This window comes from Rissa tridactyla, chromosome 1 (assembly GCF_028500815.1).
Source record: "Rissa tridactyla isolate bRisTri1 chromosome 1, bRisTri1.patW.cur.20221130, whole genome shotgun sequence".
Lineage (NCBI taxonomy): Eukaryota > Metazoa > Chordata > Aves > Charadriiformes > Laridae > Rissa > Rissa tridactyla.
Window position 1 is genome coordinate 37,978,333 of NC_071466.1, and position 72,089 is coordinate 38,050,421.

Below are 72,089 nucleotides of genomic sequence, written 5' to 3' on the forward strand. Positions count from 1 at the left end.
TTCATGAAATTAAAGATCAAAATCATAGTAAAAAAAATTCACTACAACTGAAGTAAATAATTCTCAGTGTTGACAATTTATTTTTTATTGTACTTTAACAAAAAGTAGTCTAACTGAAAAGCTCAAGATATATTCAGCTCAAGATACATTGAAAAACATCACATTCAGTCAGTGATGAAGGTTTCCACCTTCCTTGACTTGTGTGGTTTTTTTTCTGAAAGGAAAACACAATCAACAGCATTTTACAAAGCATTTCTGTTCTGATGTCTGAGTCCATTGAGGCTTGCTGATCAGTTCTATTTGCTATACTTTGTAGAGCCTTGCCTTCTTTTTAGTTCCCGCCCCCCCTCCCCCCCCCCCCCCCCCCGCCTCTTTTCTTCCCCCTCAGTTGCATAGAAAGGAGATGAGGTCTAATCTCAGTTCAGATTGTGCAGATAGGCTCTGCTATTGGTTAATAAAAATTTGTGGAAGATCCTTTTGTTGGACAATCAACCCCAACAAAGACTCATCTGTTTGGTAGTCCAGAAAGGTTTCTTATCTAGCTGCCTCTTACTCTTATCACTATAATAATTTTTAGGTCACTTTTAATATGCATTATGTTGTCTTATTTTTCAAGTGTGACAAAGTGATGTTTTGAAGTTAAATCATAACTAAACCCCACATCATTAGCGTTAACTGAGACATTGCATTTAAATTTCTTTAGTAGGAATTGGTGAACTGTACATTAAAAGTAAGTTTGTTACTACACAAGATATCATCTATTTTTGTTTGTAAAATACTTATCAGGTAAATTATACTTCATTGTATAAAGCCTTATGACCTACAGCCATCAAGCAATTCCGAGGGCAAAAATGGATGTTCTCTGAAGGTTAAATGCTCTATGAGAACGTGTAGACAGTGAGCTACTCATTTGGGTTGAGTGGAACTTGCAGTTATCTGTTTCAGTTCTCTAGCAAAATCCAGCATCATTCCAACATTATTAAGCAATGAGAAAACTGTTGTTACATGCACTGAAACAGCAGACATAATATTTTAGCCCCTTAATATTATTACCTCATGTATTTTTCAATGGTTTGGTTTTTTAAAAAAAAATTAAATTGCAAATAGGATAGAGTGGGTGCAGTTTAATTCACTGTATAAAATGCACGTACTCTGTGCACTTTTAAGTGCACCAATTAATCCTTTTTGGCCTCCATCTGTTCATCCAGAGGACATGGTGTCACATCCACCATCCCTATGCAGGTGCATCAGACACCCTAAAAGTGTTAAAGACACAAGGTCCTTCACTTGCTCTTGTTTAGGCAAGTAATTCAAGCCCTCGGTTTCTGAATCTGAAACTGAACCCATTTTATTGGAGATATACATGTACCTAGTTTTCAGATTCCTAACCCTGAAGACATGGTCCTGAAATAAACACTTAAATTCCTTATCAAGACATCCTAAAATTTCCTTGAAACATTAAGCTCCCTAAAAATTCCTTTGACTTAAGCACTTCTCTTCATCAAATGTCCAAGGAGCCAATGCCTTTTAGGGACCTACTGACCTGGGATACAACCAATCTTAGTCCTTTTTTGAGGCAAGGTATTTAAAAATGCAGGACTGCTGCTGTTCCAGCCCCTTAATTGTTGCAACTGCCCTTTTCTGTGCCCTTTCTAACTCCACTCTGTCTTTCTTGAAAAATGGAGAAAACACAAGTGCACAGTATTCAGGATGTGTACACTCCAAGGTTTTCTACAGGAGCAAGATAACAACCTCTGTATTGTTTTTAATCCCTTTGTGATGGTGCCCAACATTTTATTGGCTTTTCTTAATTGCATACTGAGCTAACATTTCCAGAAAACTGTCGATGTTGACCCTAAGGTTTCTTCTCTAGGTCGTGACTTACAATTCAGAGTTCAGCAGATGTGATTTAGAATTCTTTTCCCTAGACACACCATCTTACATTTATTTACATAGAAACTCAAGAATTTTGTATCACCTGAAAACTTGGAGATTTCACTGCAGACTTCTACTCCAAGTCATTGATGAAAATTTTGAATAAAACCAGTCCTCACATTGATTTATGGGGAACCTACTGGTGATTCTTTTCCACCCAGAAAAGTGAACTTGCTTTCCCTCCTTCAACCTCATTTACAACCAGAAAAAGGAGCCTTTCTTGTTACAACCTACTTTCTTTACTGAATTTGATACAGAGGCTTGCCAAGGACTCTTTCAAACTCCAAATATATTATGTCTATCCTATCTCACTTATCCACTTGCTCTTCAAAACCTCCTCAAGTACCAGCAGGTTTTTGGGGGTGATTTCCTTTTACAGAAGCCATTCTGATTCTTTCCTAACATATTATGTTTATCCAAATTTTCATTATTTCAGTGATTTTATCTTTATTACTGACCGCCAGATGGATACTCGTGACAGAAGCCAGGCTCACTCGTCTGCAGTTCTTAGGATTCCCTCCAGAGCCCTTCCTGTACCTGTGAGTTACGTCAGTGACCTGCCAGTCCTCTGGCACAGCTGCAGTCTGTGATGACAAGTTACACACTTTGGCCTCTGCTTCTACAACTTCACATTTGGGTTCCTTCAGAACTCTGGTGAATGTCAGGCGGTCCTAGTGACACATTAACATTGAACTTACTTGATCTAACACTTCCTTAAAATGTATTTAGTGCTTCTGACTTACTTCTTACAAAGAAAGTATCAGGTGTGGGAATCACCCAACACCTAGCTGTCTGCCTGGTTTTTATTTTTAATACTCCTCTATTACCTTTTAATTTTCAGTCCCAGCAGCCTTGTTTCTTTTTGATTAAGGTGCAACTTGTTCTTCCTGTGCAGATTCTTTTGTTCCCCTTTAACATCCTAAATGGCTCATCTCTCCAGCATAATCTCATTCATACATTGAGACCCTTGATTCCTGGCTGTGTCCCAGGTCTCACATGTAAGACTAGAAATACTTCACAGAACCCTATGGTGGAGCTCTAGGATGTTAATCTCCTGGATTGCAGCCTGAATTTAGCCTCTAGAATGTTTTTACTACACTCCTTTATGTCATTCATGGTATGGACTGTAGATGATGACCACCGGCTGCTTTTCTGAACATATTGTGGAGTTCACTGTGTTTGCACTCAGCAGGCAAATTACCATCCGGTTTTCTCAGATATTACAAACCCATCTGGCTATATCTAATAGTAAAATCTCCCACTACCATCACCCAGTTGAAGTACTCTTCTGATGTGAGAGCACCCCCTGTGTGAAAAAAAAAACCAAACAAACTAGTCCTAAGAGCAGAGACTGGAATATTTATGCTGTAATCAATTAGAATAAACTTAGGGAATTTCTCACCATTAGTTTTCTGATCAGTGACATTTTCATGCCAAATGGCATGGCATTTAGAATGTACACATAAGGGTGGGTAGTGTAGTAAGCCAGCACATTCTGAACACATACATTTATTAGGAAGAAACAATAGGTCAAATACCCTAAGTCTTAAAGATATCTAAACCCCAGGCCTCTTCCTTGGTTTAAACCACAACTACTAAGAATTTATGCAAAAGGTGATCTCCATTTTGGAGTTTCGGTGGAGGTTTTTTTTGTGGTTTTCTTAGGTAGCCGTCCACATAATGTGGAACAGAAAAAGGGTCTAGGTGCATAAAATACATATATCCCCATGAGTTACGTACTCCTTTTGAGGCTGAGGTTAAGGGTGCTAAAGCACCTTTGGGGGATTTTAGAATCCTAAAACCAAGATTTTGACAATTACTGCTATGATTTATTATTTGTTTACAGAGATTAAAAAAAATAAAAATAAAATATCTGCCTAGCATTTCTTTGGTCTAAAGTCTTCTTATTAGTCACATAGCTGAATATAAATATTGAAAAATTGATAATTGCAGTCAAGAAATAAGTACAAATTATTTATTCAGAAAAATATTTCTTAAAAAAAAAAAAAAATCCATGCTAGTTACTGCATTTTCCCCATTGTAAAATACTGGCGCTCTTGTAGAGTTATCTCATCTATAGATGGCCATACTGGTACAAGTCAGGTATGTAGCAGAACTTTTGGAACCCATAGGGCTATAGGAAGTCTGTGGAAGATAACACTAGATGATTGCAAGATTCAGATACAAGATTCTTTTAGTGTTCAAGCACAGTAAATCATTTGCTCTCCCTCTACAAAAGTCACAGACTTTTGCAAATATTAGTTAAAAAGCAACTTTTAAGGCATTATTTGAAAATGTTGAATAGTCAGGTATGGCAAAAATTGCAGAAGAATCTGTACCAAAAATAAGTAACTCATGTTAATCATATGGATTTGGGGCTAATGTATTGTTGTGGGTTAACTCCAGTAGGCAGCTAAAACAGTAGCGTGTTATCAGCATTGTTTTGCTCACAAATCTAATATGCAGCACCATATGAGCTGCTATGAAGAAAATTAACTCCATCCCAGCTAAACCCAGTACAGATACATACAGATGTACATATGTATATCCAGAACCATATACATTAAAAATTGATCAAATTCAGAGAAGTGAACAAATATTGTGATAAATGTGGGAACCCACAGAGGTTTGTTTGGACTGGAATTAGGAATTGTTATGAACATTATATAAAAAATATCTTATGCTTATAAGAATGTTTATTAGAAGTGAAATTTTCAGAATAATGCATCTGTGCAAGGGTAAGAACTTGCCTCAATGAATTAAATTTCTTTTCCTTCTTCTATCCCAATGGACATGAAAGTTGTATTCATCAAGTCTAGAGTATATACTACATTGTCATGGATGTAGCTGAATTGAATTGTTCGAGATTACTCTCACACTAAAATATATGCACATTATATTTTTATAACAGTATAAATTGTTCATATATTTTAAAATGAGAGCTATACGCAGGTAATTCTTTAGTAAAATGAAAGCTAAATTCATCAAATATGTTCCTGTCTCTGTGAACAATCCCCTGAGTTTTACAAAGATACAGCCACCGTTTCTTTGTACCAGATTTCTCTCTTGTTGTACCTAACTCTAAAAGGAAAGTTACAACAATGCTTATGACCTGCTTTTTAAGTCTCTTAATATAAAAGTACAGTGGCTAAGTCTCATTGCTTTGTCTGGGCCATTTACAGATGCTAATGAATTTTCATCTAGCGCAAATGTGATTAGAAATGCACTAGGTAAAGGAGATTGATCTCTGCAATAGTTAATGAAACTGAGCCGAACAATACAAAAAAACCTGCTGCAGATCCAGTTTTTGCTGCCCAGAGTGTTGTTCACCCTTGGCCAGACCACTTCATTTACCACATGTATGACTGATGTAGTATCATGAACCACCTTTATCTGGGAATAAAGGTTATGAAGATCAGGATGCAATGAGACTTTGGGACGTTTTCACAACTCTTCAACATGTTTTTGTTACTAACTGTAATGCAGCAATCTACCTTTTATGAATATTAACACAAGAATTATATTTCCAGAATTTACCTGTAGTTTTCCTGTCAAAGCAAATTATATTCCGTCGAGCTTGGCTAATAACACAACTAAAAGCAGTATTAAAAATCAAATTGCAATACATGGAAAAACCAACAGAAAAAAAAAAAAACCCACTCCAAAAAAAGCAAAATCGTATGTAGCAATAATATTAATCATCTCTAATAGTGAAAACCTCTTGTACATATTCCAGAGGCAGAGGCAGAAAACAAGCAAACAAGAAAAAGTGATGTACTAGAGGGGAAAAATAATGTCTCACAAGAGTTTATTTGGCAATCAATAGAGATCATAGACCTTACCCTGTTTTAACAACTAATGAAACATTAAAGTGCCCAGAGACACAGAAATTTCAAATGCCACCACAGGTTGCCAAGAAGTAAAGGTTTCTGCATTTGTAAGGTTGTTCCTTCAAACAGAGAAGTGGTTTTAAGGCAGTAATTCATTCAAGAGGTTCAGTGGACACCATAACTCATGAAAATTTAGAAATGTCAGGTGTTTGTGAGATGAATTGCTGCCTTACAGCAATCTCTAATTATATGTTATAGATAACCTAAATGACAGAAAACCACAATTAAGAGTAAAAAAAAAGTGATTAGTGTGGATCCTGTTCTATTTATAATCCTGAATACCGTACCAATTTCATATGCACACATATCAAACAGTACAGGGAAAAGTATTTCTTTTAAACGGTCTAAAACCACTCGCTCAGAAACGTCTTTTTTAAGACTGGATTTCATTATACTTCCTCTGTGTACAGATTTGATGAAATATTTCAGTTATGGATTTAATTTTCATGTATATTTTGCAACTCCTTGGCAGCATAGAAGGCCACCCAGGTGGGGGTTAAATATATTAATTTCCCTTAAAGATTTTTTAAACTAGCAAGGCTGCTGTAGAGCAGCCTCTATGTTAATGTGAATCTGACCTAATGCACTGACCTTTGTAACTATAAGGGACCACTCGTAATTTCTCCTAAACAAAGCAGCATGAAGAGATTTTTAGTCTCGAACACTCACACTACCAGGCCCTCTGCTCAAGGAACTGATAAGGCTAACACCTGTTTATCTCCTGTGAGAAAGAAAAGTGGCACCTGGACCACGAGTTTTAAAGAAACAGAACACCCCTTTTTTTAATCCTGTGAAGGATGAGCTGTTTCTCCAAAAAAGATGCTATGCCCAGTGTTGACCCTTGCTTCGTTATCCCTGAAATGCATATTAAGTTCACACCCCTGCACATGGTAATTAAGATTATTGAGATCATGATAAACATATATGACTACAGCTCTTGTCTCCCCACCCAAATCATGCTGCATGTCACCTAGGAGGGGGGGAAAAACTTGAGATGAAACTACCCCTAGGAGTGGGTGAACATAAAAGGGGGAAGACTTTCCCTGAAGAAAAGAAGAAGAGGAATTATGACCTGGGAAGATTTTTCCCTGAAGAGACCCTGAAGAACACTTCTACAACCCATGCTGACCGGAGTAATGCTGGAATCAGGAACGGTGATCTCTCTTTCTCTCTCTCTTTCTGCTTCTCCCTCTCGATTTCTCTTTTGATCTCTCCTTCTCTGTCCTTTTGCTTCTTTCCTTTCTTTTCTTCTTTCTTTTTTCTTTCCTTTTAAAGCAGTAACGCAAGGCATACCATACTGCTTGCTGTAATTCATTGTATATCTCTTATTAGAGTAATTAAGTACTGCTTGCCATAGTTCGCAGTATACTGTTGCTAATTGATGCAGTGCATATCTTACCACTTGCCATAATTTGTTATATACCTAACTAATTATCATGGACCTAATTGAGACCTGGTTACTAACCTAATAAATGTTTGTATACGGACCTTGAGATTTGTCTTACCTTAGTCCGCGCTGCTGGGGATTTATGAATCTGAATCACTTAACCCCCACTCCTTTCTGAGTGGGAGGTGACAGTAACTTACTGAAAGCTTTCCACACTGAGACCAACAGATCCTTCTGGGACTCCATAACACTAAGAACATAAGGGACACAAACAATAACATGCAGAAAGAGTTTGGTTTTCAGAAGAGGGTATGAAATTAGGTGAAAAAAAAATCACAGATTTTGAAATAACTAATTTGTCTATTTGCTTTTAGCTGTTCATCACCAGAGTTTAGGGGTATAAAACTGATGTTACGTGCTTACATACCTCTGATGCACTCTGTGGGGTTGTTTCTGACTGTACCATATAAATTTCTCACTGAGTATTTATTAGGTTTTTGACTGAAAGACTTTTCAAGGAGCCTACGCATCCCCTGACACCCAAGAGGATATCTGGGAATCAGATGAAAGCCTGGCCTATCCATCTGGAGGTGTTGTTTCTCTCTGCTGGCCCTCATCCAGCAACACTGTCTTTCCTGGCAATTTAGCTCCCAAAACTACGCTACCATAACAAGTGATTATGTTTATATTGTGTAGAACAGGGGCTGCTGACAGAGTAATACAGTTTGAATCTTTTCTTTTTTATTACTTTAAAATTTGGGCACAAGGTGGATTGTGAACAATGTATGTTCTCTATTAAAAATATCACATTGCCTCTTTCAACATTAGCTATGCAGCGCCAAGAAACAAAGGAAATAATGTTAGAGGTCAGCATATATCCCTCACTCTTAAAAGGTTATCCCCTCCTCTATTATCTATTCATGTGGATGAAATTATATTTTCCTAAATCAGGAGGATTATTTCATGTCATTTATAGAACACAATAGGCGAGGAATTCCATATGTGGTCTGAAAACTATATAAAATCTTTCTTATATATATTTTTTTTTATGACTGAAGCGTACTCTTAAATGCTTCTTGGTTAGTTATTTAGTCTCATTAGTTTGATAGAATCATAGAATCATAGAATCTCTGAGGTTTCGCTTTAAGATCGCTTTCACGATGATCGCTTTAAGACCATCAAGTCCAACCATTAACCTACCCTGACAAAAAACACTTCTAAACCATGTCCCTAAGTACCACATCTACTCTTTTTTTAAACACCTCCAGGGATGGTGAATCCACCACCTCCCTGGGCAGCCTATTCCAATGTTTAATAACCCTTTCAGTGAAAAAATGTTTCCTAATATCCAGTCTAAACCTCCCCTGACATAACTTGAACCCGTTTCCTCTTGTCCTATCATTTGTCATCAGGGAGAAGAGGTCAGCCCCCATCTCTCTCCAACCTCCTTTCAGGTAGTTGTAGAGGGTGATAAGGTCTCCCCTCAGCCTCCTCTTCTCCAGGCTAAACAACCCCAGCTCCCTCAGTTGTTCTTCATAAGGTTTGTCCTCCAGACCCCTCACCAGCTTTGTAGCCCTTCTCTGGACACGCTCCAGCACCTCAATGTCCCTTTTGTAGCGAGGGGCCCAAAACTGAACGCAGTACTCGAGGTGGGGCCTCACCAGTGCCGAGTGCAGGGGGATGATCACTTCCCTAGTCCGGCTCACCACACTATTCCTGATACAGGCTAGGATGCTGTTGGTCTTCTTGGCCACCTGGGCACACTGCTGGCTCATATTCAGCTGGCTGTCAACCAACACCCCCAGGTCCTTTTCTGCTGGGCTGCTTTCGAGCCACTCTGCCCCAAGCCTGTAGCGCTGCATGGGGTTGTTGTGACCCAAGTGCAGGACCCGGCACTTGGCCTTGTTGAACCTCATACCATTGGTCTCAGCCCATCGGTCCAGCCTGTCCAGATCCCTCTGCAGAGCCAACCTACCCTCAAGCAGATCAACACACCCGCCCAGTTTAGCGTCATCTGTGAACTTACTGAGGGTGCATTCGATCCCCTCATCCAGATCATTGATAAAGATATTAAAGAGAACGGGCCCCAGCACCGAGCCCTGGGGGACACCACTTGTGACCGGACACCAACTGGATTTAACTCCATTTACCACCACTCTCTGGGCACGGCCATCCAGCCAGTTTTTTACCCAGCGAAGAGTACACCTGTCCAGGCCATGAGCAGCCAGTTTCTCCAGGAGAATGCTGTGGGAAATGGTGTCAAAAGCTTTGCAAAAATCCAAGTAGATAACATCCACAGCTTTTCCTTCATCCACTAAGTGGGTCACCTTATCATAGAAGGATATTAGGTTTGATAGGCATGACCTGCCCTTCACGAACCCATGCTGACTGGGCCTGATCACCCTGTTCTCCTGCATGTGCTGTGTAATGGCACTGAGGAGGATCTGTTCCATGACCTTCCCAGGTACCGAGGTCAGACTGACTGGCTTGTAGTTCCCCGGATCCTCCTTCCGGCCCTTCTTGTGGATGGGTGTCACATTTGCTAACCTCCAGTCAGCTGGGACCTCCCCGGTTGTCCAGGACTGCTCATAAATGATACCAAGTGGCCTGGCGAGCACTTCCGCCAGCTCTTTCAATACCCTTGGGTGGATCCCATCCAGCCCCATAGATTTGTGCACCTCCAGGTGCTGAAGCAGGTCCCTCACCGTTTCCCTTTGGATTACAGGGGCTTCATTCTGCTCCCCATCCCTGTCTTCTAGCTCAGGGGTCTGGGTACTCAGGGAACAGCTGGTCCTACTGCTGAAGACTGAGGCAAAGACGGCATTAAGTACCTCAGCCTTTTTCTCATCCTTGGTCACTATGTTACCGGCCCCATCTACCAGAGGACAGAGATTATCCTTAGTCCTCTTTTTATTGCTAATATATTTGTAGAAACTTTTTTTGTTGTCCTTGACAACAGAAGCCAGGTTTAGTTCTAGCTGGGCTTTGGCATTCCTGATTTTTTCCCTACATAGCTTCACTACCTCTTTGTAGTCCTCTTGAGTGGCCTGCCCTTCCTTCCAGAGGCCATAAATCCTCTTTTTTTCCCTAAGTGATCCACGCTATCTTTTCATTATAGGCATATTAATTAAATGTTGTTTATCCATCTCCTTTTTAAACAAACAAACAAAAAACTCTCTTGAAAATTAGTTCTGTTGGCATGGTTTGGGCTAAACAAGAAAGATACTTTCTAATCAGGAAATTCTGCGTTTTCCTGTGAAAATCCTTAGTCCTCTTTTTATTGCTAATATATTTATAGGCATATTAATTAAATGATGTTTATCCATCTCGTTTTCAAACAAACAAACAAAAAATTCTCTTGAAAATTAGTTCTGTCGGCATAGCTTGGGGTAAACAAGAAAGATCCTTTCTAATCAGGAAATTCTGCATTTTCCTGTGAAAATCTGGTCATCACAGCAGATTTTTTTGTAATGTCAAAAAGAGGAAAGGAGTTAGGGATGCTTTACAGTTTGCTCATGTTACAAGTGATTGAATGAAACATACAGGCCATTTCAATCAAAATAAATTTTGATTTCTGCGTGTGTTTTACAATGACGTCAGAAATCGCCATAGTAACTTGCATAAATAATTTAAATTTCAGTGTGATGAGGTACTTTCTCTATTTATAAAAAATAATTATTATAATGAACTGAACAGTATCAATGAACTGTTTATATCCATGCCCACAGAAATAAGATGTAGAGAAAATTTTGTAGTAACAGGTAATAACATTAGTCGGAGTGGTTACCCTAAGTGTTCTAGAAAGCCAATCAGTTGTATCCATATGCATTTATTCGATTCAAAAGTTCATCAAACACATCACAGAAACAAATAAAATTACAGTGCTCCCCTTTGGAAAGAAGTTTACAAAGCAAAGCCTGAATTTATTTCATTTAAGTGTATGCTTTTGATTTAGGATCTGTGAGGCTGTTGTCTCTCCCCATCATAAGTGGGGACCTCAGGTCTCAGTTCTTCTCTGGAGGGTCATTGTAGCCTAAAGGCACTTTACTCCAAAATTTAATGCCTCGGATCTCTAAAATTTGGCGGGAGGAATCAGGACCTTGGATTTTGCAGTTGGGATTGTCAGCACCGTGACAGCACTGCACAGGATCGGGCTCTCAGCTTTACCCTGTGTGAAGTCAATGGAGCTCCATATGGTTATAACAGTTTGCCCACAGGCTGCCTATTTAAAACTGGGGCCTGAATGTTATCCTATCTCAAATCAGTGGGGCTCTGCGTTGGTTCATTAGCTCACAACGTGCTGCCAATTTGAGGATTGGGGTTTTAATTGGAACTTATTTACAAGCTAAATTGCTGCTGGAACTATATTATTATTGTTATTTTTTATACTGGTCGGGGGACTTTAGGGAGAATTATGAGAAAGACCATAGGAGATCTGAAGAGAAGGCTGTGATGAAAAAGGGCGACTGGAGAGAAGTCAATCTTTTCTTCTCTTGTAACAGTCCTTCCCATATATCCACCTTGTCTTCTTTATCTACCTCCTTATTTGTGTTATGGAAGAAGGTGAGGCTAAAAAATTACCAGAAGAGCTACAGACAATAAAAGCAGATGTTGCAATTCAAGCTATAGCAGCTGTTTTTCCTTATACTACCTCAGCCACTAACTCAGTTTAATTTTTCTTGATTCAAGAGTTTCAGTATCCCACATCTAAGTAGTCTACTAGCATCAGGCATATTCAGATCACTCATTAAAGTAATTTCCGTCAAGGAGCTTCTGTGTACTTAGCCTTGTATCATCAATCAAATGCTGTCAGTCTGAGTCAGCCTCAGCTCCTGTGCTGACTCACGCTACCGATACTAGATGGAGTGAAGATGCCACAAGCACGCATTGGTCACGTCAAGGAAGAGAGTTGGAGAATGAAAATATTTCCACCTTGACATTGAAAATAAAGGTAGTTGAGTGGATTTGATAATATGGTAACAACCCTTTGCGTGAAGAAGACGACTGTTCAGGATTATGATTTAAGCAGAAACTGTGGGAACTGTAATGAAATAAAAAGCAACTGGGAATGCAATAGTTATGGAGATGAAAGGGATATGAATAGAGGAACATGTTTCTGGCATACCTAGAAGAAAAACTAAACTGAAACTTGTTGTTTTCCCCCTTTTTCATTTTATGTATAATTTAAATGTAATTGAAAAAAAATTAAAAAAAAAAAAAGTAAAAATGAAATAATATTCTCACCAGATTGCTACAGAGCTCGGGCGTGAATGAGAAAAACACGGTAACTACAGAGTTAGTGTGTTATATGTCCAAATGCTTATTTGGCTTCTCATTACATGACTCACATTTTTTAACTTTAGTGGTACAGCGGGGAGAAAGATGAAGAGCTTTTTTCTCCCTTCCTCCCCAGGCCATGGATAACCTAATGGACAAAGATCTTACTAGAAAGAAAAGAGAAAGGCAATTTGGGATTGGATGTCCTTGGGATGAGAAGACAACTGAAGTTTGGCATTTATATTGTTTACAAGAGCTTCATACCCTGTCTGGTTATAAATGAGACAAGTTTCACGAAAAGATTGTATGGTTCAGATTTCTTGTGTTCCAGAGAAGGACTGGGTATAATTTATCCAGGAGGAGACACATTCTAACTGGCTCCTGGTTATAAATGTAACAACAATATTATTTTAACGTTCAAAATATTTTATTTTATAGTTAATATTTATAATAAACTAATTTGAAAATAAATTTGTTCAATATAATAACGCTGGTTAATTATTTCAACAACAACAAACAATAAGAACCAAAAAACATAAGAGCATTGGCATGAGGAATTTGTAGACGTGCACCAAAAGACATTCAAAAGTCATGTTCTGTTCATTCCTTCATCTCTGTCGCTTTTAGTTGCACACACTTTTTTTAGTTAGGCCTGGATTGCCTCTTGTGCTCAGGTTCTGTTCTGGCTTTGTGATTTTCTAACCAGATTAGTTTAGCCTACGATGCGCTCTAATCAATACCAAATAACTGCACCCCCCAAAGAATTGTTTATTAAGTAGGAATAAGAGGATTGAAAAAAAATAATAATTGGGAAAATCAATTGTTGTGCTTCCTATTATGATATCTTTCTGGATAAATCATCATAAAAGAGGAAAGGGCCTTTTTTCATCTCTTTTACATTGTCACAATAGTGCCTGGGAGAAAATTCAAGAATCTGTCCCCATATTTAGGTACTGTATTTATGATTTTGTAGAGCTAGTTAATAAGCTAGGCATCTTTCCCTTGAAAATCATAAATAGGGGCCAAGTTAATTAAGTGTTATGAGGCAACAAGCCAAGGGTGGCAAGTTCTGCTGAACTTAATAAGATGAATTGGATTAGGAATGCTGGCAAATCTGCTAACATGATTCTCTCATATCTACCTACTCAAATATAGAACATTTGAGGACCCATTTCCAAACAATTCCAGTGACTGAAGTTGGGCACACAAGTGTATTTTTAGGAACTTCATTCAATATGTGTATGCTTCTATATGGATCTCTGGATGTTCATGTTAGGTTCCTCTGTTTTGAAATTGAGCTGTATGTGGTGTTTGGCAGTGTTTGACAGATGTATCACATTCTGTTAACTTAGTTGATTACTTTGATTATTTTATTGGACCCAATATATAGCTGTTATTTTACAACTGTCACAATTCTTTCCAAGATTGTTGCTTACAAACTTTCCTTTTGAAGTATGAAGCTGAAATTCTAATTATTATTTAGAGTTTTTTTCTTAAGGCTTTTTTTTTATTTGAATTATTTATAATTTACATGTTGAATGTTTTTCCAATTAAGAACAAAGCAGCAATTATTAGTTTCCATAGTTAACCACTTTGCAGTTATTTCTGACAGCATGGATACTGTATACACGCAGCAGCCAATTAAGACGACACTTAAAATACTTGCCAAGTGAAGATATTTTGCAGCAGATATTGCAGGTTAACATACTTACATGAAATATGTCTTCTGATTATGTAGCAGCTGAGAAATAAACAAGCCCATGGAACTAATCAAGAGTGGGAGATCCTGCTGGAATTTGGAAACTGAAGCTGTGCTACACCACTGCCCCTTTCTATCAAGTGACACACACCTTTGTCTAGGCTACGTGGTGACAAAAATTTACAGTTTGATATACAACAGAGGTATAAAAACTTAATTACTAAAAGTAGGTTAATTTGAATCCTATGTATTTGCTGAAGGCTGGTCACTGCAACTCCCCTTTCAGTGAGTGAAAATTAGACTCCTTCCTCCCCCTGACTAATCCATTTATGTTATGAAATTCCACGTGAAAAGTATGTCAATGAGGTAATGAGGTTTGAGGCTTTTTTTTTTTTTTTTTAATTTCTAATACAAACTTAGAGCTTCCATTTTAGGGTTGCATTGCTGCAGACCAAGAGCAGCTTCACTGAACTGAGTGGTCCCGATTCCCCTTTCACTGATTGAAATGAGTGTCACAGTCAGATCGTAATCATAGTCTTAGTCTGAGAGACTGTAAATTTAACTAAAATGTGCCCCTGTGACTGCCTAATCTGTCTCATCTGTCTCTTTGCTTCTAATGTGACATCCTGACATCCATCTCTCTTCCAGTAATGTGCTGTCTCTTGTCTAGCTTTTGCATTCCTCTCCAGAAAGCTGTTAGTGGAATAAAACTATTAAAAGCTGTGGGAAAACAACAAAGATGTCTCAGAACACTATTCTATCCTTCCCACCTAACTAACAGCACTTCTTCCATTACTAGTGCGTGGATTTATGTCAAAAAAAGAATTTGGTTAGCCAAAGCTAAAAATGGTTCCTCTGCTCCTTCATTTGGACAGCGAGCATGCAATTTATGTATGCCATTACTTACACAGCATCACAATACATGCAAAGCATTTGGTGTTGCAGAGGTAAGTGTCCAACCTGAGATAGTCAAGAGAATAAACTGAAGGGGCAATTGACAAAATATGACAGTACATCTAGGCAGGAGCAGATATCAGCTGGCTAGTGTATGATGAAAGCTTTGTATGTCTACTTATACATGATCAAAAGGTTTTTATGTAAAATAAATGTATATATAATGTAAAGCATTCATCAAACCATAAAAACTTGTTCCTACACAGTAATAGTCACCAGTAATGCTACCATTAAAGTTCTGTCTGTTCTGCTTTTAAAACTTAGGGGTAACAAAAGCAAGTAATGATCTGTTTTTTAATGTTTTTCCCTTTTCTCAATCTCTAAAGTTAATCAGAAGTATATAAACCCCAAGAACTTAATTTTAAAGATTGTTTTTGTGATTTTTTCTAGTAAGCCTTAAGTATCCTGGATACATGCGCATGTCTTGTTTTATGTACCTGACTGAATAAGTAAAAACATAACATTTGCAGAATGATTCAGCACACAAGATGATAACCAGAAGCTTCTTAAATGTTACATATTGTGAAATACACACAGTATACTAGTAACAATACATGCACCGTGACCCTTAACACATCTTAACTGAATTAAAACATTATGTATAGTATAAATTACCCAATATATTGTAAAAAATCATAAAATCATAGAATTATGGATATTGAGGACGTATGTTGGTCATTAGTCAGGTATCAATATTTCTCTAGTCAATATTTGCCTTACTTATGTGTATTTTAGTCCATGGGATAGGAAGTACGGGAGAGGAGAGGAACTTAAAGTTTCCAATAATTTACCATAGAATCAGAGAATGGTTTGGTTTGGAAGGGATCTTTAAAGATTATCTAGTCCAAATTCCATGCCACGGGCAGAGACGTCTTCAACTAGATCAGGTTGCTCCAAGTGCCATACAACCCGACTTTGACCCCTACCAGGGATGGGGTATCTACAACTTCTCCAGGCAACCTGTTCCAATGTCTTATCACCTGTATCGTAAAGCATTTATTACTTATATCCCATCTAAATCTACCCTTTTTCAGTTTAAAGTCATTGCCTTTTGTCCTGCCCTGGTAAAAAATTTCTCCATCTTTCTTATAAGCCCCCTTTATATACTGAAAAGACACAATAACGTCTCCCTGAGCCTTCTCTTCTCCAGGCTGAACAACCCCAACTCTATCAGCCTGTCGTCATAGGGGAGGTGCTCCAGCCCTTTGATAATTTTCGTGACTCCTCTCGACGTGCTTGAGCAGGTCCTGCCTTTCTTGTGCTGAGGGCTCCAGAGCTGGACGGAGTACTCCAGGTGAGCTCTCATGAGAATCACCTCCCTCAACCTGCTGGCCACACTTCTTTTGATGCAGCCCAGGATGTGGTTGGCTTTCTGGGCTGCAAGTGTACATGGCCAGCTCCTATCCATTTTTTCATCCACCAGTACTCCCAAGTCCTTCTCTGCAGGGCTGCTCTCAATCCATTCATCTCACAGTCTGTATTGAAACTGATGATTTCCCTGAGCCAAGTACAGGACTTTGCACTTGGCCTTGTGCATTGGCCTTGTGCATGAATTGCAATTAATGAGATTTGCATGGGCCCACTCCTCAAGCCTTTTCAAGGTCTGGTCTGGATGGCATCCCTTCCCTCCAGCATATCTACTGCACCGCTCAGCTTGGTGTCATCTGCAAGCTTGCTGAGGGTGCACTCAATCACACCTATGTCATTAATGAACATATTAAACAGTATTGGTCCAAGTATGGAGCCCTGAGGGACACCACTCATTACTGGTTTCCACTTGGATATTGAGCCGTTGACTGATACATCCTGGTTAAATTGAAACTTAAGTGCAACATCCATTTCTTTAAGTCATTTTCAGTTGCTGTTAATTTTCACTTTCTTCTGGCATTGTCAGTTAAACAATTCTCTTTATTTCACTTAAGGAAGGACTGAATTAACTTGCAAATGTCTCAAAGGTACAGAAAAGAGTCATTACTACTTCAAGGGTTTTTAAAGATACAGAGAAAATGTCACAGAAATGTAAAGTATGACTGTTATTTGTGCAGTCATCCAGCCCAGTGTTTAGAAACACCTGGGAACATTTGAATATAGTTAATGCTTTCCAATGAAATCCATGGATGAGTGAGTTTACTTTGGCAGAATAACTAATCATTTCAGCATATTTTTTTTTAGTGTTAGGCTGAAATGCATTATTGTCGTATCATCATTCTGACATTCTGTTGCAAAAATCTAGATGAAACAATTTTTGACCTAACCTTGGGAACTAATACTAAATTATATTCAGGCAAATGCTTTTACGTTTCTTTTTTGTGTGCTTCAATAAAGGTGTCAAAGAGTCTATTAGAAAATATTTCTTTGAGGAGTACTGTGCACTATCTCTCTACTCACAGCAAGACCTTAAGAGAATGACATCTAATTTTGTAGTGGTGTTTCTAGACTTAAAGATGTAAGTTATGTATAAAATAAGGTCAGTAACCACCCCTCCCTGCCAAACCACAAACTAAGCAACCAACCAAAACAAATTACATAGTGTGCCAGTATGCTTAAAAACAATGGTCTTCACAAGGATAATGATATCTTGTGGCCAAAAAGCTGAAAGTAAGTTTAAGCTTCTCTCCAATCAATTCGAGTGTAAGTTTCTCTGCCTATGAATATAGAGCATAAAACTGTTTTGTGTATTCCACCATACAATACAATTAGATTTGTTATCACTGTTAATGAACCTAAAGCAACTTTTATAGCTCATAAAGTCTCTGGACATTCTCATGGATGTGAAATACCTCATCCCATTTGTTTGGAAGCATTCAGATATTTCTGAAACAGTCACAGCAGTTGATTACACAACCCAAAGAAATGGCCCTGTTTCAGTACCAGGTTAGAACATCCCCAGTACAGTCAATTTTAAAGAACCAGTCAATGGAAGTTAAGATTCAAATTAACCACATCTCTTACCATTAAAATGAGTGGAATTCATTTGACTTGACTTTCTTCATCTAAAGTCTAGATGTTTACTTTGAAGTCACCTATTAAGAATACTCCTCTTTTACTGTGTCACTTTTTTTTCCCCTGTGACTGAGTAGAAGTCTAAATGGTTTAAATAAGTACATAGATTTAATATGGATAAATTTGGGGAAAATTAATCTGCCTTTTTTTTTTTTTTTATGAGTATGTAGGTTTACTTTCCAGTTTGAGAGACAACTCCAGTCTGAAAAGGAGAGAAAATTAGTGACCTAGTTAAGAGTTGTTCATATCAGGTACTTAAATGTGCTCTGAAACTTAATATATTGGATTTATGAAAGGAAAATACAATCAATACTTCTGGTTGGCTCAGGAGTCAGTCACACGACCTTAGTCAGCTTTTCAGCTTTACTGACATTTCAATGTGTCTCTCACTTTGATACAGAGAACACTGCACACTACCCAATAGACAAAAGTAGGTGAAAACTACAAATCTATAGAAACTACAAAATCTACTATATTATAAATCTTAAAGATTTTTTTTTTTTACAAAGGTGAATGTTTTCTTATATTTACATCAAAAAGCAAAACTTACACAGTAAAACAACAAGGGGAAGGGGAAGGGAAAGGGGAAGGGGGGAAGGGGAAGGGGAAGGAGGGAAGGGATAAAGACGAAAAGGGAGTGGGAAGGGAAGGGAAGGGAAGGGAAGGGAAGGGAAGGGAAGGGAAGGGAAGGGAAGGGAAGGGAAGGGAAGGGAAGGGCAAAAATGGACGAACTGAAAAACTTAAAGCAGACTGCTTCTTCTCTGTCTTGGAATCCTGTGAAATACCTGTGAAATACCTAAACTGATATATTAATAACAATAGTAGTGGAGTTTTAGAACATGATTTTCCAGGCCATTCGGGTAAAGTTTATCAAAATATATGAGCGTAGTACTTAGCAGGATCCAAGAGTAGCAGCAATATCTGACAAGTGGCTTTGAGTATGACTGTGCAAAGAAGTGACTGTTTGGTTTCTTGATATAAGAGACAAACAAATAAAAATTATGTTTAAACTAAATAAAAGCCACTTTCATGATTTCTTACCAAATTGGAGAATAAGCAGTGGTAGCAATAGGGAAATAATTTTATTATTTTCATCTCATCTTATCTCATCTCATTTCCATGTATGCCGTTTAGACAGAAATTGCAAAGTCTGATTTTAACTAACATTCACAAAACAAATAACTGGGGAAAGGAGACATTTTCATCTTCTGTTTTTCCAGCTAGGACTAGTGATTAGGGCACCTCTCTAGGACATAGGAGACCCAAATTCAAGTTGTTCCTTATTTCAAATCTTAAAAGATTATAGAAATTTAAACAAACAAGCCAACAATAACAAAAAAAGAAGTCTTCTGTTTCAAATGTGAGAGAAAATGCTTTTCTTTCTCCTTTGTTTATGTCTGTAATTATATAACAATTACTATTACAGTTGGATTTTTTTGTTCTATTGTTATGACTAGGATGTTGATTTGGAATCTGGTTCTTTAAGGTTTATTTATACTATAAAAATCTGATCAGGAATTCCTTGGACACCAGTAACTAATTCTTAAAGATTATGCTGTACTAACAGATATATGTAAGATAAGTTTTCCTCAGATAGTCAAGGGAATGCAGTTTAGTCTTGAATTCTTATAAGCTTGTGCAAATAGGAGAATAGCATTGGAAAAGCTAGTCTGTCATTGCTAGTTTTACGTATCAATACTGTGAAACATTTCCAACAAAATTTGTTTAGTGATTTGAACTTCAATTTGAAAGTGTTTTCTGGTAGAAGACTGACATATTTTTTTTCTACTGGAAAATAACCACAACCCTAATTAAAGGGGAAAAAAAAAAAGGGTTGTAGAAGATTAAGAAACAAAATACAGCTGTCTGAGACACAGAGGAATTTCTACCAAATGTGTACAGGAGTAACCCACCCAAGGGGCCAAAGAGAGAATTAACTGCACATCCTAAATCCTAGTCACATTTCTTAAAGCACTTCTGAAAGGTATTCAAAAACTATGCAGTTGAAGCTGGTTTGAGAAAATATGTAGAACTGCTTACATTAGATCATTAAAACTGGGCAATTAGAGAGGAGTAGCTACTTCCATCACTTTAAGGGGTACAAAGAAACCCTTTCACAGGGTTTGTCATTTAAATTGATTCTTATTTAGCAAAGTTTACTAATTTTAATTTGATTATTTTAACTATTTAAAAAGGATTAGAGTCTACTCCAAGACGACAAATTAAAAAAAAAAAAAAAAAAAAAGGAGAACTAGAGAGGAAGAAATAAGAAAGAAGAGTAAAGAGACGAGCACTCAGGGAACCTGAAACCTGAGAGGAAAATGGAAAGCTAATGAGAAATATTGAATGTTTTTTCTCTTTTGTCTAATACAAGGGATATTTTCTCCTACTACCACACCTTGTAATGATCCTAGTAGTGACCTCCAGCTTCATGTCACATTTTTTGGTGTCTGGTAATATTATAAGGACAAAACCAATGTTCTCTCTCTTTAAAATTAAAGTTTACCCACTCTTGACTTGTGTCAAGACTTGACATAAGTTGCATCTTTAGTTGATGGTGATCAATATGAAGAATAAAAAATAATCATGTAATTATCAAAATAGATTTGACAGAAATTCATTTTTCCAAACTTTTCTACAGGTCAGAAAATTTGTAAAAAAGCTGATAGTGGTAGTTATTAATTTAGCAGTCCACAAAGAGTCTCTTGATAATCCTACATTAATACAAGGCTTGAAGCTTGAAGTTGTTGTATCTTCCAGAATCTTAGAAAACTTTACTGTGCGAAAACTTACATAAACTGCTCATACCTACAGATATATATAAAACCTAACAACTAACTTGGACACAACAACATAATTGTTAAAAAAAACCAAACAAACAACACCCAACCAAACAAGAAAACCCCTCAGAATGCACATTTTTGTCTGCAGCACTCAGCACTTTCCAAAGACTTTCTGTCAAACAAAATTACTTTCCTATATATGATTGGAAATATACAGAGATACACTCAGAATGTGTCCTGAAGTAACCTGCAATTTTATTCTCCTTTTGAAAACTTTTGAAATCCCTCCTATTTCACACCAAAAATGTCATAGAGATCCAAAAACCCCCTACGTTAACTACAAACAAACATCTCTCAAACAGTTCATCATGCAAAAACAACACTGAGATTTTCATCAAACATAGCAGGCTTCTTGATTTTACAGTCTCAGGAAGAAAACAGTTGTCTGATTAATGTCTAGAACGGAACTTAAGTCATTGCATCTGTGACCTGGGTCAGGATTATTCTTAATAATCACAATTAATTTCTACAGAGCAGCTTGTCTACAGCAGCAACAACTGTTCCTTTAACTATCTACATTTTGGCAAGCAAGTGCAAACAGAACAGATTAATATTTGCATTACATTACATTTGAGTTACAGCACGAAAACTAGGAGCAAAGTCAGTCCTAATGAGCAGCTTTTGTGTTATTTTCCTCTATAGATGGATCTTTGCTTGAATGTATGGCTTTCTCTTTTCTCATTGAAGACCTTTCAATCTGTCAATAATAACCTCGGCCAAATAATCCTCCCAAAGGCATGAGAGTTTTCTCCTCATCTTCAAAGGGGAAACACTTTCAAACTATTTAAAGTAAGTGGAGATTATGTGGCAGGTGTTTTGTTTATTTTTTTTAAATAACAGTAGTTGCTTCATGTTTGGCCAAATCTTGCAAAATGGGTTCAATAATTAATTAGTAAATAAAATCCCATTGGAGCCAAGGTTGGAGTTCTTAAATTTAGATGCCTGCAGATTACACATCTCTATCTGAGCCGATCACTCTGAGCCCTCTTCATAGCCCATAGAGAGTAATAGGAATTTTCAGGTATAATTCACATCATCAGCAGTGAATATATGTGAATATATGTGTATGAACTGCGCCATACTGTTTCTGTCCACTGACTACAGTGGATACTGTACAGGGGCCAAGCATGACTAGCTCAGATATAATTAGTAAGTTAGGCAAGATGAATCCCATTCTGAATATTAAGAACCCTCTTCATTAGAAAATTATGTCAAATTGAATGTCATTGAATATGAAATGAACAATGAAATGGGCTGATTTCCATTCTACCTTCTGTCTAATTCTGTATAAAGCTACCACTATTGTATTTTATTGACTTATATCAGATTCACGAAATGCAGCTGTGTCATATACTTCCAGTATGTGGATTGAGTGAACTATAGACTGTAGGCAGCTAAAAATCTGATGTCTAATTCTCATCTAATAATCCTAGGCTTTGTTTATAGTTAACAAACACAAATAGCTTCCTTCAAAGAACGATTCATCAGAACTATTTCAAGGACTACAAAGGAAATGCAGAGTGACTGTCTTTTAGAAACCCAATTAAGGAAAAATAAATCCCAAGTCAGTCATATTAATGGGATAAGAAATGCATTATCAGATATTATTGAGATTCAATATAATTCTCTTTACTGAAGAATGGAGCTTTTTCCAGCTTGCATATGCATTTTCTGGCTATTTCTGAAAATGAGCATTCCCCCCTCCATTATCCAGTCTCACCAACGCTGGATCCCCCTTCGATATAGACTCTAATTGCAGCAGCAGTGTAATCACTGCTCTTCAATACAGGCAGTTCAAAGAGTCAAAGCACTTTCTTGGGCTTTTTCCTTCTGCGTGTGGTGTGACTATATACATAATAGGGTGACAAAATAATGCCTACTAAAATAGAGACATAGATAGGTAAGTAGATAGATCAATTGATTGACAGATTGACCTAAAAGGGGCTTAATTCAGTCAGATCATAGTTTAAATATCTTACATTAGAATAAAAAAGTACAAGTTGGCAAGATAAGCTGTATCTCTAGATCTTCTTTTCCCATCCTTTCACTCAACAGTTTACCTCTGATTCCTTTGTCCAAATATCTCAGATCTTTATTCAGCATAGTTTCTCTCTGTTTTTCCTTTCATTACTTTCTTTAATACCTGTAGATTATTACAGTTGGATTACTAATCTTCCAATGTATGTTTTATGATGCAACTGTGAATTGTTACATGAGCAGTCAACAACCAAGACAAAAATGATGTTCTAACAAATAAGCTTTACTAGACATATTTACAATTTATGGAAGACTAAGCCAGGACAGTTGATCAGACATCCTGGGGCTGTTGAGAGTTTGGAGACAGTATAATGCAGGACTCCGTGTATTTTCAGCATCTTCAAGTAAAAAATACACATTGTTCACATATCCAAAGGTTTTGTCCATTCTTTGTTCTTGTCAGAGTTTTTTCAGTTTTCCAGTTCATTCTTTGAGTTTTTAATGTCTCTACCTGTTGCTTTTTAGCTGCTGTCCGTAGGTAAGATTTCAGTTTTACATCTAAGAACCCTTAGGTTTTCTCACTTCCCCTCATTATATATAAGGTGTTTCAAATAAAGGAGTGGATGACTTCATTTTGTCAGCAAGGTTCAATCATGGATTATCTATGTTAATGTTGTTCATAGCAGCTATGAGCTAACTGGCCTATAGTATCCCCGAGACATTTCCTCATGTTTATAATTAATTCATGAAGCAAACAAAACTCTCTTTTTTTCCGTCTTGTCATACCAGTACATTTTATATCCTAAAAGCATTGCTTCATTTTTGCTTTTTACTCAGTAAGTTTAACAGTTAGGAATCTGTTATGAAGTTATCAATACCAACTTTTCTTCCTGAAAATAAATACATCTTGTTGGTCTCTGTAGGCTACAGTTCAAAATAATAAAAAAAAAAAAAAGTGATTTGAGATTTACATACATTCCATTAAAAAATACTACACAATTCTTCTCTTCATAATCACTTGCTAACATTTCTCACTGTGAAAAATATGCTTGTCTTTTGCTTCTTAAAATCTTATTAAAGTTCTCACACGCATATGTTGTTGGCATTGATCACACTAACACAGTGTCTAGTACTGGCAGATCAGATGATATTTTTGCAGCAATCATAGAAGCATGTGTATGATTGCTAGCTATCTTTGTCCTTAGTTTATTTACCAGGAACGTGCACAATTTCCAATGCTGAAGTCATCAAGAATCATGTCCTACTCTTAGGCTTTTGATGTGTAAATATTTTTTTCTTCTTACTGAAATAATTTCCATACTTTTATATTCCCATTTCTACAAAGAACTATGAGTTCATCTCCCTTTAGAGACAAAAAACCTGGTCTGGTTTATTTTACTTCTATGAGTATTAATGTGATGCACAATTTAAATCTCTTGAATGTATCTCTGTTGCTCAATAAATACAGGATTAGCATTGCTGGTAATGGGCCACAGATTTTTGTTTTACTAAGCCACAACACAGTGGTGCCTCCCAGTGAAGACATTGACATGCTGATAACTTTCATGTTTCTCACCCTCATCTGAAATCATCAACCTTAGGACCAGAGGACCCTGAAAACAATAGATGCTAGAAAGTTTTTCTTGTATAATCGCTTTTACCTGTTGCATTGTCAGAGATTTGTTTTGCATTTAGACTAAGAGAGATAGTATCATTGCAACTAATAATAAAATCTCTACTGTATTTTTGTTACAGTATAAATACTCTTAATTAGACTAACAATAAAGTCTTGGTTTCCCATGTACTGTGGGTTCTCCTCTTTGCCCATAAGAAGATTTTGAGAGTAACGTAAAAAACTACAAATATGTGGTTGACTTTCCACTGAAAAGTTAACTACTAGAAGTTTTAGGGAGATTTGTGTAATATGTTCAAATCCTTGCCAGAACTGAGAGTGGAAGTATCAGACTGAATGTCAGTTTTTTAGATACTGACTTTACACGAGCTTACACTCACCACTATTGGAAGGTTGGCATCCTGTCCACTTGTCAATGCCATCTGAGAAAAGGAAAGGGGAGGGAAGACCACAGGAAGAAGAGGGAACGCTAGTACTAGGGTCTGAACCTTATTTTCCCAACTTGCATGAAGCTAGCAATTTTAACACTGACATATTATTTGTGAGGTCTCCCATATATGAAAATAAAGAATACAATACATACAAGCTGGCAGATGTTATTGCTAGACCACTCTCCATCATCTTTGAAAGGTCATGGGGAACAGGAGAGGTGCCTGAGGACTGGAGGAAGGCTGACATCACTCCAATCTTCAAAAAAGGCAAGAAGGAGGACCCAGGGAACTACAGGCCGGTTAGTCTCACCTCTGTCCCTGGGAAGGTAATGGAGCGACTCATTCTGGATGTTGTCTCCAAACACATAGAGGAACAGGAAGTTATTGGAAGTGGTCAACATGGATTTACCAACGGTAAATCATGCTTGACCAATCTGATAGCTTTCTATGATGTTATAACTTGTTGGCTGGATGAGGGGAGAGCCGTAGATGTCATCTACCTTGACCTTAGCAAGGCTTTTGACACTGTCTCCCATAACATCCTCATTAGGAAGCTGAGGAAGTATGGGCTAGTTGAGGTGACAGTGAGGTGGATCGAGAGCTGGCTGAGTGACAGAACTCAGAGGGTTGTGATCAGCGGCATAGAGTCTAGTTGGAGGCCTGTAACCAGTGGTGTGCCCCAGGGGTCAATACTCGGTCCAGTTTTGTTCAGTATATTCATTAATGACTTGGATGATGGGACAGAGTGTATCCCCAGCAAGTTCGCTGATGACACCAAACTGGGAGGGGTGGCTGACACTCCGGAGGGCCATGCTGCCATCCAGCGCGACCTGGACAGGCTGGAGAGCTGGGCAGAGAAGAACCTAATGAGGTTCAACAAAAGCAAGTGCAAGGTCCTCCACCTGGGGAGGAAGAATGCTAAGCACCAGTATAGGTTAGGGATGGACCTGCTGGGAAGTAGCTCTGAGGAGAAGGACCTGGGGGTCCTGGTAGACAGTAAATTATCCATGAGCCAACAATGTGCCCTTGTTGCCAAAAAGGCCAATGGAATCCTGGGCTGCATAGGGAAGACTGTGGCCAGTAGGTCGAGGGAGGTCATTCTCCCCCTCTACTCTGCACTGGTGAGGCCACAACTGGAATACTGTGTCCAGTTTTGGGCTCCCCAGTTCAAGAGGGACAGGGAACTACTGGAGAGAGTCCAGCGAAGGGCATCTAAGATGATTGAGGGACTGGAGCATCTCCCTTATGAGGAAAGGCTGAGAGAGCTGGGACTCTTTAGCCTGGAGAAGAGAAGGCTGAGGGGAGACCTTATTATGGCATACAAGTATCTAAAGGGTGGGTTGAGGGAGGATGGTGCCAGACTTTTTTCAATGGTTCCCAGTGACAGGACGAGGGGCAACGGGTACAAGCTGGAACATAGGAAGTTCCGATCAAATATCAGAAAAAACTTCTTTACGGTGAGGGTGGCAGAGCACTGGAACAGGCTGCCCAGGGAGGTTGTGGAGTCCCCTTCTCTGGAGATTTTCAAGACTCACCTAGATGCAGTCCTGAGTGATGTGCTCTAGGCAATCCTGCTTTAGCAGGGGAGTTGGACTAGATGATCTCAAGAGTTCCCTTCCAACTCTGAAGATTCTGTGATTCTGTGATTCTGTGAAAATACAGTATTAACAAAAAATGAATGTAGAACTTGAGGTCTACTGCATATCACGTTTAAACCACTATAATAGGCTGCTGTCCAGAAGTCTCCCATAAAACAAAGTAAATCTGATAGATTGATTCCTTCGCCAAGCTCCTGACTTTCACAGATGGAAGGACTAAGTTACTTCACCTGTTTCTGGTGATCATAATTTCACTTTCTCCCTGTGTATCAGGTGCAAGTGCCCAGATGTTGGCAGCAGGGGCTGCCTCTGTGAGACACAGCCAGTTCCTGCCAGTTCCTGCCAGCTCAAACCAACCCACTGCTGGACACAGCTGAGCCCCGCAGCCGGGACAGTGGCACCTTGGGGAAAATGTATTTAGTAGAGGGAAGAAAATTCCAGATGGAGAGAAGAAGAGGGAAAAAGAAAGAGTGAGAAACAGCAGAGGGAACACCGAGGTGTGAGAAGGTGGTGCTCCAGGGACCTGAGCAGAGATTCTCCTGCAGCCGGTGGAAAAGGTGGATATTTTCTGAAGGACTTCAGCTCATGGGGAGAACCCAGATGGGCCAGATGGGGCATCTATGGGAGCAGACGGATGGTCTGAGCAGGAAGTAATATCAAAGCGGAACCCTTGTCTACTGATTACTGCCCCAATCCCTCCTGTGCCCCTTAATGGTGGAGGTTGGAGGAGTTGGGAGTGAAGGAATGAAGTTGAACTTGGGAAAGGGAGGAGGAAGGGTGGGGTTTTAATGTTTGTCTTTTTGTTTCTTACTACCCAAATTGATTTTAATTGATAATAAATTAAATTATTTTTCCCCAAGTTGAGTGTTGCTCCTAATGGTAGCTGGTAACTGATCTTCCTGTCCTTATCTCATCCTATTTTCTCACCCTTTTCTACTGAGGCTGTTCTGAGCCTGGCCCTCCTCCAAAGCTAATCCACCACACCCTGTTCTCAAGGGAAACAGGACAAGGCATAAAAACATATATAAACATATAGAAGAGGGGAAAATGGTCCAGTTGCCTTTTATTGCTCTCAGGAGAGGTACGAAGGCCCTGAAAGTGTGCGCAGCAGCTCCAGTTCTGTAGCTAGCTGCACAGAAGGTGACCAAATGGCATCTATAATGTTTCTTTCAACTTCACAAGAAGATGGTTGAGTACCCGTTTACAAATGGATCAGCCAAGGGCATTCCTCAACAAGATAAAAGAGTGACAGTGAAACCCAGACTTCTGGATGTGTAACAAGAGGCATTAAACACCTTATCATACATTTCCACAAGCTAAATCTAGATATTATCATTGCTGTTCCCATAGTAGATGTTGTAATGATCATAACTGAAAAATACAGAGTTATTCTGTAGAAGTTTTTGTAATGTTGTAAGATAAACTTCACCTAAGCTGTTTTGCTGATTTAGCAGATCTCATTATCCCTTCTGGCAGGCAACCAAGATAATTTAGCTAGGGTTCCGTCCCTTGTACATCTCCAAAGATTGTGCATTCTACTAGGTCTGGCTGGAATGGAGTTAACTTTTTTTCATAGCAGCTAAATCACAACAGTGTTTCCGCTACTGCTTAACAGCCCTTGCACAGCATTAAGAATTTCCTCTCCCTCCGCCATTTCCCTGACGAAAGCTAATAGGCTGGGGGTAGGCAAGAGGTTGGCAAAGGACACAGGAGGGACAGCTGATGCAAACTGACTAAAGGGATATTCCGTATGATATGATGTTCTGCAATAAAAACTTAGAGAAAAGACAGTGGGAACGGAAACACTCATGGTTTTGACATTTGTCTTCTCAATTAACCATTACATATGCTGAGGTCCAGTTCCCAGGAAGTGGTTGGACATCTGCCTGCTGATGGGAAGCAGTGAGTTAATTTCTCTGTTTTCTTTGCTTTCCCTGTTACACTGTCATTATCTCAACCCTCAGGTCTCCTCGCCTTCCTTCTATTTTCTTCCTGTGCTGCAGGAGAGGGGAGGGAGCAAAATGCAAGGTGGGTGTTTGGCTGCTGGCTGGGGTCAACATACCTCATGTGTATACAGTAGATAGACCCATATGTAGTAGGCCCAACATTTCCCAGAAGCACTAGTTTTTTTGCACAGCAAGAACATATAAAGTTAATCTCTTCTTACTGTTTCTGAGTACCTGAGATAAGGTCTCTAATTAATTGAACAATTCATCTAGAACTCTACTCAATGTTTGAATTACTCCAAGTGCCTTTTGGAAAGGTCAGATGAATTATCTTGGATGTCAAGATGTGGCTATAGTTCTGGTTTTCAAACAGTATTGTATACTTTACAAGATAAAGTGTACTATTGTAATCCATTGTCTAACATCACTTTTTATAGTTTATGCATTAAGCTTCAGGAATGTGAGGCAAATCAGCTTTCAAGATAAAGTCAGTAATACTCAAACAATACTGAAGTTTAAATGGAAAGACACAGGAATTAAAATCCGACTTTTTCACAACTTGTAGGAGTGTAAGAGGGTTGACTGGTCCTCAAGGGTATAGCTTTCAAAATATTATCTTTAGTTCTTTATTAGTTATTCTTTGCTTTAAACTTGTGAACGTTTATGACCACAATCTATGTGATCTGCAGATTTCTGCTGGGAGTCCTTCCAGGACACTTGTCTTTCCCCCTAGTCCCACAGAGAACTTAGTTTACTAGTACTGTGCTCTGAGGTTCAGAAAATGTGGGCGTAATTTATTTGCCTGATTTGAACAGATTGAATCTTACTCTAAATATGTGGGTATTTACATACAATTAATAAAGCTATACTGGAACATAATTAATAAAAATCTTTTAAAGAATTCTTTTTAGGGGATTATGAGTTAAATATGTCTAAATGATTAATCTCAAAACATACCTGTGTGCATCCTATGATAAAGCTGACACAACCTACTTCAAAGACGGTGGAGAGTGAAAGGAGAGGGGAGAAAAAAAGAGGAATAATTTTGTAGAGATAAAAAGACAAGTGTGTGCAATGACTAGTCAACTGAGACAATGCTGACATTTTAGGAGGACAGCTTCTGAGGCCTTGAGCCAGATATTCAGAGGAGCGAAACATCCACAATTTCAAATTATATCATTAGGAAATGAAGGTACGTCACTGTGAAAAAGTCCAGACGAAGGAACCAGGACTTTGCAGTCCTTGAGATGATCAACCAAACTGTGCCATACTAGAGCTGCATTTTCATTAGAAAAACAAAACAAAATACACATTTGGCCTGTATGAAAGTGTAGTAGAGCAATTATACAGGCTGACAATTCAGCAATGACCACTGCATTAATGTTTTATAGGCAGATGTCAAGGCATTCTAATTTTGAAGGAAAGATGATACCATCTAGGAGTCAAAATGAGTGCAGTGAAAAGGGAAAACAGGTGCTAGAGATAGCCAAGCATGTGTTAAGGTTGGTTTGTTAAAGCAAACAAGCAAACAAACAAAAAGTGGAAAGAAAAAAAATAATAAAATAAGGGTTTAAAAGCATCCTGTGGGAAAACATAAGGATGTGTATTGCTTTTGTATAATAAGAGTAGTGACCTGCAAACTAGGTCAGGGTCTAACAAATGTTACATCAGTGGAGAACACTTGGACGAAAATAACATTTGGATGTTTCTGAACAAACAGCAAATAGCTGATGAAGAAATTCAAGCAACCTCATCATCAGCTCTCTGGGGACTTGACCTTGGAAACAGATCCATTGGCCCCCTATGACCTCATCTTCTTATTTATCTTCTGTGACAGTTTGGAAATCAAAAAATGAGCCTTTACCTTGAATCGTTTTACTAAATGCTCTTTTATCCAGCTTGTGTCAAAATGCTTTATTGCATTCTATTTTTTTAGTTCCTTGTCATAAGTTCTTCTCTGTACAGTCAGTGGTTATCAAATGGAAGGTTTTTACAAAGATTGGTTCTCAGCATGAAGCCAAAGATGTGAAGGAGACAACATTGTGTGTAGCTGTATTTCTTCAAAAGATAACATACACACAGAATATTCTGAAACAGCATATTCTGGTCAAGCGATGGAGTGCTATTGATGCTAGTACAGCTCTGTGAAAGGAATGAGTAGTGAATACAAATCTTTAGCAATGAAATAATTTCTATTCATTCCAGTTCACTTTAGGTGCTCACATTGTAGATATCTACATATGAGCAAATTGTCTAGATGCTCTTCATAGTCAATAGGGAAAGAAGTACATCTAGACTATAATTCATCTGTCCTCCTCAGTTGTACAGTGTCCCTTCCTTTCTCAACAGCAGTTTATTTGAACTGTTCATATTGAAGGAACGAGCCTAAATGGTTGGGCTGTACTTCTGTGCACAATACTGCTTTCACAACTGCACTTCTTTCTGCCATCTAAGTGACAAAGAACAAAGAATAATCCTTGCTTATGCTTTCCTGCAAACAGAATTGACTGACCAACCTTATTTAATAATACGGATAACGTCTGCCTCCTTTTGTTCCTTTGTAAATCAGCAGAACTTAGTTGAAATGCTATAGCTTTCAGGATTTTAAAGCAAAAAAAGAAAAAAAGAACCAAACCCCTACCTTTAAATTCTATAGCTCAGTGACATCTCTTGGACTTGCTAATAGAAAAAATATTGCAGATGGGAAAAATTAATTTTTTAATTTTTAATTTTAATGCTTTGAAAGAGTTAAGTGAGTTATTTTCAAAGCCCATAAGAGAGATATCAGCTCTTCTGTTTTATACAAAAGCTTTTCATGTCACTTTCTGCTTACTGGTCTTTGATAAGCTTCTCTAGTTGACTTTGGCAGTTCACAGTCCTTTACAAGCAAAGAACAATACACCTTCTGTAAAGCAGCCAGTGGCCTTCACAGCAGCTCTTGCACTATCAGATTCAAGATAAACACCAGCAGCAGTTCTTTAAAGCAAGGAAAATGTCTCAATGTATAACACATCTGTGGTTCAGTCCTGCAAAGTTGGTTTTATGTGGCTAACACCACTTAAACTGAAGGGGTATTTCCATGGCAAGAGCTCTAAGCTGAAAGTGGAATCAGGCTGCGTTGACCAAATCCATATACCAGTAAATTGTCACAAAGTCACTGGCCATGTCAATGACTTTAGTTTATCACAAACAAACAGAATAAAAAATGTTAAGGAAGAGATTAATAAAAGGAGGAGAGTGCTGTTTTTTTCTTGCATACTCATCTTGTTATTTCTTTTACTTTTCCTTCTCCCTATCATGTTCCAGCTATGTCTCTATAGATTGTGGATCCAGTTACATTGGTTTGGTTTATGAAGTTGCGAGTTGCCAGCTGCTGTGTAGGAACTGCCTGTGTATGTGCTGTAAACCTGTAACAAATGCAATGTAATTCGGCTTGCTGTAGCACATAATTGAAGCAGTATAAAAGGCATGAAAATATATTAAGTTTTTCAAGGACTAAAAATGTTCACACACAAAGAACTGTCATGGCTTATGTGATGTGTGGTAACTTGTTTACCTGTAGTAGTTTGACAATGTGCCTGAACTCCAGTACTGCCTTATTCTGAATTTTTTGAGTTAACTTCCCTAGTATTTACTTCCCCACAAAAATTGTTAGTAGACTGTCATCGTCAATACTTGATTTAGTGAGTTTCCTTTCAAAAGCTGTAGGCTACTTCTGCATGTCCTTGCTGGAACTGGATCTGTGTGTTGCTTCCAACCTTTCAGCTTCCTTTGGTATTCTTTGAAATTGCTGAGGTGTTTCCATTGTTTGTTAATGCAGAATGTGCATGTTGTTTCATACGTCCCACTTTCATCTATCCTTGCCAACCACAAAATTACTCTCCTTTCTTTCCACGCTTAGGCTATAATTTCAACTAATTCACCAGCATTAATTTCTTCATGGAACAGAAAAACCGTCAGAAATCTAATTATTTTCAGGGGTGAAGAAAAGCTTTTGAACTTTGTAACATTAAGACATATAGTACATGTCTTATTTGTCCTATCATATGCACTACATGTCTTTTTTTTTTTTTCTGGTACATATTTCCTATTTTTACTCACCTTAAATATGCTGTAAACCCTTATGTTGAACAGATGAGTAAAGACATAATTAGATGAGATCTTCCATTCAAATTTGAATAGTTTGTGAAATTAATAACTCATTCACAATTCACCACTTTCCCAGTGGAGCCTGGGTGCTTCTGTAGTTCTCTAGTGTAAAGCAGGCTAGATCAGATAAATTATTTTAACTTGTACTAAAATGCCTCACAGAGCTCATTTGTTCAAATATCACAACACAATGGGAGAATGGTGACTTCTAGTCAGTGTAAGTGGTCACTCAAATTGAATCAGAAGAGCATCTCTTGCCACACCAAACTAGTCAATGTGAAATGGTGAGGTTGATACTGCTAGAGATGTCATTATGTGAAATTTTGTGACAGATATACAACAGGAAAACACCTAGTTTTTGTTAAAGTCACGAAGTAAACTAAAACAGGCCTCCCTTGTATCACCGTTCATGAGTGTTCACATCTAAGGAGGAACTGTCAACTCCATTGAGCCTGACTTCTTTCTAGAGATTACTGCAAAAGTATTTCAGAAAGTGGCAGCTGAATGACAAGAAGACTGTGGCCTGATTGAAAGGCACTGAAAAGGATTTTTTAAACTTCTTTCATTTGGGGAGCTGAAGAAAACATAAGACCCATCTATTATCTTAAGGTAGGAAAGGGCAGCAAGAAAAAAGCTGTTCCATTGAAACATATTTTGTTAGGACAAGTAATAGATTGTTTTCTCCTTAGTAGCCCATCTCCTGCAGAACCAGGATTTTCCACTGCTGAGGTCTCAAGTTAAATCCATATTGGACCAAAAATCTTTTCCAGCATTTTAACCCATGATCTGAGTTAAAGCTGTTCAAGTGTCAGTTTTTTCTAGCTTGTGTGATGTTGTGTGCTTCGCGTAACTCATATTTTGTTGTGTACCTAGAAAGGCATAATACCATCACTGTAGTATAAATCATGCTGGTGACACAGAATAGGACAAAGCTACTCAGCATTATCAGTCACTATCAAACAAACAAACAAACAAGTTTTTCTGACAAACATAGTTATTTAACATTTATTTTCCTACTTCAAAAACATGAGCGGGATATGTATTTGGGGGGAGCTTTCCAAAACTCTAACACTGATTTTTAGCTCCAAATTGCCACTGAAAATAAAAAGGTGTGTTTAACTTCCCCTGTGCCACTGAAGATTTCCTCTAACATGCTTCATGTAGTTCATTCTTAATCCAATGAAAAAGGTATAGCTCACTCACAGATATTTCCTTTTTTTGTACCAAAATAGAGGTGGGAGAACACTGTAAAGCATTTACATGAATATTAAATCCTGTTCTTAAGTGGGTTCACTTCAACTGTTTTCATACCTACTTTGTGCTTGCTTTCTGTCAATATTGCAGTGATCAAACTTTACTAGTGATGAAATTCTTGAAAGGTACTTTCAGCTTGAATGCTTATTTGCCAAAAGCAAAATCTGAATTGCATAACACATCATTGGTGCGAATTTCAAATATCTAAGTCAATATTGCACTGCAAAAATGTACCTCAGTGTGTGATTTAACATTCTTACAGAATGAGATTTAGTTCTTCAGTGTGGAGAAAGAGAAAGCCAATCCATTGGTTGTAAATAAAAGTTAAATGTAGATCAAGCAAAAACAGTACTCTGAAAGTTATAATATAGATGTTAAAAGGCATTTGGTTATTTAAAGATGCAGATCAGGTTTACAGTTTACATCATCAAATTCAGTGATTACTTCTATTGCTTTCACAGTACGTTTAGACATCAAATCAGTTTACAAATTTGAAAAATTCTACTAAATATCTACCTCCATCTTCATGCACTCAAGATGGGATTAATCACAGAATAATTTCTAGTCAGTGGAGAGCTCGCTATCATCAAAGAGAAATTTACCCTGTCTCTTTAAGGCGTCTGGGTTAGATGCGGTGAATCCTCTTAGTGCATTGACTATATGTCATGACTGGCCTAGACTAGACATCTCAAGGCAAAAGTCATATTTTACAAATCCTCTCATATATTTTGTTAGGATCATAAGATGAAGTAGCCTGAAAAAAACACAAAACCTCATAGTCCTACTAGTTACAGAATGAAAACGCAAACACATCTTTTTGTAGTGAAAATTCTTGATGTTTTCTTGAGCTAAACCCAAACAGTAGTTTAAGCAGAGGAAACTGTAAAGTATGCTTTCCTATTTATATGTGAAGATTGAGATAGTGTGAATGTTGATATCTATGTATATCTTCATGCTGTGTTTTTTCAGCAAGATCACTCTTAAAGATCTTCCCTTTCCTGTATTTCCTTGCTGATTTTCACTTAGCTTCTTTTAAACACTGATCATTGCATTTTTTGGTTGAAATGCCAAACTACTGAAAAGATTCTGTATTGGGACAAATTGGATGATAATACAAGACTGCCGTCCTTAGGAAACTAAACATAGAATCATAGAATCACAGAATCATAGAATGGTTTAGATTGGAAGGGACCTTAAAGATCATCTAGTTCCAACCCCCCTGCCATGGGCAGGGACACCTCCCACTAGACCAGGTTACTCAAAGCCCCATCCAGCCTGGCCTTGAACGCTTCCAGGGATGGGGCATCCACAACTTCTCTGGGCAACCTGTTCCAGTGTCTCCCCAGCCTCATAGTGAAAAATTTCATCCTGATATCTAATCTGAATCTACTCTCTTTCAGTTTAACATCAAGATGACCCCTGATGCTATTTCTGTGTATCTTGCATTGTTTCTCCTGAAGAATCATAGCAGAAAATCAGATTAAAATTTAATCCTTCTGTGTAATCACCATCTGGGTTCTGCAAACGCTGGCAAAGATCCCAAACAAAATGTCATAATCTAGAATGATCAGGATGAAAACCCGGCTACATTGAAGTCAACAGTAAAGTTTTTATTTATTTCCATGCACCAAGGCACTCATTGCAATTATAAGCATAAATAATGAACAACATATCATTACATTTTTTTAATGTGTAAAATGACTAAAGTATATAGACAGATTTTCTTTCTCTTTATACATTACCTTTAGCTATTATATGTCCTCCTATGACCTCAAATTTGAGCTCCTGAGCAGTTCTAATTATTCAGAGCATACTTACTGTAGAAATGGGTTACACATCTGTCATATTTCCCTAAAAGGCAGATTTAAAGCCTATACTGTATTTATTATGCTAATTCACTTCGAAATCTATGGTGAAGGTGCCTCATGCCTTTCAAACTGAGTTTGCATAGTAAATTTAGCATGGGTTGCAGTGGCCCACAAACTTTATCCCTGAAGCAGCTTTAACAATTGGTGCCCTAAGAAAGTGTGTAGCACACACACTGGGAAACACACATGCAGTGAGAAAAAACGGGAGCGGGGGGGGGAAATTACTTCCTTTTTGTGCTCTATGCTTTAGTTCTGGGTTTGGGTTTCTTTATTTAATATCTTTGGTTGTTGTAATCATGCTTTTAGAAGCAAAAGCACTTAGCAATTGTGCTGCTAATGTGGTCTTTCCATAAAATGGCTAGCTTTTATCAGAATTAACCTTTTCCAGGCTTAAGTGTTAAAAGATGTTTTTGTTGTTGCCAAACAGGTTATTTTCTTCTGAAGAAAAATCACACCACCACCCACCATCAGTGACACAAAAAAAACCAAAATAGGTGTTTAGGTCAGTATTCTTGTCTTTTTAACCACCGTTGGTAGTGGTGTCTTTTAGAACCAGCAGGCCCTAAAAATTCAGAGTTTTTTTTAATAACTGTTAAGTAAAATGTTATAGTCAGCTTGAAAAATGACTATGCCTCCCCAGTGTATGCAAAGTGCTATTACAGTTATTTTTCTGGCTAAAATAATACAACAAAATGAAGTTCAGGTTTTCTGTACATTCACTACCTAAGAGTGAAAATACTGGCGGAATTCAGCAATTATCCCTCCCCGCCAATCATTACAAGCCATATAATTTTAAAGTTAAATTTAAGAGAAATATAAATGTGTTTAAGTACACAAATGAACAATTATGGAAGACAAACAACACTAATGCTGCTCCATAGTGGCAGTTCTGGCAATAGCATAGCGGTTTGTTGTCCCAGGTTAGATTAAAGTGATTTTAAAAATTTGCATTTCTTTCACTTTTTTCCTAAATGAGTCATTAGAAGGTGGGTTTGAAGTTGTTCTGTTGCCTTAAATGCATTTCAATGTCAATATCACAGATTTCTTGTATACATAAGAACTCACAAAAACTGCTTTGCTGGTCTGATTTGTGATCGTCATTGAGTCATTTCCTTGCCTTACTCCAGATGTCTTCTTTAAACTTCTAGGGGATGCACTATGTTAATGAACACTAATACAGTTTTTATAGTCCCTGGGTTCCACTGTTTGCACAGTGTCTCTTAAGTAGCAAGAAGACCATCAGATATTATGAGACAATTAATGAGTACTTTAAAAAAAAGAGGAAAGGATGCATCCTTTAGAAGTCCTTTTATGTATGTTTTTCTGCGAAACATTCATGAACATTTCACATAGCTATAAAAATCTGTACCCTTTACACATGTGGTGAAAGCATTTGTATAAAAAGGCTATAATATAAAATGAAGAAAATAGATATCAGAAAAGCCAGACAGGAACTGCAAACAAAAAAGTGTCCAGAAAACTAAAAACAAAGTGTGAAAATAGTTTTCTACAATCATCACATGGCTTCTACATCTGAGCCAGTGAGGTGTAAGATACTTAACATACATGTATTTTCAAGTCAATATTTCTCTCATTCTCTACCTTTAAGCTGAAAACAAGGTGAAAATTATGCCCTTTATCTTGCATTCCTAATGGTTTTCTTAGCTGTCATACATGAAAACATGGAGTAAGTATTTCTTTTCTATTACAGTGGAAATTATCACATTTAAAATACAGGTTGAAAGCACCAAGTCTAAGTTGAGGTATACTATTTAAATTTAGCTTCTCTACTGTTTTACATTAGGGGAAGTGAAAAGAAAATGAGCTGTGTTTAGCTTAGGTTTTCATCTCTTACAATGTAGCAATTAAAGTGTATTCTGGAAAATGTTATTTCAATCATCAAGGAAGATCATCACAATGACAAATTCTATGACATTTGTACATTGAGTTATGGTTAGAAATCCTGATATTCTTGCACTATAAAAAGGATGATGTGAAGGAAAAATATTTCATCTGGGACACTGAAAGTACATAAAGAAAAGATCTGACATATTTGATACATTATTTTTGCCTGTTTTCATTTCCATTTTTCTATATACATGTGTATGGATCTGTATGTGTATATACATATGTATGTAAGTGTGTTTGTGGGCATGTGTCAACAAAAAAAATGAATAGAATTACTCATCTAATAATGAACATAAAACAATAATTTCATTGTTAAAAGTGCCTTTCCTTAAACTACAGTCAGTCCTGCAAAAAATTAGTAGTTTGCCATAAGCATTATTTATATCAAGTTGTAACTGAAAATATATATATATAATGAAAACCATTAAAATACAATAAAAGGAGTCAGAAGTCTTGACAATGTACAAAACACATTGTTTTATTATAACTTCTGTAAAGCACTTACATCGTCAGAAAATGGAATTTTTTAAATGTAAATTTACTAAAAGAAAAATGAAAGGCTTGCTAATCAGGAATACAAAGACACCGGGGATTCTGCCTTGAAAACCATAGAATAAATGCAGGCAAGGGTGACAGGCTTTGTGGCCTGTACGAAGGCAAGGAAGCAATTTAAGGACACCGCTTCTGTAGGGACGTACTGCTGATCACATTGCCTCCTTGCCACCTCATCAGCGAGGCGACTGCATGTATCTGAAGAAGAAAGCCGGCAACTCAGCTTCCACCATGTTTTACTTTTGCTACCTACGAGCTTTTTGGTCTAAAAGTAGAAAAAAATTGCCTGATCTTCAAAGGGATTTAGTATTCATGACTTGAAAGATCTTCACTCCCAGTTCTGCATTCAAGTTTACGCTGAGAAACAAGATTCCTCTGTTGTTTACATGAACTCTGCCCTATGTTGGGAAATACTATTGAGACCCTTTAGGTCTCAGACATCCCAGTAAATTTGTTTCTGGACACAGCAGAGTTGAGACCTGCCTCTGAGGCCGGTCTGAGAGAAAATCACATTGCTTATGTTTTTGGAGTTATTTTGACTAGTTATACAAAATATCCTTCATAAAAGAATATACACATATCCTGAGTATTGTATCACAACATGAATAATGAGATGTATTATATTAGACCTTTAAATATGAATTTTTAAGAAGCCCATTTTAGGCAGAATATGTTGGAAAAGTGAGCCTGTCTCTAAATTAGTTCTCTAAGAACAGAGTATTTTTCAGGTAAATGCAAACACTCTAGATGATGGCACAATTTCTGTAAGAATCTGAAATGTATTGACATATCAAAATTACCTCAAAGTCCAATATCATCTTGCAGAGGACACAAATGAAAACAGTGCTTCTGCTAGTACTGCATTCTTCACAATTTTTTTACAAGGAGATGGCCTATTTCATATCAAAAAAAACCATGTCTGCTTAGACTATATATCTTAAGCAAAGAAAAATAAGATTAACATGAGCCCAAATTCAGTCTTTAAACTTCCTAGGGGGCAAAAAGATTTCTTTAATACCTTATATAATATATAAAATATAATTCTATATGTAGTTATTATATTTTATCATTATTTTAACATATAATTACAAATACATAAAGCTGTAGATATAATTATTATATTACAGAATTATTTGTTTACAACTAATCAAATCTGATAATATTCACAGTTCATATATTCATTATAAAATGGTAGAAATACATCTGGACCTAAGTTAAACCTAAAAAAGTTCTATTGCTTTAGGGAATTAGCTTTTTGAAATTTTCCTCTGTGGCAAAGATAATTTTAAACTACCAGTTCAAAATGCTGCAATGGTGCAATTCAAAATTAAAATTCCGTAAATACTGCAGTTCCATAAAACCTACCACTTGTACATATTCCAACTATATTTTTTTAAACAAATTTTATATGAAAACTATGACAGCAGTAGTTTCCTTTCTACAAAACAAAAAATACAGAAATATAACCAAAGTGGTTATCTCAGGTTTCAGGTGAATATGTTCTTACAATTTTATCTATTTATTTTGCCTATAAACTGTGGATTTTAAAGCATATTTTTAATGAGGAATTCACATTTATTTTTGCAAACAGAGGGACAGATATGGTTTATATAGTGTAATTTTGCAGTGGTTTCCTGAGTGCAAAAATGAAAGACAAGGCAAAGTTCTTTTAGACATCTTATGACATTAGAATATAAAAACCACTCTGCTAAATTAGTTAGCAGTTACATTTTTATCCTAAACTAAAACCCAGATAAAGTATAATCTCTCTCTGGCATACCTTCTCAGCTTCCAACAATCATCTGCTAAGGGCTACATACCTTGGAAATTGTATCCAAATTGTTGTTTTAAAAGACATTGATTGTCCTATGCCTCACTAATTTGTCTAATCCCTTTTAAAATTCATTTATACTTTCAGTCTCCACAAACTCTACTGATGACACATAAGTACTGAGGGATACAATATTTATATTTGATTTTTCTGACATAGTAAGAGTTTCCTCTAGAATCTCCCACTTCCAAAGTACTTCCTAATTCTCTAATCTATCTGTATCTTTTTCATTTCTCGTGCTTTGTCTTCACGCTCCCTCGCACCACATCATTTCTGTCTGCTCCAGGAAAGCATCATTATCACATCCCTAAAATGTCTGCATCAGATTCTCAAACAGCGCTGACCAAACTCTCTCTGTTATCTTTGACAACTTATGCATTCCAGTGGCAAACAAGTAGCATTAAAATTATGTGAGCCTTCATCTCCTTTTCGTAACTATTACATTTCTTTTACATGTGTGGAATTTGTTCTGCCTTCTAATAAACTAGTCAGTAAGTGTTGTGAAGTCCAGATGTAACTTTTCAGTCAGAAATAATTTTTTCCTCATGCAAATTTTATATCATCGGCAAAACTTGTTACCTCACTATTCCTACCTTTTAGAATATTCTGAACAACACAAATAATAGCACAGATACCTGAGACTGGCTGTCACCCTTCATTGATGAAATAACAGTTTATTCTTATAATTTATTTTCTCTCTCTTAACCATTACTTAATGTATGAGAGGATTTTTTCCTTCTATTTTGAGACAGCTTAATTTCTTTAAAAGCCTATTATAAAAGATCTCTTGAAAGCTTTTGAAAATCCAAGTACACTAAATCCACATGAATAACCTCATCATGCTTCTTGAGTACTTTAGAATAATTCTAATAAATTTGTGAAACATAATTTCCTCCTGAAAGATATCTCTTTTGTTCACTCCTCCTCATGTTCATACTTCTCCCTTATTTTGTATTTCTCTACTAATTCTACTACTAACTATAATTTCTACATATTTGACATATATTGAGGTTAAATGGACTTACCTGAAATTTACCAGATTATCTTTTGATGATTTTCTTTTTTTTTTAAGAGTTCTTTTTTTTTTTTTAACAAGTGAAATAGCAGACATTCGGGAGTTTTATACTGCAGTTCCTTCAGAATTCAGTGGCAAGCAACTGCTTTCCTAATGTCATTAAAACTACAGCGCAGATTGTAATTACGGAGAAGTGAGTCACAGGTCCTGCTTTCAGAGAGGTGATGCTCTCTGATCTCCAGAAATTGTATAAGCCTTTTTCTTCATTGCAGTGTTTGTTTGTGTCTGTCTGAGAATTGTCACAGCAGAGCTGCCTTTATTCATGAACCCATTAGTCTCATTCATTCAAAGTGAAAGACAGCCACCACTCGTCCTGATATTGTGCTGACATGGGGAGGGACATGAGAGGGAAGGATCCTCTACCCTCAAGAAGAAGACTTTGCGACTAAATATGATGTCTTGAATTAATTGCAAAAGGAGAAGAAGGGTTTTGCCAAAACTCATTAGTCTGAGGAAATCAGAACATTAGACAATGATCAAACAGTTAAAACCAGAGTACATTTACATTTATATTATACATGTATGTTTACAAGCAGTTCCTGCCAAGTAAATTTCCAGTGTTTCCCATCAGTTTACCAACTCCATAAAAACTCCGGCTTGCAAGTTAGCCTGACCGATAGGCTATTCACATGAAGCCCACAGAAATTCTTGTAAATATTGTCCTGTTGTTGGTGTTTCCAGGACTTGCACCCCTGAAACATAAGAACTGTTATGTCCCAACCATCAGGATCACAGGGATTACCATATCCATGTTTCCAAGGCTAACAACCAATCAACCTAATACAGTCATTACCCTTTAATAGTAGATTTCAACATTTTCCTGTTTCAATGTCTAGTGAGAGGAAAACTAAATATCAAGCTCCTGAATTGTTTTACCAGCCAAAATTTCTTCTTTCTGTAGGACCCTCATAACATAAAATGAGGTCAGGTCTCCACAGTCATGTCTCAGATTTTTTCCTCCCAGATCTCCTTAGAGAGTTCATGTGAGCCTTTAAAATTAGTACTAAATTTATCAAAACCTTTGTATAGTGTGGAGTTCAGACTCATAGTCATTGTGGATGACAAAATCATATAAAAATTTCCTACTGAAATCATATTGCCTGGGACTTTTGATTTTGTATACTGTGGGGTTTTTTCTTTGGTGGGGGGAGTCATTTCAATGGTGAAGATTGCAATGGTCTAGTCAACTTCATTTGTCTGAGACTGGGATACAGAGAGGAACACGATATTCTTCAAATTTTCAATGCTCCATAAATGTTACATCGCAGTGATTGCACAGCTAACATATGTAGAAAATGTCTCTACTTTCTCTACTCTTCTTTACTGTCTTTCACTATCACAGGATTCCACTATTTTTTCAGACATTAATGTATTCAGTCAGTTACAAAAACATGCTTTAATTATAGTACTACACATAATTACTGGACCCTTTGAACATGTAACAAGACACATCAAACCAGAACAACTTACTTCACTTTCCTCCTTTCTTTTTAAATGATGTTCTCAAACAATATTTATTAAAATTTCATATTGTTGGTCCCAATAGAATTCCTTTCTTTTTGTCTTAGATAAAAATAATGATATAAGATGATGCATGACCAGGAATGTGATGCTGTCAATAAGAAGCATTAATTAACAAATTAATTAGATACAATTTGTTTCTTTCCCTCATGAGAGAAGAAAAGAGTTATTCTATCTTGCTGGAAAGCATACTAAATAATGAGAAACATGCATATATTGGTCCCCTAAATGCTGCAGACTTAATAAACTTCCTCTAGGGTTTCTTTCTCCAGGGTAGATACAACTTGTTTTCTTAAACTGGCTCACCCATCCCTAATCCGCAGTTTGCCAACATAATTTGCTTCTGCTTTTCGTGATGTCTTAGCAACTGCAGCAATAAGATAGCCCCTCATGGCCCTCACTCACATCTAAACCAAAACCACTTTAATGCATGGGAATTATTTATGTTTAGGTACATTTCCTCAGGCCAGTAGAGTATATTAGATGCTCTGACCTCTGTGCTGGAAGTGTTTTTCCATTTTAAACAAACAATGGAAATGCCTAATTCTTTACTTTTTCAACCTGGGTCTCAAGGTTAAGTGTATGTAGGTGTCATAGGGGAAAAAAGCATATAAGCAAATAAAAAAAATAGCATAATTAAGAATATAGCTTAAGACTTCCCCCCCTCCCCCTGTTAATGAATGCATTTCCTCTCTTCTCTTTTATTTCTTTATTTCTCTCATTAGTTTGTCAATATTTTTTTGAAGGAGTCATGTCTTGAGTAAAATTGATGAACGAGAATGCTGGCAGGAGCTTCTTTAGTCATTGTAAAAAGCCTCTAGGACACAACAACTAATCCCATCACGAAACAGACATTGTAAAACACTTAAGGTAAAGGGATGAATTGCCCTCTAGAGATGCCTATTTATCGCCGACTATCAAGAAGCCCTAGATAACTAACTTAGCCTAGGCACTGGCTTCTTCTCAGCTAAAGTGGGATGACATGAATCTCAACTGAAAAGTTATTTTCCGGAACTTTCTCTGTCCTAAAATAAGAAATACACTTCTGATTCTAAATATAAGGTTCTTTTGTTTTTTTTAATAGATAATGAATAACAAATTTTGTTTGACTTGAGGAAGAAAATACTTGATTTTAAAGTTGAAAGACTATGACAAAATATTAAGGAGAAATAAATAGAGGATTTTAAAAAAAAAATACTAAAGTGAAGAGACCAGGATGGAAGAAACAGCTGTTTCTAAAACGCCACAGAGCTTTGCCACTTTGTCTTTGCAATATCTAAATCATCATTAAAAATGACAATGGAAAAGAATGTGGCTGATAACAGTTGAACTGTCAGTGTCAGAACCAATCATGCTGCCAATTATTTTATAACTGTCTCTTAATAAATCACTGAATTTCTACAGATTTATCCTATGCTTTTTGTCTTTGTGTTTCCCTGCTTACTTCTGATTTTCTTTTAATTGAGTCTGACTGTAAGAACCATAAACAACGCCAGAATATTGCAAAAAATATAGCTCTGAAGATAAGGTAGCAAAAGAACAATTAAAGAAAGAATTAAAAACTAATAATGTGAAAGTTAAAGTAAGCTAGTAAATGCATTAATTTATACCTTAAAAACAGAAAAGATATGTACCTTTCTCCCTACATAATTAGCCTCACCAAGGGAAGACCAAGTCATTTGCTCCTACCTGAAAGATGCTTTTTAATTACTGTATGTGGTAACTGGATAGTCACTAATGAAAACAGGAAACAACATGAAGCCAGAATTAGAAAAACAATATAATCAAGATATGCAAAAATAGCTAAAAAAAATACTCAAATCTTCTTGAAAATTTACATATGGAGCCAGGGTTATTTGTCTTTTAGTTTGTTTTTTTTTTTTTTTAAGTCCAAAATGTTCCTTCTAGCTTTTTCATAAGTCTGTATGATGTCAGGATGTGATATATATCATGATATGTTTTCACATGATAGTGGTAAATAATCATCATCATCTTCAAAGCCAAGACCTGGATTTTTCAACTCAGAATGTAATGTATTTTTTGTCTAAAATAGAAACTCGACTCAGTAAAGTTTGACCATAGAAGTAAAATAGTATCCACTTATATAACCATGATAGCTGTCAGGTGATAAGCCAAGATGAAAAGTTCATTCTCTAACAGCTTTCCCATGTATCACAGCCTTGCCAGCTAGGTAAGCAGCATGCCACTGCTGTATTTACTGTAATCAAATTTCTCTAGAACAGCAAGTTGTTAGGGCTATTAAATGTCTCAACTGGAAACCTCCCATATGGCTAAATTGAAAGGTGGCAGCTAAACAGGCTGAATGAACATGTGCTCATTTAAGTAGCATGCTCCAAAGGCTTCCATCATCAAACATACAGTTTTCAAGATCACTTGTTTACTGAGATTTATTTTGAGCGACCACCAGATTTCTCTTAAGGTTTCTGTCATTAGCTGGTTTCTCCTTATGCTGAATGCTGCAAAAATGTCACTGCACCAGCCATCATCAAGATGTTCAAGTTCAAGCGATCTTCAGCTGGGTCACAGACCCAATTATGCCCTGAAGTCCAAAGTTGGGCTTCCTTTTCACAAGCAACATTGCTTCATTCAATGGCACTGTACTGAATCTGCCCTCATCTAATACAACTTAATGGGAAGAACAGATGCCCTAATCAACCATTCCTTAAAAATGAAACAGAAGCAATATTTTATTTGCTAAAATAAAATCTCTTCATATAAGGAAAAAAAAGATATGTATATTTTCTATGGTTTCTTTAGTTTTGAACTCTCCATTGGCAAGTTCTTATAACCTGTCCTTTACCCTTATAGAAAGAATTTTGTACAAGAAGTTATGTATTTTTTGTGAACTTACATGTCTCTTTATGAAGAATATCACTGGTTGCATTTGGATTTTGGGGATTTTTTCAAATTACAAATATGCCTCCCCATAAGCAGGTAAGTTCTTTCCTTTATATTAATTGAATGTGATGGTTCAGAACCTGTACTTTTACTGCAGCATGAAATGAGACACAAAACGTCAAAATTTTGGGATGTTTTGTAGAGAATAAATTGTTAAAAAACCACTTGATATGGCTCATATGACTGTTGCTGACACATAATGTCCTAACAAAACTGATTAAGTTAGAGATATTTTAAAAAAATTAAAATTGCCTTTTTACAGTTGAAGTATACACCAACTGAAATTTTAAATATCTACTTAAATGCAAGTAAAATGATTTTTTTTTGGGGGGGTTATGTTTGTTTGTTTGTTTGTTTGTTTTATTATTACTAAAAGTGTTCATATAGCAACTGTTTTGAATAGATTCCAGATAACCTTAAGTTTGTATTCACATCATGGTCTAGTTAAGGAGAAGGATTACTCTTGTCCTCCTCTGACATCCTGAGATGACCTCTTCCCTTCTTTTCTCTCTGCCTTTTGTTGTATCTGGGGACTTGAGGTTAAAAACTGGGTCTCATGCATAGGCTAGCTTGCATCTAGTTCTCTAATGTGTTGGTAATCCCCCCTGTTTCAGGCTGTGATGTTTCTTTCTAATGATTGTGTGTTTTGGTTTTTAGTTTTTTTCATTCTAGATAATGGAGCATTAAAATCATTAGCTCTTGTTTGCTGTTAATGATCACACTCCTTTTGCTGATGATCTTTGCTTTTAAATTTGACCTTTTCTTGCTGTCTGCTAAAATTTAGAGAATTGTGACAAATTCACAATAGCTACTTAAGCATGTACACTACACAGGAGAGTTGGTTTTAACCTGCACAAAGCTTTTAGCTTTTTTTTTTCCTCTAGTATTTTATCTGATTCTGCTTGTATATATCTGTGTGACAGTGGACTGAAGACTCGTCAGATAAGTCATGCATTAATCTTTATCATTACTTTAGAGTAATTAAACTAATATAATTTAGGTTTTATTTAAATGAAAAAAATACAGAAAAGAAACTAATAACAGGTAAGACCGAACCTCTGTACCTTCTTGAAGTCTAATACACATCAACAGGATATTTTAATTTGAACAGAGAGTAGATATAAAAGATGAAGATTGGCCTTTTTGAAGTAAATAGCAAACCTCCCACTGACTTCACTGAGGCCAAGATTTCATTTCCAGATCAGCTTGCAAAAGTTTGTGAATAAAAAAAGAAGTCTAAATTGACAACTAATATTACTCAGAATGAATAATTCAACCAAGTCTGTTGTCCAGGAAAGATTTACACCATTCATTTTAAAAGAAAGAAACAGAAAATTGTAATAAATGGGGTGGTGACTTTTCTGAGCTATGGCTGTATAAAAATATTTCCCTCTGGATAGAGGTGTTACTTTTATTGTGCAATAATAGTCTTCAATCTTGGGCTTCGGGCATTTTATCAGGATCTCAGTAAATGGTCTACCTTTAGGACAATATTTTATCATGATTGCCCTTAAAAATAGTTACTATTTATATGACAGAGCATTTATAGTTTTGATGGTTTGGCTCATTGGACATAGTCATGCTACTGAACAGACAGTTCTTACATCAAACTACTAAAAGAAAAAGCTGTTTTAAATGTAAGAAATTGAGTGTTTGGCAGGAATGCTAAACCAGTTCAGCATGCTGTTCCCTGAATCTCTAGAATATCCCATATTGCAAACTCCAATTTGAAAAACAGACAATGGGAAAACCAGGCAATGGAGAAAATACTCCCATTACATTATTTTGATTCCTCAGAGAATGTGGGTAGGAAATAGAAGTCCTATGTAAATAAACCCAAAGAAAAAAAATTGTAATATTCACTTCTCTACAGAACAACTTGCCACTCTTAATGAATCTTTTCAGAAGCCAAAGATCAGCCAGTATAAAATACTATAAAGTGTTCTGAACAGTTGATATTGAAGATATATGAAAAAGGAACATGATGTTGTGGCAAACTGAAATGTATTCTACTCACACGTCAGTGTCCATTTAATATGTAGAGGAAAAATATCAGCCACAAACATGTAGCTGTGCCATTGTACTGCTACTTCTCTGATATTATGTAAACAGTTTTATAACTGTAGTGAATCAATAATGTTCACTAAATCCTGGTTTTTGTGTCATTAACTTCTTGACTACAGACTTCTGGTAGTGACAGAGATTATGCTGATTACTCCTTTGTGAATACAGCATTTAAAAATACTAGAATTTTAATAATTTTCCTCTGTTTCCACCCAGCGCGACTCCCCTTTTCTTACTGCTACAGTGTTGTTTGAAGTGATAAAAAAGAAAAACCAGAGAACCAATAAGGACAAATTTTGTTAGGGCATTCATTTAATTAAACTAAATGAAACTGAAGGGAGGAACCTGAAAGAATTCCTTCAGAGAAATTTTATCCACAACCAAGGTTTTAAAGACACTCTAAATACTGTATGGCATGTATGACATAATCAGAAATTGCTTGCATCTCTTAATATATTTAGGAGAATCACAGTTTCTGCATAGAGAATATGTGCCAGAAGATTCAAGCAGAAGGACTCATCTAAGCTAGCTTTAGGCCACTACTATAGAGCTGTCAACATCTGAACTAGCCATCCTATAGCTGCACTGGTAGTCAGTGAAAAAAACAGGGCCCTTTAGAGCACTTTTGGCTTAATTTACCTGAATGAGGATGAGATGAGGGTTTCATAGAGGTACTCACATCAGCTATACAGAGGTGAGAATGATTAGCTTAAGCGAGTGCCGAACTGTCTCTTGATCAAGCTTCAACCTGACCAGAAACTATGTGAAAACACTGTAACAGAGCCTGAGCTAACAACTGTACAGCAGTGGTGTCTCAATTTTTTTATTGCACACCCCTGCCAGTAAAAAAATTTTGAGTATGCACCTCCAGTATATGTATATTTATCTATAAATTACATACATGTGTCTTGGGTTTACAGTGTAAGGTTTTGGTAGCAGGAAGGTGGGGTACAGGGATGGCCTCTTTGAGGTGAGACATAGGGGCTGCCCCCCTGTCAGACATTGCTATCTCCAGCTGTCTCCAAAATGGACTCACCACTGGCCTTGTACTGATATATTATGTACCTTATGAAACATTTGAAAAAATATAAATTAAAAAAAAGAGATAAGATAAAGATGCAAAGGATGAAATAAAAATTATTTTTAAAATTTTATTTCATTTGACTTATTAAAGGTACAAAAAATACTCTCTTCCTGCACCCCAATGGATTGCCTTAGAAAGTAGTCTCACTTTGGAGTCAACTGCCCTAGAGAGTAGTCCTCAAGTTTTACAACCTGATTTAGTCTTCAGTTCGGTTTGTGCTAGTAACAGAACAGTATAAGAATATCAGTAGTGAGATACCTTTCCACTTGGTTTTACCCACTGATTTAATAGGTTTATCTGTGTATGTTCTGATTGGATGTGAATTTGGCCCTTCCAAAATCTCTCACGTTCTCACAATGAAACCAAATCCTTTTAAATTTTGTTTTGAGCATATATCTCTGTTAATCTTTCTAGAAGTTTGAAAAGCTTTCTTTCTGACTCATGAGTAAACCCAAGAATATCAAAATTCACTCACATACTGTTTTCAATACTTTTTAATAACTTATACAGGAAATGGGATTTCACTTTTCATATGTTTCCAAATGTGGAAAGTTTTGTGTTAATTTAATCATTATACTGACATTCATTTCTTTCTTTTTGATTAAAGAAATTATGCTGAATGAAGAAAGAGAGATTTTATCATTAGAGAGAACAGGAATTAGAGGAGTGTGGACTTGCTGAAATGGGATCAGAAAATTGTTTCAGCTTCAAGGTTTATTGTGGAAAAAGGGCACAGAAAGGAAAAGAGGAGGAACATTTGAGAAATCTTGAGAGCACTCTTCCCATAGTGAAAGTCATAAGAGAAGCAGTGAGAGATGTAGACCATAGCAATGCTATGGAAATTACCAGGAGGAAAAGGCCTAGGTCTTGAGAGCATTTCAACTTCCTTTACAGAGGTCACCATCTTCTATCGACTCTGTAGGAAGTCTTGGGGACTAACATCCTCAGTCAGCTGCAGGACACATGAATGCCCTGTAAATGTTTAATGGTGTGGTCAAAGGAGAAGCAATGGAAGTTCTTTCTTTATTCTGCCTCATTAAAAACAACATCACTCACTTTCAAACTTGAAATACCTTTGCCACAAAAAACCTTGTTTCTCTACTGCTTATTGCTTTGAATTATTGATATTATTTGTCACACTTTACAAAGGCCAACATCACACAGCTGGGCCCTGGCAAGATGAACATAGTTCTTGCAGAGGGAGTAACAGTGCATAATGTAAATTTGAACTCAGGAACAGACAAGCTCATCTTTTTATACAAAGTTTTCACTCTTGATGTTTTATTTGTTTCCTTGAAGTAGGTAATTATAAGTTCAAAGAACAAACTGTATAAAATATCCTGCCACTTAATTTTGATAACGTACACATGAAGATTATGTGAAGGAAAAATTAAAATTAAAAGTTAAAAGATGGTTTAAAATGTACCTTAAAAGAAAATACAGCTTTGTTTCTCTAAGGCATAAAACTCCACCTCTACTGTCCAGAACTAGGGTGTGCTATCCCTTGCTTTATCTGTAGATTACAGCTTCATCAGTACATCTGATTTCGTTTGTGAGGTTTTTTCTAGTCTTAAAAAGGTATTACCCATATTGCTGTGTCCCATTGATTTGCCAAGCTTGCAATTTTTCATAAACACATAATTGTTTATATCATCTGTTGGAGAAGTAAGAAAATTTCCCTGCTGAGCTACGATATCTATCACTATGTTTGTCATTTCTTGTCACCAGTGATACTCTTCTACATACTTATTCACACATTTCGAAGGATCAGTGATATGGTACTCTCCACTTTGGTATTTAGTGTCATTCGAAAGAACATTTGCCATTAACTCATCCTATGCAATGTAATGTAAACAGAACATTAAATAAGGCTCATTTTAATGAATAGACATTTTAAGACATCTTAAGGGAGAAACAGTGGATCTAGTTCCATTTATGAACTACACAACTAAAACCAGCTGCTAATATCACTGTAATTCTATTTTTCCACTGCCACATTAAAGGTCATACTAGAGCAGGAACATTTTTATATGGTGTTATTGTAACAGACCTTAGTTTGTTAACCGAATTTTCCAGCACAGATATCTCTGTCAGAACTTACGGTGACAAGACACTGGTGAATGCAATATAGGTACAGAAAAATTAACTGTCTGTTACTGTGTCCATTTGCATATCAGATGTGATCAGGATCTCAGTCCTGCTTATATTAATTTCCAGCAGTACTGTGGTATCCAAGGAAGAACAAAAATGCAAGGAGACATTTTTGCTAAACTGTTTTGTTACTTTGCCTTTCCACCTCCATTCAGTTCATTTTTTTTTCCTTGTCAACTTTTGACATATAACATAAAATTTTCAGAAGTGCCTAAGGGCCATATTAAAAAAAAGGACTGGGATGTCTGAAGTGGGACTTACTCTGCAGATACCTACAGTGAAGAGTGTGATCCTGAAAAGCCCTGTACAACCTCTGCAGGCATCTTATGATTCAAATGTAAAGTTTTCTGGGCACTATAAATATATACCCAGAAGTTCCTAAATCCTCACACAGTTAAATTCAGCATTTCAGTTCTCTCGGGATACAGAAATTAGGTATTCCCCTGCCTAAATCCCTCTAGAGTTGGCTCTGGGACTCAGAGTATGCATAATACAAGAGACACAGAACTGACATCTTGCAAACTGACTTAGTATTTGCCGCACTCCTTTGAAGCTCTGGTGGAAGAGAAAGAACCCTTTACCTTTTATATCCTGATCAGAAATTTCACCAGGCTGCTTTGTTCCCTATTGTCCCTAAAAGACTTTGTATTTCCATTTCTCAGTGAAGCAGACTTATACCACTAGATAGCACAGCAGGTGGGGAGATCACCTTATCTTCTTTGTAGAAGCTGTGCCACAATTCAGACGGAGATTCATCTGGCCAGAAAGAGGGAATAAAAGAATCTATAGGCTAGCAGTTACTGCGAGTATGAATCCTTGCTTTCAAGGACTGTTTATCATTTTAGATAAGACTTTCCTGGCCTCCCAGTTGATTTCTCTGAAGAAACAAGCTTATTTTTGCTCTCTCTCAAGCATTGAAGTGACATATTTTTTTTAGAATTTAATGATTTATGGGGGAATTGGTTTCAAAAATCACTTAGGGACTTCTGAGTGTTTGCTTCTACACTGTAAACTATGGGATAGGTACTTCTTTCTACATACTATCCCTTATCAAATGATATGCTCTTATACTGAATGTAGTAATAATAACGATCATTATTTATAATGTATATAAGTGTATAATAAAATATTGGATTTCTTTTTTAATCTTAATGACCATTTATTGTAGATCATTTAGGTTTTCTTTCCTCTCTCATTTTGCTATATTGCCCTGCTAATGGCACAAGAGCATCAGAGAGTGAAACCCAGACTGCCCGATGCTGCAGAGGCAGCAGCAGGAGCTCCTAACCGTTCCTTTTCAGAGAAGATGAGCAACAGCCAAATTACTCAACTTGATCACAGAACTGGCAACGTCTGCTGCCTGAGCATGTTGGCTCCAGGTGGAAAGGAAGAACAGACTGATATATTGCATGTGTGTGTGTGGTGGGGGATGTAAGGGAGAAGGGAACAGGGAAGGGGACATATAGGAACTGCAGTGTATAAGCTGTTGTGCTAGCAGTAAGCTTTTGAGCAACTCACCTGTTCCAACAGAACTGGTCCTACCGCTGAGTCACTGATGAGGCTTTTACAACACTGAAGAGATCATTCACACAGGTATGTTTTTTCACTCTAGTAATAAACGTGCAGAATCACGGTAGTTGGAGAGCTTTCCTTTACATGAAGCTCTGGTAGCTAAAAGCAGTGACTCAAGGGTGCGTATCATTCCTTAGTGGCCTGAATAAAGGGATGGGACCTCCTTTGGCAAAACTGGTATAAAGCCTATCCTTTAACTTTTCTTATATTTATATATTATTTATTTATTTATTTTTAATATTCAAAACTGTATTTACTTCCTAGTAATGAATGAGAGCTAAAAAGTTCTCCAGTAACACAGTAGCAAGTGATGCAAAGTGGAAACCTTTTGCTAGGACAGAGGCTTTGATTTCAAAGAAAACGTCTATTCTTTAATACTGTCCATGTAAGTGGGGGCTATCCATTACTGACAGGGAAGTACTGCAAGAAGCTTGTATCCTGTGTGCAATCATTGTAAATAATAATAATAAAAAAAACCAACTACTTTGAAATCAAAGACGTGCTGCATTTGTACTTTTTGATAGGAGATTTCAGCGTGAACCCCTCAGGATTCACATGAGCAAGACCAATATAAGATTACTGCTGAGATTTGACTGCTCAATGGCTTCAATACAGCAGGGAACCAATTTGAGAGGAAAAATGATTTTAACAAAAAAAAAAAAAGCAATGAAGTCAGGGAGTTTGAGAACGAAATTTACAAAATGATTTCTCATACAGTTCACCCCTGTGTCACTCCCTCCCTTGAGTGTCAAACAATGTTATAAAAGATGTTGCTATAACAACAGTAATTAATTATAGTGGGATTTCGTGTGTGGCAGTAAAAAGTCAAGCCACAGTAGTCTTATTTTATGTCATAGCCAGTGGTGTAAGACAAGAGGCATATGATACTGAGATCAAACAGTGCAGTAATTACCAAGAAAGGCCAGCGTGTGTTAAAGCAATGCATACATATCTACCCTTATATTTTGGATACATGAATGACCCTCAAAAATATTGACACTTTTCACACTGTATATCAGAAAGTAAATCGAAACAGTGTGTGAGATTTGTGAAAAATAGTAAAGACATTGCAAAGTTTTCTCACTTCAAAAATCACACTTGTCATACACCCAGACTTGTGCAGAATCTAAACCGTAAGATTTAGGGGCATCAGGAATTCTGAGGTGACTATGAAATCTACCTTGTGATCTCTATAAGCTTGAAACAACTAATATGAAATATTACATATCAGTGAAAAAATACCTGGGAATAATAATACCTTGGTAAGACTTGGCTATGCTAACATATTACTGTAATTATGAAAAGGAATAAATCTTCAGGGAAAGGTGATGCTCCCTTTCCATGATTGTTAACAATGTATGTTTTTATTTTCCTTTTTTTTCCTCCTCAAAAGCTTGTGATAGGAGAGCTTCAATTTAGATAAGCATTGCTCATTACAAAGATTAATGTTTATTGAAGAAATGGTAATTTTTAGTTATTAAAAAAGACTCCATATTTTTAGGAGTGATGGTTGACATCAATGTGTACACTTTAAAACTTCCAGAACTGTCCAGAAAACACTTACATGCCTGTGGCCTGCGCACTGAAAGGTGGATAAGAAGGATTATGTGAAAACTGCTATGTTAGATTGATAAAGTATATCTGATAAAGTGTAAATATCTAGCTCTTAAGGATACTTAATTTTTATTTTATTTGATTTTTATTTCTTCTTTAGAATGAATGTCTAGGTTGATCTTCCCAATTATAGGAACCTACGTTTTCACTTGTTCAAAGTAAGAAAAGCTGTATCCTATTCTTTTTTCATGATAGCATGAGTCACAGTTGCTCTGGAACATAAATAAGAAAAACACCCATATGCCTATTTCTGTGTTTCCTGCAATTTCATTAGACAGTCTTAGGAACATTTTTAGATGCAACCTTTGCATCATTACAGCCTAAGTTTTCATTCACACTAGTGTAAGAGGAAGAAGCTAACCAAAACTGATTAAGCAAAAATAAGGCAGAAGCCTGTAGAACAATATTCTCAGTTTTATTAATTTTTGGTTCTTGTTGGGCATTATTATGGGTTTGAGTCATTTTCACAAGTGCTGCATACCACACTATTTTGATCAATGCTAGTTTTGAATCATTTTGTAAGTTCTTAACATTGAAGAGAAAAAAAAACAAAAAACCTAATGGGTATAGAAAGACACTGGCTAAATGGAAAGAAACCCCCTGAGGATCACTTAAGAAATCTAAAGTAGACCTCCAATAAATCACCAAACCTGTAATTTTTTATTGCCATTGACAATTCCTGTAATGAACTGTGTTTTTCATTGAAGTGGCATCTTCCAACTTTTGTAAAGTCATACAGCTCCTGGGTGTTCTGACTGTAAGTTTGCAAAAGCCTTTATGGGTTAACTCACTAGAGCAAATGCTCCCAATGCTGGTCCAATCATAAGTTTACGTGAACAATTAAAGTAGCTCCAATGCTGCTTCAGGATATTGGGAACCATCATACAAAGAGTAATCGTTGGCTTTTACATCTAGAACTGTTGCTCTTCTCATCATTAACGACAAAGTATGACACTTCATCTCACCATGTGATTAATTTCACCTATCTTTAGACAGTTTCTCCAGCTGATGACACAACATACAGATCATTTTATTATATGTTTGCATTAGATTTCAGATCCTGAACATCAGAAACCCTAACAGATCTAGTAAAAAAATTATATCCGGGATGATCAAAGGGCAAGTTTCCAAAGGTCAGTTAGATATCTAAGATTTTAATTTTGCTAGGAGAAAAACCTCTGTAATTCATTAATACATTGACCAATACCAATATATTTGGATGCTTTAAGCTACCACAATGCATCGTTCTCCAGTGAATATGATTAGTAACACTGACCAGCCTGAAAACTACACTGGTTTTCAGTAAAGGTTTACTTTCTGAGAACAAATTTTGGAACAAGCTCCTTTTGATGAATATTACTTTCAGCAAAACTTAACAGATGAATCAAATTTCTGGACTACACAAATGCTTATGACATGCCAAAGGACTCTAGTCTTTTGATCAAAACACCTGGACTTTTTTTTCCAGTGCGGAAGGTATGAAACAGGCTCATGGATATGACAAATGAATGGTCTTTGTGCTGTCACATGTTATCCAACCTGTGCATCTCAGAGTCTTTGTTCATTTATTCAAATGACATCTGTCTCAGTCTCCATGCTTGGCCATTCTCAGAATTAAACACACGTTGAATACCAATGCTTGAGGTGGTTTCATCTTCAGCCAAGGACAAGGAAAATAATATCTAATGTGTTTCTCTTGCCTAATGTTTCCATTGTTATTCAGCTTTAAATGCAATTGAATCGTAGGATACCTCTGTATTTTGCTAATTTTGCAAATGCTTAAAAAAAACTTGCTGCCAATCAATTGACAGTGAACTTCGGAATAAACTAGCTGGCTAAGCATGAAATAAATATGCTTGCACGCCCCAGATGTTCTTACTTGTCACTGATCTTTCAACTCCAGAATATCATGATCTGGTGTGGTACCTTTGATACACAACAGGAAGTGACATTGCTACAAGGAAAGGGTTCTGTTTATTTTTTGCTGTTGTTGTTGTTGATTTGGTTGGTTTATTGTTTTGTTTTGTTTTGGGTTTTTTTGTTTGTTGTTTGTTTGTTTGTTTTTTCTTTCCTGTAAGTGTGTTTTTTGTTGTCTGTCTTCCTGTATACTCTCCTGTTTTTGACCTTCCACACTATCAGTGATTCATGATGAACAACTCGTGGGTTAGAATCCGTTTTCACAAAAAAGGGAAATAAGACAACCTGCCCTGCAGCTTGGACAAGAAAAAGCCATGAAGAAGCACTTTGTAGGGAAGTGCCCTCTATGGAGTTTCAGTAGCATCCAGTTGACATTGAACACCTCCAGTAAAACACCTGCCACTTGGCTCGAGAAGTCCTGCATTCACTAAGTACACAGATAAACCTGGATGCAATTTTATGGTATAGATGGTATTTTCCAGTCTGCAATATATCAAATGCCAAGCTGCAAACTGATTTGTTTAATTCTGTTTAAATTATCAACATTTTTTTTTTTTCCATTCTCATGTAAAAGGAATTGCTTTATTTTCTGAAAATTGCATATTCTGGCATGGATTGATGACTCTGATACAGACAAGCAAGAAGCCCTAGGTGACCCATTTACCCTTCCCCAGTAGGGTACCAGCTGCCAATTGCCCCCACTCTGCGATGGCTTGTCCTTCTTCTCACCTTGTCATCAAGCCAAGACTGCACGCTGTAGGAGCACAGGTAAGCATCTGCCTCTCTAATCACTGCCAACAACTCTCCATTATCAGCTGCCAGGGGTGCTTCGAAGAACTGTGCACAACTTCCTCCAGATGCATATACCGAGTGTTTTTATGTCTGCAACAAATCCTGCCTTTGCAACACAGGGAAATCTCAAATGTCAAATCTGTTTCCAAAGTTGCATTTCATCTCACCATGAAACATAATACATGTTAGTGCACTTTTTTTTTTCCCCAGCATAACTGGCAGACATTCCCAGCTGGACTAAGTACACAAACTTCATCTCAATAATAGAAATATCTTTTCTGATGAGATGATCTTCTGCAACAAAAAATTAAAGGGATAAGGTCCTTCAGTCTTGTTTCTTACCAAATGACAAACCAGATGATCAGTACAGTCTGAATCAAAATGTTTTGCACTTCTGGCCAGGAAACCTTCAGATACTCATTTTTATATATTCAAGATGACTGTTAGCATTTGATGAGAAGTTCTAGCACTGAAATTGTCAAAATTTGAGGCACAAGAACAAATGCAAGAAAGATTTTCCTTGTAGGAGTTTTAAGATGTGTCTACATTGCAGAATGAGCAGGAAGTTATGAGATTTTGGCTTCTTTGATCTCCACTTTGCGAAGAGCTCACCTTTCTGAAACACTTGATGAAACCTGTACCTTTCCTTCTGGTATTTTTCTTTGCCACATTTGGTGGCCTTGGGCTTGACACAGTGACTGCTGTGAATGCCTGTTTAACTACTCATTTCAAGTACAGAGGCTATCAGTAATGCACTACCAGTGAATTTCACTCTCAGAGATTGCCACAGACTTTCATTATCACCAAATTAAGGATTGTAGAACATAAGGTCCTTAATTGATTGGTCAAATATTAAGCTCTGTGGGGTGCTATCAGTGGTCAATGTGCAAGCAGTTTTACACTGTGCCAGGCTATGGTGCAATGTAAATATTGGGCATACATAATATCCATATCATTCCATCAAAGTGTTGGAAATATGCTTTATGGGCTACCTAAGATGGTTAAAAATTGCTTCGTGTTTTCTTGCTTTCCATAACTTGCAGGGACAAAAGGATATTTTCTTTTTTTTTTTTCAAATTTAACCTCCTTTAAATAAATCTCTTTTTTATAATTGTGAATATGCAGTCAAATTCGTAGGATATTTAGAATAGTTCTGCAATTTTTTTTTACTATACTTATTTTTTATTTTCTGTTTGTTTAGAAAATTTTAATTATTTTCATTTTAAAAAACAACCCTCCCTAAACTCTTATAAATCATGAATAAAAGCTGCCTTATTAGAAATTATCAAAGCTTTTATCTGTAACTTGATTTTATTTCCTGTGTGCATACATTAGTATGGATAGGTAAGCAGGAGTAGTATCTCTGTTACAGATATTGATAGATGATATACATTTCTCAACTTCCAGCTTTTCTAATAGGAGGCAAGTGGAGCTTGGGAACAGCTGGTGTCTCTTCTGTTATTTCTGTATTCCCTAGAAAAGAAGAGGTTTTTCCCTCACTTCTGTATTTCTAAGTGGAAAGGTTAAGTTACCATACTATATGCCTACTTCAAAAATTTTAATATTATGTTAATCCTTTTAGTTAAAACCAGCTAGTTATATAGGAACTTAGTATCACTGCTTTGGTGTTTTCACTCTGCTCTGGAAGCACAAGTAAAGTGTGAGCAGCACAAGATAGTCTTCTTTGCTTACCAGACATGAGTGAAAAGACCATTAAATATTAACATGAATTACAGTAACTCAGTAAAAAATGTAAAATTATGATAGCATAGTCCACTATTCATTTATCTTTAATTCGTGCAGAAACAATACTTGACAGGAATCTATCTATGAGACATATGGCTTCCCCGATGGATGCAGTGGTTTTCATTGATGTTGTTTGACTCATAAGAATTATCCTAAGGGTTGATAAATTATTCTTATTTTTAGAAGTCTCACAAAATAAAAAATAGAATATGTCTAGTTCTTTTATAGTTTGGCTTGTTTGTTGTTTGGGTTTTTTTTTTGTTTTAAATTTGTTATTTTTATAAGGTGATAGCCAAATGAACCAAAAGGCAGTAACTAAATGTAGTGTAGCAAATGTAATAGTGTATTCTGATCTTTATTGTTCATACTGCGTTGTTGTCAGCCTGCTTCAAAGTAGACATATGAACATTACGTGAGGGAGTATAACCAAGTAACATTACATCATATCAGCAAAGGTTGAGAGTTCGGTCAGTGGCACTCGGCAGGATGGAGACCAGTGACTGCGGACAAAAAATAATGTGTGTCAAAAGAGCAGAAAGGCAGAAGGTCAGTGTTCAGACAAAGCCTGGAGAAAGAAGACGTCTCCGTGGATAGGCAATGAATTACTTGAGCAAGGCTCAGGTTAATGCAGGGTTTTTTTGGCTTACATACACATTTCGGGATGCAAGTGCCTTAACAAAGCTGTTGTTTAAAAATGTAATTCAAAAAAGTAAACCATGTAGAAATTTAAAATCAAAGGTAGGAATTCTCTTATGTCAAGAGCTAGACGAAATGTTTTTCTTTTCCAGTATCTTCTCTGGTCTTTGTTTTGGTAATAAAATAGGTTGGGATTCATTTATTTGCTTCCTTGCCAGCCCCTCTTATTTGCTTCAATACTTTCTTCGTTCATTATTTATATGACTTAATGCCCAAAGGTTCCCATATGGCTGAAGGGGATGAGCACTAATAGTGGGAACTTTGTTAGGTGGTGTAGGTGAGTTTGTTCCTGCACACATGCAACCAAGCAAAACTATGAGGAATGATTATGTGACACTTTAGGTCTTCAAACACAACATTGCTTCTGGCTTTGTACCCCCTCTGCCAGCTCTATAATAATCAAGTACTTGAAAAGAAATGATTAATTTTCTTTTTTTTTCTTGGAAAATAGCTCACCATTTCTCAAGCATGAATTATCAATGGCCCTGCTGTTTTCATGCATTCATCTCAGAGATATCTTAATGAGACCTCCTACACAGTATCTTTTCTTATGCTGTACTCTGATTCTACTCATATTTTTCTTCTGTGGATGTGGTTATTAAAGTATTTATGCATTGTCAATTTAAATTTTGTAAAGACAATAAATGTTTGCTATCACTTTTTTAAGCAATAGCTATGTCATTACACAGATGATCAAAATAAGAATCACCCTCTCAGGAAAACATTTACTTTCTCAAAAATTATTCTAATTGCTGTTGTTTTTCTTTTTCCTTACTTGATTAATATTTTGAATACATATTTCCAAATAATAATGTGGAAGAAAAACAAAAGTCCTAATTATATCACGTCAGAGATGGAGGTCTTTTAGTGACTGTTTATACAATTAAATGTTCAACTGAACAAAAGCGTAGGTATGTTTTGAGTGTACCCTCAGCAAAACTAGGGGGATGTGGTCTCTACAAAATACAGAAATGTATCTCACGGATGAGGATTACCTATCACCAGTTTCAAGAGAATATCAGAGGTAAATCACAATGAGCCATAGCTCTGTGGCTACCTACATGAGGTTGTGTTGGTTTTTTTTTAATTTAATATATGACTTTCTAGCTCACATTGCATCCTATCCCTCATTTGCTTCTCTGATCTGTTCTCTGGTGCAATAAGATCCGAATCCAGTACTATGTCTTTTGTCTAGGGAATCACAATTCATCTAAATAAAGACATTCACAGCAGAGGGGCAATAGCTGATTTTTTTATTTTTTTGGGTTTTTTTTTTATAAGCAGTGCCTGAAACAATTACCAGCTCAGCACTTTGGTCACTGATTTGGGCCAAATAATATTGATAATATTAAATACGTAAATAATAATAAAAGTAATAGAACAGCAACAACAACAATAATAATTACTGCAAGTGATGAAAAAATAATATTAACAATAATAGCAATAGCAATAACAATAACTGAATACATATCTCATACAGGTTGAGAAGTTTGCAACAGGAATCATGAAATCAGCACAGAGTCCCTTCATCATTTCAGCAAACATCAACACAGTAATTTCCACTTAAACAAAAGTAGGTTGTGTAATTTATATAGATCCTTTTTTGTTCTGTGGCAGCATTTAAAATCTGCGATCCTATACCATGTCGATAATGAGCAAGACACTGAATATACAGGAATGGGAAAAGGCAGTCCATATACATAAGGACTAAAGTTTAAGAGGGGAAATCAGCAAAACAAAACAACTGAACAAAAAACTCAGGTATGTAGAACCAGATAAAGGAATATATGATGATAAACAAGTGGCATTGGTCAGTATGATAAATTCTCCGCACAATCTGCGATTTTGCCGAGTGATTTTTGTTCAGGCTAATGTTCTTCCCTTGTTACACTTTCTTTTGAAATTGCAGCTCTTGCATTTGTTATTGAGGCAGCAAATATCTCATTTGGAGACTTCAGAGACTTTGTAAACACAACCTGAGTTTTCTAGCCTTTCTGCTTTTCATTAAAATTGTTACTGTCACATTTGTTTCCAGAGCAGTTTATTCTAAATTGCTACTCTGAACATTTCCAAATCTGTCTTCCTGCAATCTGGTCAAAGACAACTGAAATCTGATTTTCATGAAGTGCTGCGGCAGGTCACTTTGAGGTATTAGTCTTTTCAGCCTCTGAAACAGAAAGAAATTTTCTGTATTCTTAAGTTTTTTTTCAGTCTTTGCTCATCATGAATCACAAAAAGCAACTTGAAGGAAAAGGTGTATTGAATTTGAGTATAAGGCACAGTCCAATTATTTCTGCAAGCGCACGTCCTTGAGACATTGTGTCAATGAAAGACTGAAAGAATGATGGCACAAGGGATTGGTAATGACATCTAAAATCTCTGTTCAGGTTAACATTTTCAGCCCACCAGAGTTTAGTAGTGGCAAAAGTTGTTAATTACTGCAGGTACTTTCATTTCCAGAAAGAAGATCTCTGAACCTGCCCCTGAAGATAAATGGCCTCATCACAAAAATATAATCCCCATCTTTGAAGGTAGTGTTAGTAAAGGGCATGGGATGGACGGATGTCCCCAGTGTGGGACTCCAGGGCTGTCCCAGCTCCCAAGTTCAGCTGCCTGTACCAGCAATGTGATGACTGAACATCTCAGGGACAGCTTGGGACCACACTGTCTCCTGAGCCTTGCTTTCTGCTGTGTGGGGTGGGCGGAGGACAGTGGTATTCCTGTGTGCTCCAGTCTGGTCCCTTCTCCAGGTGACTGAGAAAGCGTGCTGCAGCATGCATCGCACACAGCTGCGGAGAAGTCTGAGCTTTACTCGAAGTCGAATTGTGAGAGTGAGGCTTATCTTCATGGGAACTAAGCTTGTCTTGCCAGGATGGCGGCGTGCTGAAAGTTCATGCTGGGGTATCTACTGCTGGATAGAATTGAAATGTTGGAAAGAATAAAAGAGGACTTCAGCACTTTCTGTTTCAGACTGCACAATTCCTTATTGCCTTCCTGTGGTATTCCCGCATTTTGGGCAGAGCTGTATTCGCACCCCGCAAGGCAGCATATTGGCCCTTCTGCACTACAAGGGTTTTATAAGTAGATCTGATCAATATTTATGTGCTTATTTAAAACCTTTTTTTCCATTTAAAATGGCCTTTGTCTTCAGGGTCAACCTTTCTATGAGGAAGGCTTTTAAGATTTGTCTGTATATATATATGTTTTTCCAAGCTTTTACTGAAAAAAGTAAAATAGCACGCAGTGCTTTTCAGCAAGGATTCAGTCCTTTCAAAGGAAGGCAGCTTTAGGTGGACTAAACAAGGGAAAAATTAGAAGAAATGGAAAATATAAATTTTGAATGTCTGCATTTTTTTCCACAAGAGGTTATCTGAGGTTTGGAAAGAATACAGTAGAACAGACATAGAGCTATGACACTTTTAGATTTTATTTTTTTTTTCCACAAGTCACCCCTCTCCTTCCCCCAGATGTTTGGACTAGTTGTGTTTGTACCTCTTAAAATGCAGAACTGTGTGTATGTACTTATCTGAGAATATATAGATATATATATATAGGAAGGCTATATTATAAGTTCAGTGCAAAATCATAACCACTAACCATCTTCAGGTTCACAGTCCTTTCAAAGCTTCAGTTTGAAATCCTGGCCCTGAGAAAGCCCATGGGAGCTTTATCATTGACTTCAACAAAGTCAAGATTTTTATCTTAAGTATTTTGGACAGAACATTTGTTTTCAGTTGAATTTTCAACAATGGTTGGTACTACATCATCACAGTCCAGATGCCTATGGAGATTTTGGGCAGGTTTTTATGAGGCATTTGAATTTCAAATTGGAATTTTTACAGGCTGGAATTTCAACAACTGAAATTTAATTAACTGTGCCGCCTCCTTCTCCCTTTGAACAAGAAATTCACTTTTTGTTTTTTTCTTTAAAGGAACTACTTTCAGTAATATGCCTTCTTCAAATCTGTTAGAAAAGCCCATATTTTCTGTTTTATTTCCTTTTTCCCCTGTTACTGTAACACTGCGGTTGCCCTTACCGCCTTCTGAAAAGACGTGATTTTGCTGTAGCTTCAGTGAGTGGTTTTGTGGGTTGTTTTTTTTTTTTTTTCCTGCTCTTGCAGGACAGAAATCTCTAATCCAGACCAAAGACCACCTATGCAGGTCTAGAAGCTAGGGCAAGCCATTGTTTCATTTGAGATCCCGTGGGACTGATGACCAGGACACTGATCCCATTTTCTTTCATTTCAGGAAACAACTTCAGAAAGCACTGATGTGGGAGCGGTAATACGTCATTAAGCTTGCATGAGATGAAGGTCTATTTGCTGACAGAGAATAGTGTGCTTCAGTCTCCTAGTCTTTCTCATCACTATTTTTACGTGATTTGTTATGTTGAACTTGAAATACTGCCGGAAGCTATATTCAGATTTGTTATGGTGAAGCCAGTTACTATGTGTTTTTGTCTGTAGCTTGGTTATTGCAATGTTGAGGATTGCATGCTTAGTTTTTAATTTTGTATATTCTCTACAGAGTCTCAGAAGCTGAAATATTATAGGGGATGAGCAGATGCTGAAATATTATAGGGGATGAGTGGATGTTATTTCAGCACAGATTTCACAGCTGAGCTAAAGAAATTCATGCTTCTGAGTTGAAAGAATACAAGATACACACAAGCATCAAAATAGGAGAGAGATGAGAGAGAAATAGGCAGAATAAATCCTTGAAGACAAGAATAAGGATTTAGAGAGTGATTGTGAAAGGAAGTCAGAAGCCAGTGTGGGACTCAGGAAATAGAGTGACATCATGGGGAGAGGACATGAAGAAACAGCTTCCAGCTATGAAGCGTTTGGAGGAGTTAAGGGAGGGAAAGATATGAGAGTTAAGAGAGAATAAGTCTGCAGGGGGAGAAACAACTCAGATGTCGACCAAAGATTAGCAATACGGGAGGTGAGCTAAAGATGGACTTTGATTGTAATTGAGAAAAAGAATTTACAATAATCTTTTTTACTTTGCTTGCTCTGTCTCTTATGCTTTTTTGCTTGCCCCAAGCGGAGTTTTGCCTTGAAAGGATATGAGAGATTTTGTGTGGCCTGTGAGCTTCCATTATTGAAATTATTTGGAAAACACTCAAACATTAGAGTGACGATCTTCACTACAGATGTACTAAATATCTACATTGTCTCAAGAAAGTAATGAAATTAAGAAGCAGGCTGAAATAAGGAGCAAATTGGAAAGGAGAATGCCTCCATAAAATGGACAACTTAGACAACTCTAGCAGATTTAACATCTTTCAGACCTTAAAGAGCTATGTAAGACTCCCCAGTTTAAAACTCTCCGGGCATCTCCCTGACTTAGGCGGGGGAAAAAAGGGAGAGGCAAAATTTATGAGCTGATCAACAGATTTTATGTGCTGGTTTTGTGAGTAATTTCATTTACGTAGACATGCGCAGACTCATTTGCAAAAGCAGTGGCCAGATGCTTGTCAGGCTCATTTAATTGCCTGAGTGTCAAGCCTTCAGCCAGGGAGTCATATACAACCGCACACACTATTTCATATCTCTGGCAAGAGCATGGATTAAAATCTACCAGTTTCCATTAATCATGCTGTAATTCACAAACAGTTCACCACAGCCATCAATCAGATCTATATATGCGGTGCAATTTGCAAAGGGTAAATTCATGTACCTTGTTTGATTAGTCATGCTAAGTGTGATGATACCAGATCTCCATTTTTTTCTCTTTGTAAACACTTTTCTTCAGAGCAAATATGTCCATGGAATCACGTGGTCATCAGGTTCTTAGAGAAAAGCACATATTTCTTTTTCTGATGGAAAAAGGGAAAAATGATAATACAGAAGGCCAATTCTTGAGAGGCTGTCTACTTTTTATATTCTAATGTCTCTTGTGCTGTGAAATTTGTATATCTATGCAAGGTTTCAGTTTAAGGGTCACTGGCCAAGGAAAGATGTTCAGTTCCAGGTAAGCAGTTTTGATTAAAGGTTCTAAATCTTTCAGTTGTTGTTGTTTTTTCCTTCCTCATTATTTTTTTGCTGTAATAGAACTCCTCCCATTAAATTCTAATGTATAAGGTAGGCCAGTATGCCAGTAGACAGCCAAGTAGTTTGTGATGAACAGTTCCTTGAAACTGGAGATTGATCTGTGCAGAGCCACTCACCATACTGTAACTTAATACAAACCTTCAATGGACTTTTACGGATGAGTGAAATGGTGTGGAGAGGAAAATTTTATCAGGGTTACATTTGTCATAATGCTATGGGATTTAGCTGGACTGCAAATGAAGTTGCTTTAAAAGGCAATATGGAAAGTAACAGTTTATTTTAATAGTTAATAGTCACCAGCCTGATCTACTGGAACCTTGGAAGCAAGCCCCGTACTGGTGCTCTGAGAAAGATTTCTTAAAAAAATATTTTTATTTATATTGTCTCTCAACCTGTGGTTTCTTTATTTCAAAAAATAATGGTGTTAATTAAATTTATTTTTAATCTAGCTTTTTAAATTCTAAACCTTCTCAGTAGTTTTGATATGCTAACCTCAGAGGAAAAGTTCAAACAGATCCATTTTCATGCTGTCTGGTTTTGGGTCTTTTTCACATTCACCTACTAGCAATGCATTTGAGAGTCTGCACAAGTGGAGTTTTCAAACCTTCAGAAAGACAAACTACAAGTAGGGCTATATTAACCTTCTTGGCAGAGCAGACATAAGAGATGCAGCATATTTAATTTCTTTTTTTTATAACAACATCTGTCAGATACTTATGAAAGAGAAAAACTGGTAACCTGTCTCACCCATTCAATTTACCCCTTCAACAAGTTTGTAGAAATAGGTTCCCAGTGAGCAGTTTTATAAGTGTGAAATTTCCTGAATCTTCAGAAAAGAACCTGAAAAGAAAGTTATATGGTAACATATTGAATCAAACTAGATTACACTTAATCACCATAAGTGACAACCACATCCTTACTTCTTAAAAGGAATTTACTTGGATCACATCAAAGTAACAATCCCAAATGAAGATTGATCTGTGTAACTGTGATACCTGTACTTTTCTGCTTGTCATGCTTTAATCCCATAAGCTATGAAGGTGCAAGAAACAGATCAGCTGCCTGGTTACATTTTACCTGGTTATTCTTACTCATATGATCAGCATTTCTACTTGACAGCAGGTAGTCTATAATTTTATCAAGGATAAGAATATATAACAAGTAAAACCAGGAGATGGGGGCTAATTTCATATAAATAGAATGACCTCTTTATTTCTCATCATGCATTCCTTTGCTTCTATTTAAATAGCTTACTACCCTTCAAGTTAGGAAATTAAGTGGTCGACAGATGAATCATGCCACTTGCAGGTACCTCACTTGAGATGTGAGGTTATTAAAATGTCTGCATGCTACTTATTCCTCTGAAAAGAGAAAAAAAAATCTGCTCAAGTACATTGGTGGTTTTAGGAAAGCCCAGATTAATTAATAAAGACTAATCATTTACTGTATATGCTAAATAGTAAAACCTAGGTTTGAATTTTTATATACTGCTTTTATTTCCTCAGTAAAACACCAGTTCCACCGGTGTTCACAGGTGGACTCTCTTGGAGGTTCCAAAAGATGATGGATGTATACTCTAGAGATGTCAGGTTATTAAAACCGTGGCAAAGTGATGAGCCTGAAGCCATGGCCATTGCGATTGCCTGGTATGGCTTCATGGGCCTTTGGACTTTACTTCTCTCAGTTGTACCTCTGCTGTTCCTCCCATTTGTACATCTTCGCAGGCAGTTGCCTTGGAACTTTTCATTTTCTCCTGCTCTATAGTCTTTTCCCCCTTGTATATGCTTCTCTGATCTTTTTTTTTTCTTTTTTTTTCCCCTTTCTCTCCATGTTTTAACCTTTTGCACACTTTAATGTTGGAAAAGCAAAACCTTGAAATTATATTCTCCTACACACCTACATTCATGACTAATGAAACAAAAGGAAAAAGGAATGTTTTTCCTCTCATTTGTTACTTTTCTATGAACACTGAAGGTGAAGTGTAAATTAGACCTTAGTTGGTTTTGATTTGGTTTGGTTTTTTTCCCCAAAAGTTTTCTCCCTTATTCTTTAATAAGTGTCTGCACAGTTGCCTTGAGATCTGAGATTTCTGCTTAGGGAAAGTCAATACAGAAGAGTTGATCTTCGGCTGAGCAAATTTCAAAAAGTTTAGAGAATTTTGACAAAAGCCGAAATACGCAATCCTCTACAGAAAAGGAAAAGGAGCAGCTAAAACAAATAGTGTTACTCCTATATATAATTAATTCTTTTTTAACCATCCTTCATTACTGTCTGAGTTCTGCTTACATCTCAAGGCAGAAGAATGGAAGATATATGTTTTACCTAACTAGGATATTCTTAGGCTTTAAGTAGGTCTCTATCAAATGGACGAATTCCTCTTGTGACGTAGTTGTTTTATTGCCCTCCTTTCCACTGCATAGTCTCCTAAATCAAGTATTTTATTCATATCTAAACTACTTAACCATCATGTTAGAAGTTTCCATTGGTGCCTATGTAGAGCTAGTAGATGCTACAAAGAGCCCAGAAAAAGATGCAGCAGAGGTATGATGCTGCGACTAGGATAAAATCTTGGATCAAGCAAAATAGTAATTCTATTCTACCTGCAGGACTATGACAATATATTTGAACAGCATGGCACTGTCATATGAGCAGCAGTGGCTTAGATCAGCATAAAGCTGAGCATTTTCGCAGCAAGGTCAGATACATAGGCCTGTGAATGCAACGTTAATGTACAGTCACTGCAGACGCTTTCACTTCACTAACTGCTGACAAGATCCTTTTTTGTGCTCTTTTTCACTGAGGTTAAGGTCTGGAGTTGTCCCACCTAAGAACTATTCTTTCATGCTGTCTTTTTCTCTCCATTTACTACAGAGGGAGTTAACTGCTTTTCTAATGTAGAAACCTTAGGTGAGTCCTTATCAGTGGCAGTCTCATTGCTTTTTAGCAAATTTCAACTTTTTTTAGGAAGGTTTTAGTAGGATTATGCACGTGCATGTGTCTGTGTATATATGCACTCATGGAGTTTAAAAGTACAGTATCATACAAAACAATACGGGATAATCATCATCAAGAAAATATTAGCAAGATAAGAATATTTACATCTTACATGTTGCAGAAATGGCTATCCTTGTAAAGCATCTTTTAACTCTATCCTACGTATCCCCTTTTGTGGTCAGCCCAAATTGCCACTTGCCCAGTGCTGGGAGCTGGATGGTATTCAGGGAAATCCTGCCACTGTGCAGGTACAATATGCTGCTTCTTCATTCTTCCTGGGGCTGTTGCTGTGCTGGGACTGGTGCTAGTTTAAAAAAGGAAGGAAATAAGACTCAGAAAGATTCTGCCGATGGTTATAAATTTCTGGTGGGAATGGATCCCACTCACCCCTAAGTGAGAGCCCCACAGACTCCTTACCAAGTGTCATGGTTTCATCTGGGATGGAGTTAAATTTTTTTTGCTAGCAGCTGGTATAGTGCTATGTTTTGGATTTAGGACGAGAAGTAGTTTTGATGTCGCACTGGTGTTCTTAGTTGCTGCTAGGCAGTCAAAGCCTTTTCTGCTTCTCATATCGCCCTGTCAACGAGTAGGCTGGGGGTACACAAGAAATTGGGAGGGGACACAGCCAGGACAGCTGACCCCAACTGAACAAAGGAATATTCCATATCGTGTGACCCCATGCTCATTACATAAAGCTGTGGGAAGAAGAAGGAAAGGGGGGATGTTCAGAGTGATGGTGTTTGTCTTACCAAGTAACTTACATATGGCGGAGCTCTGCTTTCCTGGAGAGGGCTGAACACCTTCCTGATGATGGGAAGCAGTGAATTAATTCCTTGTTTTGCCTTGCTTGTGCAGGCAGCTTTTGCTTTACCTATTAAATTGTCTTTATCTCAACCCACGAGTTTTCTCACTTTTACTCTTCTGATTCTCTTCCCCATCCCATCTGGGGGAAGTGCATGGTTCTAGCTGCTCGCTGGGGTTAAACGGTGACACAAAGCCAGTGGTATCCCTTTTGTGTAATTATAATCCATGTAAGTCATGGAGGAAAAAAGGGAGTGGAAGCTTATTTCATAGGGCATGAAGCCAGATGTAGGCAAATTTAGCCTTCTACTAGCTACAGTGACAGATAAAATACACTGCCCGGATATCTATGTATGTCTCCTATAAAGAAAACAAAAGACTATTTATCTGCTTCCCAGACTGCAGAGCTGTCCAATCTACTGTTAAAAAACATAACTGCACTAAAACAATTAATATTTTTGTTTCCAGTGTGAAAAACTATTTGTTCTGGATGTTAAGTGGTTGTCAACAATAACAAGCATTTTTGCAGTTCAGCCAGAAAGCATGCATCTTCTCAGAAGTGATGGCTGATGCAGCTATTGTGCTACAGTCATGACAATGACTGAAAAAAGGCCTTGTGATTCTGGAAGGCAGACAAAAGAGTGTGAAAAATTTCCCGAAAGACCTAATCTCAGAACAAAAATACCTGAGTCAGGCATGTCTATCCTCAGACTTTTCTGATCCTAGAGTATATTGATATTGATTCTTTGGATCACTTAAGCTTCCAAAACTTCAGTTGGAAATGTATAAAAATAATAGTTATCAAAATCTCATCTGCTTTTAGAACTCCTCTCAGTTGAAGTCAGAGTTTCCCACTTGACTACACAACAGCAGATGGTTTAGTCTCCGTGAAGTTCTCTGACCTCATCTGGGATTTGCTATGTTGCACAGATTCATGTCCTTAGGGCCATTTGTAGCGGTTTATGCAACCAAATCAAGACTTTTGTCTCCCTCCCTGTTTCTTTTTTCTTTTGTTCTTTCTTTTCCTTTCTCTTTTCCTTTCTCCTTTTTTTTTCTTTATTTTTTCTTTTTTCTTTCTTTTTTCTCTCCCTGCCAGAACCCTAGGAAAAAAAGTATGCACTCAGATAAGTGACCACAATGTGACTTAGGTTCATGTTTATTTTCTCAATTAAATCAACTCACACCAAACCTCAGAATTACTCTTTAAAGACTTAAAATATATTCACCTGTCAAGTGGTGGAAGTACTACGTTTACATGATACATCTGGAGCTCATATTGTGGTCATATAACAGATCTATTCTGGTCTATTAATGACTAAAAACCAGTGTAATGGTACATTGGAGCTGTTCAGCTGCCAGGGATCCCTCAACACGCAGCTGCTCTAGTGCGAATTGGAAAAAGCTTCTCTGTTCACTCTGAGTTTACTAGTAGCCATATGCTCCTAACTGGGAAAATTTATTGCCCAAATTAATATCTCTGAGCTCCTAGTAGCTCACTTCTATACTACACCGAGTAGCATATCTCCCATTTGCTTTAAATACAGGTCATTATTGCTTTCCCTTACAATTCACATGAAGATAAAAATTGTCTTAAAGTCCTCGTAGCATTTTCCAATTGTAACTAAAGAAGTAAATTTGAACAGAGGTAAGTCTCAGTGACAAAAATGCACACTTCTTTTCTCTTTTAATGCAGTTGATCTGTGACTATTATTAGCTGAAGGTATAGAGCTTTTTCAGTACATGGAGGAAGGCTTTGTGCTGTAACAACAAAGTGAGACTGATGGCCCATGAGAGACACTTTTGCACTTCTCTCGACTTATCCTTATTCAACTTACCCTCATGAGAGAGAAGGAGACACACACACACAAATTCAAAATTGGGCACACAATATTTTTAATAGCTTGTGCTTCACTTGCTTTTTATTTTTGGTAGGATTAATTTGTTTATTTTTTCCACGTGACATTTTTCATTTGAAATATACAGTGGATTTTAGTTTATGAAGGCTCATTGAAAATTTAGTGCAATACGGTATTTTGGTACCTGCATTCCCAACGGTTCTCTAATATTCTCAAACAGGCAGCAGGATGTCTGGCTGTCTGCAGTATGAACGGCTGAACATTTCTTGTAAAGAATGGAATGCACTACGTTGCTGGAATCGCATAAAAAAAGTCTTTAGTGATATGGAAAAAGGCTCTGGGACCTTGGATGTCAGCTCTAGGAGAGATGAATTTATAGGTAGAGCAATCTCTCTCCTAGAACTGACATCCGAGGTCCCAGAGGCTTTCACCGTAATACTGTGGATTTTCTTTTTTCATGCATTTTCAACAATATAACGTACAGTGCATGTAGTATTTTGAACAATTTCACACTCGTTGCAATAATGACAAACTTGGGCTTAGGAACTGCCCACCTCCACCCCAAATATAACCGAATAAATCCTGGTGCTAGCAGTGATTTCCTTAAGAAAGTGGGAGGCAGCTCTTTGCAATGAAGGGCAGAGGAGAACAGAGTTCAAAATCAAATGGTCACATTTGCTTTTTATTGAAACCTCTTCTATGTGTTCAAAATGGGTAAATGAGCCAGTCTTGAAAACTAAGCCACAGAGTCTCCACACATCTAAATTAAACATTTTATTTTCCCAGTACATCACCATTTTTATGTCTTCTTTTCATTTCACTTATTACAGTAGTTCTCTTATCATTACCTACACTTCTTGAAGAAATTGCCCAAGTCTGTGTCTTTTTCCTTAAAAAATACTGTGAATTTGCTGAGTCCCCTTTCTTAAATACAACCATCAATATGAGTCTACAGGAGTTTGCCATTAGTTTGAACGAAAACTTGGCTTGGTCTCACTGATTTGCAATAACCTTATTATCTCAGATCAACCAATGCTGATTGTTTCACTTAAACAAAGAGGAAAGACCACACAATAGTCTCTTCTCTCTCCTCCAT